A 68020-nucleotide genomic window follows, 5' to 3' on the forward strand; every position below is an offset into this window, starting at 1 on the left:
CAACAGAACTCATCTTTTTTTTTATTTTATTTTTCTGTGAAATTGACGAAATTGTGAAGTTTGAATTTTTTTTTTTTGAAGGTTGAAGTTTGAAAGTTCCTCACTGGTGCAAACAGACTGAAGCATTTTGGAATTGCTGAATCCTAGAGTCTGGCTGCCTTCAACAATTAGTTCATCTCCTCTTTATTTACAAACTGCTACTACCTCTACGTTCTGCTAATCATATGTTATCCACTACAAGATTGTAATTATTTGATAGTTATCTGATTTGTTTTATTTATTGTTTAAACCAAATATTTTGTCTGTGACAGAAAGAAATGGAGCATAACCGATCAAATTCTAGTTCATGATAGGCCATAATGCCAAGTTGCCAACTGGCTACATCCTTCATCCTTAAGGCTTAAGGTGACGCATCATCTAGGTCAAGATTCAAGTCATGAACCATTTGTACAACATGCTGCATTTGGTATTCAAAGGGTATCCAGGCATACCAGCAAGAAGATTGTAACAGTGAACCGTGAAAAGAGAGAAGTTACAAGTCCTGAATGCAATGCAAGTAGATCCAGATAAGAGCTTTCCATTTGATTTCTAGACAGAATTGATGTATAACAAAATTGATTTCCATGCCTTTGATTGGGAATTGTTGGCTTCATGCCTGTCTGAATGTTTTGGACATCAGTGAAGAGTAACCAAGGAGTAAAATTTTCCTGCTATAAATATAAGTGAAAAATAACAATACAACATTGAAAAATCTAAGCCGGTAAATATTCCATGTAAATCGGTCTGGCCACTAGAGTAGGGAACTTCAGCTGCACACTGCTTCCACAGCAAGTTTCTTTGTCAAGCTGGAGCACAGATCTTTATTGAAGTTCTCTTCTGATAATGCTACCTCACAACCATTTTTGTTTAGACAGATCTGCAACAGAAATCAAATAAATTTAGCAATTGTAGAGAGACATGCCAAGTCACCAATACCTAAAATCCTGACAAATATTCCAGTTACAGATATGCACAAGGCAGAGTCAAGCTCACAATTCAATTGGATAGCCTATATGATATTTATGTGCTTGGAGATTTGATCCTAGTTTCAAACAAGAAAAAAAAAAGGAAATAAAATATGACAGATAAGAGTTGAATGCTTAGGATTTTGTTTAACCTAACAGTCCTGGTATGCCATTCTATTGGTATCTTGCATGCTCAAACCCAACTGCCAATATTACAAGTATGGGTTGGCCAATCATAAGCATATACTGCAAGAAATTTACTAGTAGAACCACATTATTTATGAACCAATAGATGTTAACATCATAGATTTCGAATCATTGGATTTAGGTATGAATAGTATGACTGTTTCTAACCAAGACGATGAAATGAAAGATGATCAACTTAATGCAATGGCTGTTCCAGTGTGCTATATTCTTTACCTTTTCTATAACAGAAGTGGAATTAGGATCATGACAGTCCCCCTTGCTGTAGGATCCACATTTTCCACTAGGACTTCCAAAGCTTGCAAACTTTACACTGGAAATGACAGTGTTGGAGGGACATTTCAGATGGACTGTGGGTTTGCCTTTGCTACCATTGGTGCCCTTATGCCAAGATTCAGGATCAACAGTGGGAAAATCTTCTGAAATGACAGCACAGACACCTGTCACTCGTCGTCTTGAGAATTTAATCTCAGTTGGATTTCCACCTTTCTCCTCAAGGATCACCAGAATATTTCCTGATGGCCGAAACCAAGATCGTGGAACATGGTACCTGTTCCAGACAAAGAAATTCCCAGGAATATTCAGTCATAAACACACAACAAACACTCACCATATACTGAACTTGAAGTGTAAACTTTAATTCAGCTAATTGGTTTACCATCTTTGAGTTGGTTCTCCACAGCCAGTGTCACATTTGTCTGGGAAAAATTTGCCTCTATAATTGCATTCAGATGGACACTCATCATATACTGAACTTGCCCTAGGCCAGTATCTTCCAATTGGTTCACCATTCAGCCAAGCTTGGCCTTTCCCCATAGATAACATATCCAGCCCAATAGGATCATCTCCAGGTGGAGTATCAACAATTGCCTGCAAAATTTAAACAAATAGTAGTTTTTCAAGGCAATCTGGTAGGATTTTTTTCCCTTCATCAAGAAAGTATTGACCAATCAAAATGTACACATGCAACAGGCAAGCGATCGCCAAATCATGCAGTGCTATATTTGCTTTTGCTACTTGGCAGTTCAAACACAACATTATGAATTAAAGTGCTACAAGAAACAGCTTGGAATATATCTAGCTTGACAGAATGTCACAGTTCTAAAGGATAAACAACCTGATTTGCCACATTTCATCAGTTCTAGGGCTTTACTGCATATTGGTTGGATATGTAAATTTGGCATCAGAGCCTGCCCCTACATATGGGGTTTGAATAATGGAAAAGGGCTATGTGGAAGCAGTGTTTTAAAAAGTTAACAAGGCTTAGATCTTGAGGTTCATGCTTGGAAGTATAAGGAACATTCGTCACAACTTAAGATGCCTTGTGTGTGTTTTTAATGTGTATCTATTTCTGGTTTTTTACTAATAATCTTACAGTTCTTTTTTATATGATAGCTATTCATGTATATGTTCCTCCCATATAAAATATGCTCTTATTGTGCATGTTTTTACACTATCTCTTTTTATTTTGATGTTTTTCTTTTAAAAAATAACTCATTAGGCTTGAGCTTTTGCCTCAAGGCTTATAACTGATTCATCTAAAGGTGTTGGTGCCTTGCTTCGAATTTGTGTTTATATTGCCTGGGAGAAGGGCTACTTGGAGTAGAGTGAAAGCTGTCATGATAAGGGCTACCTGCTAGATCGAGAGCTATCCAGAGAGAGACACCAAGATGTCAACTGTGGAGCAAGTGGCGGTATGTACAGCGCTAAAGGTTAAATGGCCCGATTTTCTGTGTTTCATTGGTCCTAAGGATTTTGGCATATTGGTTGGATACGTGACAAAGAAAGCAAGAGAGCTTTTGTACTTAAGTCTAACTTCTTGATGAGCATAAAACTCTGTTTTTTTTCCATTCATTTGCTATTTATCTTGAATTTGATATCTTTTACCTACAAACAAAGACATTGACATAGTCAAACACTGAAAGTGTAACTTGGCAACTTCTGGAAACCCAAAAAACAAAACAAAACAGAAAGAAATATGTCCTCATGGTACATTCCGTATATTATCTTTTGCCTACAAACAAGGTTGCTAACATAGTTTAGTTCACCTAAGCATGAAAAATTATATGAATGTTTAGAAAATGTTGAAAACAATAACTTGTGTATGCGATGCAGTGACTTAGAAGGGCAGATTTCAGATAATGAAGTTTCAAGTTACATCAACTTTAATCCTCTTTGATGAATTGGCATAATTACTTAAAGAAGTGTTATAACATACCTTGTACCATGTTAGAGGCTGATTCTTTGGTGGATCTGAAGTTGAAACCCATTTCACATTATTCAAGCCATTAGGATTGTAAATGTTTAAGTGCTCTCCCTCCAGTCCAATCTGGGTAAAGAAAGTAAAGAAAAAAGAAAGACAAAAAGGAAGATACACTTTCAGATCTTTGCCATGATGCTTCACACTAATGAGGTTCTTACATGCAAGAGAAAAGATGAGGGATTTGACAAACTCTGACACCATCGAGTTACCTACTATGGGGATAATTAGTAATTCAAAGGGGCTTGGTATGCCAAAGAATAAAATGACAATTCAGCATAAAAGTAGAGGGGAAAATAATTTTATAGCATGCCATAAGCCAGGCATATACATTACTGATCTTGAAAATAAACATCTATAAACATTTAGAGAAAACATTTTTATAAAAACACTTTGTAAATACCAATATCCTTGTTACTCCACAGTACATACAAAGACTGAAGAGCAATGACAGAGATAAAACTAGGTTTATGAAAAAAATATCATGTTCTACTTATGTAATAGAAATTCAACCCATTATGCCTATAGATGATTAAAATTTCTAAGTATCAGCCAAAAATTCATGACAAAATAAATTCTGTGGGATTGAGTAATAAAATTACCTTATAGATCCAAGAATTTGAAGACAAGTCAATGGTTCCATTGTTAAACCCCTCTATCATGACATTGGTTAGTCCAGCTCCCACCCATTCATAAAATGGTCCTGCATTCTTAAAGAAACAAGAAAAAGATAGGGAAGGGTCAACAAAAGCAACTAAATAGGTGGAGAAAGTTAGGAACTATTATTTGTTGAGAAGTTCATTTCTATATTGAATTCTGACAGTCAAAACTGATTATTTTCCAAACTCAAAAACATATTGCTTCAATGAGAAGAACTTCAAGAACACTACCAATCTTAACCTGTTGAACCTAATTTCAGCTGGTATTTCAGATTTCCTAATTTATGCTGTAAGCGCCCATAATTTACAATAGATATGACACTGAACAGAATGGAATGGTGAAACAGGATTTTCATGTATCCAACCCCATATAGATAGGACAAGGCTTAGATGATGAAAATGATGATTTCATAATTTTTACTAAGGTACTTACAAATTTGTGAAAATCTTTATATGTGGACCAACAACCATTAGTTTACAGAAGATGTTGCTCTTTTGCTAATTGTTTGAAAACCTCTGATATTTCTTATGGTGTCTAAATTGCTTCAAGGAACACCCTCGCATTGAAATTATGTTCTGAACAATCATTGGGAACTAACTAAAGACGACTGTTATTCCCTACACCTAAATCCTCAGGCATATTACCAATATGAACCAAGGGATTCCTACTAGGAGCATGAACTAAATGAAGATACCTAAAACCAGTATGATAAGGCCTATTCTTTAGCAAGGCATTGAGACTTAGAAGTTGTGTTTATAAACTTGGAAACTCAAAGTACTAAGTAAGCTGCTGAATTGGGTAGGATCAGCAGATTGATGATTAACTTGAAACTTATTAGTTATTACAGAAACAATAAAAAATTAAAAAGATAAAGAGTTAATATAGGAAAATACAAGAAAATTCAGAAAATATGGATACATTATTCAGAAAGAAATTATTAAAATATCTGTTATTCTTTTGTACCAAGCAACTAAGTGGAAAAATAAATATCTTGCTCATTATACTGAAATTCATTACTTAATTATTATGTTTCCTATATATGTGTCCCCAGACCCCTTTAGGGGAGTTATGAAGCTTGATTTTGATGGATGCTCCTTGAGGAATCAGGCACCTTTGGGAAACAGACCTTTTAGGAATGTGGTTGGTGAGATTCTTTGGGTTTATTCAGGTCCCATTGATCTAAGGATTTGGTCCATGTAGGGCCTTATATTGATGGACTCTATTAATTCAGAACATGTTGAGGTAGAAGGTGACTCTAAGGTGGTCATTTTCTAGTTTATAACAACAGTTAGGAGAGAGATATGTCTTTAAAGGTAAATATCTTATTCAGATGGATCCAGAAGTTCTTTGCAGCCAACTGTTTGGCTGATAGCTTGGCTAGAGCCTAGAGGTGGTCTGGACCAATCTGAATTCTATTAGGAGATTCTTTATTAGTCAGATTCCAGTTTGCAAGAATCTACTGCTTAGTGCAAGGGTAAAGTCTCAGGATGACAAGTGTAACAGCTTGGATTCAAGTCTTAGAGCACTCACTTTGTGCAAAAATGCCAAAGGTTAGGTCTGTATCCAGTTCAAGTATTAGAGTAGCCACTTTGGGTAATGGCCCTTTAGTTCTTTTTGGTTTACCTCCTCTTGCATGGGGTTCCTTGGTCTTGGATTGCCTCTATGGTGGGCTAGGTAATTGTATTCTACTTTGTATGGTTAATGAAGTTTGCTTATATTCCTAACAAGGTAAATTAACTTTATACTAGGTATGACAATCAGAAAACTACTTGCAGGTATAGTCCATGTGCAGTGAGAAGATACGCAGAGGGACTCTCAGATAAAGATCTCCAAAAGCAAATACAATAATTATCTTCTCTCACAAAGTGAAAATCAAAATTAGAATGGGAGTGATGCACCTTTGATTGAAAAGGAAACATTAAAAGATAAATAAATAGTTAAATGGATTAATGGAAACATTAAATGGCTTCTAGTAACTCTAATTTGATTTTCTCAGCCAATTTTGTACAATCTTATGGATCTAAGATTAATAGTTAATAGAAACAATCTGAAGCACTATTAATTTTCTTTTGAAAAATAAATAAATGGATGGAATTTGATCAATGGGAGTTAAAAGATTTGGGTGGCCAAAAAGCATAAAATTTTTCTGTAACAGCATTGCTTTGACAAGCTCCTTGAATTAGAAGTGACAGATCCAACTTTATATATGTGATATGCCTAAATCCTCTTATTAGTAATGAGAGAACAAAATGAAATACCACCTGAAGGTTACTTGTGGTTGAAAAGTAATTATACATGTTCAGTGTTAGTCTTTTGCATTAACATGAAGCAATGGTTGCAAAATTGCAAGAGACCTTTATAAAACATAAAACGACTCTTAAATAGAAAAAAAGTGCAATGGCTTACTTGCAACCCAACAGTCATGCTTAGAAGAGCAATTTCATTATTCCCTGCCTTGAGGGAAACTGGGCTTTCTAATTTGAAAGTTGAATTAGCACCATTTCCAGATGCACTAGCTGTATATATGGATAGACATAAACTTGTAAATTCAACTATAGGAGCTCATTCATACAAATTACATATTTGACAAAAATAACTTATATTTAATGCGTTCACATTTACAAGCAAACATAAACTTTACAAAATATGAACACAAAAGATAAATTGAACAATAATAAAAACATATTCTTTTAGCAAACAAAGCACTAGGTATAAAATAAATGACAAACAAGCAAAACTGCTGATGCTAATATGAAGAACTAGATGACGAAAGTACATGGTTTATTTGTAGTTTATGTATTTGATGTACCATATTACTGTGGACCTGTATCTTTGAATTGTTTGTATTTCTGCCCAAACATTATGTAATTTTGCATACATTTGATGTTAATACAAAATTGATCCTTGGAGCAGGGATCAATACCTTTGACTGGCTGCTACTTATAACTTTATATGTCAAATATTCAGATATTTGATGTACTCTATCACAAGAGGACAGTAAGCATTAGCATACTTCCATTTAACATATCAGAACAGGTCACATTTAATGCATGATAAATGGAACTAAATTTTACATTTGATGTAATGTTGCTCTAATATTCAGATACTTCAGAGTAATTGTACAAGTACATTAAGTGATCCCATGTTTGACAGCAGGGTAATGGGTTCATTTCATTGAATCAATGTTTGGTTGGTTCTTAGGTTATAGTCCTTTTAGATGTATGTTTATTTCTTTCAGTTTACCTTATACAGTTGTCATATGTAGTACATTTATATAGCTAGAAGCACTTTTAGGGCTGTCCTTGGACTCCGAGGGTCCGAGACCTGATTTGACTCTGAATCCAATTATCCTGGATTTGGATGTTAGAACTTTCATCCAATTAGTAATTGGATCAGATACGGATTTAATCCCATCTGATCTGATTAAAATTCAAGTCCAATATAAAGTCATTACTTTATGTACATAGTAGAGGTGTAAATCGGGCCGGGCTGGTCTACGGGCTGGGTTGTGGCACGACACAATTATAGGGTTGTGCCGGGCTTCGGGTTTCAGGTTGGCAGGATGGCACGGCCTGCACTATCGTGCCATGCTGCCCGTGGCCCACAGGCCTGCCCGAAAAACTAGCTGTTGGAGACCCCCCAATGGCTAGTTTCAACTTTTTTGGGTTTTTTATAGAAATACCCCCCAACAGCTATAAACACCTATATAGGTGGTATTTATGTATTTTGTCTTTGGGAGGGAGATAAAATGACAATAATGACCCCCAACAACTATATTAACAACTAGTTTAGGGGGGTATTTAGGTAAAGTGATAAATGACTTTATAATAACCAAAATACCCCTCCCAACAACTAAAAAATAGCTAGTTTTTAGGGTATTTTGGAGAATTAATTTATTTTTAATTCCTATAAATAGCCTTATCCTCCACTGTCCTCATCACACAAATTCTCATACTCTCTTATACTCTCTCAAATCTTAATCTCTTCTCATACATCATACTCTCTCTACTCTTCAATTCTCAACTTGATTCAAGTTTCAACAAGGCTTGGTCGGGTATCTCAAGTTAGCAATTTGGGAGACTTAGAGGCTTCAGCCGTTGAAATCAAGTTGAAATTCCGAATCGGAAATTTGGGCAAGTGCAATTAAATTAATTTTTATTTTTTTATAACTAAAAAAAATGGACATCTCCTCTTCACGCTCTCGACACCAATTCCCCAACATGGTCAATGTCGACGATGTCAATATTGAGTTGCAATATGATAGTGTTAGCGTCGATATGGATGCTGCTGATATTGCTAACATTCCCACTCCTAGTACTGCTACTAGAGGTAGGGGAAAGAAAAAGGAGAACACTAGGTTGATCCCGGTTTGGACATTATTTAAAATAGAGGGGGTTGAGGGGAAGGAAAACTGGGAAAGAGAGTTGTTTGTCAAAAATGTAAGAGCGACTTTAGCTACTATAGTAGTGATGGTACTAGCCACTTGGGCAGACACTTGAGATGCCATATGATGAAAGAAAAAGAAGGGAAAGAAAAATCACAAGCACAAATAGGAAGTGAGATTTTTGGTACTTTTACATATTCCCAAGAAAAAATGAGGCAAGAATTAGCAAAATATATTGTGCATGCTGAACATCCATTTTTATTACCTGAAGATACTAAACTTGAAAAATTTTTACGTAGATCTGTAAATCCACAATTTAAATAAGTTTCTAGAAGTACTATTAGAATAGATGCTTTAAAATTTTTTTATTCATATAAACAAAATTTAATTTCTATGTTATCAAATCTTAATTCTAAAATTGCAATTACCTTTGATATTTGGAAATCTAGATTTAACATAAGTAATATTTGTGTTACCGGTCATTTTATTGATGAAAAATGGATTTTACATAAAAGAATTTTAAGTTTTACTAGGCTTGAATGGCCACATACTGGCCCAATTATTGCTACAAGTATTTTAAATACTTTACATATTTATGGAATTGCAAATAATTTTTTTTCTATTAGTTTTTATAATTCTAGTAATAATGATTCGGCAATAAATATTTTAAAATCTCAATTAAAACCATGTTTAAATGGTAAGTTATTGCATATTAGATGTGCATGTCACATCCTAAATTTATGTATTCAAGATGCTTTAAATATTACTTTTCATCATATTTCTAAAGTTAGAAATTGTATAATATATATTAAAAGTTCTGGAGCAAGAAAACAATAATTGAAATATTTATGTCAAATTTGTGGTTTAAAATATGAACATTTTGTATTAGATGTTCAACATAGATGGAATTCTACATATTCTATGTTAGAAAGTTGTATTGGTTACAAACAAATTCTTAGTGATTTTTATAATGCAAAAATGCCACATGATCCTATACTTGAGGAAGATTGGGAAATGACAATTTGTATAAAAGATTTTTTACAATTTTTTTTATGATGCAACTAATGAATTTTTTGGTGTTTATTATTCAACTAGTTGTCATTTAGTTAATCAATTATTTATAATTAGTGAATGTTTTGCAAAATATAGGAAAAATCAACAATTTAGAAGTATTATTGAAATAATGGAAAATAAATTTAAAAAATATTGGGAGAAAATTTCTCCACTTTATTGCTTAGCTGTAATATTAGACCCTAGGATTAGGAAAGATGGTTTAGAAATTTTACTTGAATCATATTGTGAAAATATGCATATTGAAATTGGAAATAAAATAGAAGAAGTTAATAGTTTATTATTTGAAATGTATAGTTTATATGAATCTCAAGTGGTAGGGCATAGGAAATCTTGTATAGGTGTAAGTCCACTTCTAGCTAGTTCCAGTAGTGGAATAGACAAAATTCAATCTCTATTACATAAGAGGCAGAAATCTAATACTAGTTCATCAGCAAGTTCATTTACTGAACTTAATTTTTATTTACAAGCAAGTATTTCTACTTTAACTGATTTCCAGAACAAGGGATGGGATAATTTTGATATTTTAGCCTAGTGGAGAGGATATGAAAAAAAACTATCCAGTCCTGGCCACCATGGCACATGATCTACTAATCCCTTCGGTGTCTACAGTTCCATCGAAGTCTTGTTTTAGTGCAGGTACTAGTGTGTTGGACAAAAAGAGAAGCTGTATGAATGATGAAAGTTTAGAGATGTGCATCTGCCTTAAAGATTGGTTGGATGTTGAGGATAGATCACAAGACAAAGGAGGGAATGACATTACACCTAATGTTTCACCTGAAGCAAATGATGAAGATGCAGGTGGAGGTGGAACTTGAAGAAAAATAATGAATTCAATATTTTTTTTGTATACTCAATATTTCACTATTTCAATTATTGCATTTTTTTTCAATTTTATTTAAATTAGTTGTTATTTTTCAACAGTGTAATTTTTTCTTTTCAATTTATAATTGTATTATTTTTTATATTCTATTCCATTTTCTATATTTCATTCATCCATTATCCATTGACTATTGTATTGTTCAAATTCAAGAAATAAAATTCCTATTTTTTCCAATTTGTTGTCCATTTTGTATTTTGTTAAGTATCTAAGTATTTTTTAATTTCTTTGCTAGATTTTTTATTTTTCCAATTTGTTCCCAAAGCTCAAAGGAATTATTGAATTAAGGAAAGTAAAGTATTTTAGAAAAAACAATAAAAAATGTAAAAAAAAAACAGTTTGGCCCAGTTCGGGTCAGGCTTCATAGGCTAGGCCCACGACACAGCCCGGCATGGGCCCGTACAGGCTTGGGCCGACTCCCTGAAGTATCCTAGGGGAGGGAAGCAAGGTCCAGTGCGGCCCACGGGTAGGCACAGCCTAGCCCGCACTTTGCACGGGCCGCACGCGGGCCATGCCGTGCCGGCCCAGCACGACCCGTTTGACACCTCTATACATATGGAGTATTTATATATATTTAAGTTTAATATTTTCTATTTAAGTATTTATATACATTTATTATACATACATAAGTAAAAAATAATTATTTTTTTTTTAACTTTTTAAACCTTTTGGCCATTTTAAACACAATAAAATGGTTGTAGATTAAATCCGAATCCGATCCAAAATCCGACATGATAATCAGATGCATATGCAGATCTGGAGGTTTCTTAATTGGATGTGGATGTGGATGCAACTAGATCTGACCGGTTTACAGCCCTAACCACTATTAGCAAAGGAGGTCATTTCTTTAGGGCTGCTTGCCTGAGGTAAGTAGAAATAACTATCTTCTTTGTATGAAATGATACGAGTAAGTTGTATTTGCACTACCAATAAAAAAGTAATTATATTACACTCTAGGTTATTATAGAATAGAGGCTAGGAAGGAACTCTTAAGTGCTGGTAGGAAGGATGAGAGAGGACTATGTCCTTTGTCTAGAGTCATTGTATTAGAGAGGATGGATCATTGGTGGGTGTGGGGGGAACTGGGGAGATTGGACACCACTTCTAGCCAAAAAGCTAAAGCTATTAGCAAGGTTCAAAATTTTGATATAGTGTTGGGCATATTGTATCGTATTGGGAGCTCTCTCATACCCCAAATAAGGGGTGTTTCAGACTTTAACCACTTTCAGGGGGTAGGCCTGCCTAAAGCCAACCCCCTGAAGCAATTTTGAAAAAAAACTAAGAAATAGTTAAGTATCGAAACACCTAATAATCCTGTTGGTGCGTATCAAGTGTATCAATACTTAAAACCATTGTTATTAGGTTGTAGGCCATCTTGAATATAAGTCCCTTGCCTCTCTTATCCCTTTCAAATGTGGGAGACCATCTGCTCACACGTGAATCCCAACATACGTGTGAGGCCCTTGTCGTCCACATCAACCCCACCCCCCACCCCCCCAAATGGAAAATGTTAACACAACAAGACAAGAGTGGGGTGTCTCAGGGATCAGACCTCCTAGATTAGAGGTTTTATTTTCTACTAATCCCTCTTCTTTTTCTTTCCTTTTCTTTTTTTTTTTCCTTTAAGTAATGAAACCTATTATCAAGAAAAAAAATTGATGCATGTCTACCATATGCTCTTGTAACAATAACTAGAGAACAAATAGGAGAAGCTTTTGTTATAAAAAATTCTGGTACTCTTCTTCCCTCATATCACCTACCATGGCTAGAAGAATGATAGCCCAAAGAGTACTGATTTTTTTTTAATCTTCTTAAGTTTGATTTTCCGAGAGTTCCATTTCAAGCCTTGGAAAAAATTAGAAGTGAACCCCAAATATCTCCAAGAAAGAGCCCATAACTCCATATTGAATTTGCAATGCATGCAAAAACGGCTAGTGTTTTGGGAAGTTCTTAGACATAGGGTGCAATTAAAGTTTTAGTATTGGAGAAAAATAATGGCTAAAAGAGAAAAGGAAACCACAGCTCAGCTAAGGCTTGTTGCTTAATATATTGTCTTTTGCAGGAAATGTTGTCCTGAGGATACAATCTCTTCGCACTGTGTATTGACCAAGGCTACACTCCTTGGGTTTTCATTTGAACAGTGCCAGAGTGCCCACATAAGACTGACAGAGTACTTAAATTAATAGAAAACAGATCATAAGGTTTCCAATGCAAAAGACAAAAAAAATTCATGGATATGTTGAGATTAAAGGAAGTATGACACTTAAAAGACCACTGAGGAGACCTGCAATTTCCAAGTTTCTTCTTCTGTACGAAGGTGAAGGGAGAGGATAGAAATTAACAGATTATGAGCAAACATCATTATATGGTATAAGATAATGTTTATGATGTTTTAACTTGTCAATTACAACGCTTAAGGAAAAAAAACAAAAAAAAAAAGACACCGCTTCTTGACTTTGTTTTCATTTTCTACTTGAATTTGAAACTGATAAAGATATCCTTAGATGAATGGTTGGAATTCAACACCATCTTCTAGATTCATAGCTGAAACTATAATTACTCTGATACTTATGGCATTCCTAAAACTAGAAGAACCTGATATTGTTGACTTTGTTCTTCTTTGGTACTAATATCATCTGTGTTTCCATTTAAACCATAACAAGAAAGTAGGTCTAGACTGATAAAAAATAAAATATAACAAATAAAAGTAGGTCCAGAGCTAGGAGACGAAATAGATAAGGATTTCAATAATATAAATAAATAAGTGTGTTATACAAGTATGCATTTTATTAAATGAACCAGGAAACAGTCTGAAACCATGTTTTATCATCAAGAATTTGGTTGTTCAACCACATGCCCAAATCAAATAATCAGATTATATACTCATCAACAGAAATTTCATAATGCTTTTGAGTTCTGATTTCAGAAATAAACAATAAATTTATCGCATTAGGATAAAGAAACACATTTTCTTGATAATATGGCCTATGTACTTAGTGCAGCTACTGGGAAGATGCCAAAGGTACAAAAGACGTATGCCATTTACTATGACTGTACACTTCTCAGCAATAACAAGTAACAACTACCAAGTGCAGGAATTTAAATAGGAAAATAATGCACAGAATGAACAAAGAACAAAGTATGCTATAGTTTGGAGAAAGATGATTGAGTAAAACATTTGAATAATCGCACAAGGAGAGATACAGAAGAAAAAGTACTGGCAAGGAGATTAGAAGAAAAGAGTACTGCATAAATACAAAATTAGAAGAAACAGATGATAACCTTGAAGTTCCTGATTCACAAAAGCAAGGAGAGCATGGCCCTTTGATGCAACTAAAAGAATAGGCTGTTTTCCATTTCTCAAGAACTCCTCATTTTCATCAACATGCAAACTGCCATGGCAAATACATATTTTAGAAAGAAACTGCAGCTTTAATTCTATTTAAAACTTATTAGATGTTCATCCAGAAGATGGAATCTAAAAGGGCCATTACACATGCAGATGGAACCTCTGGTTAGATAATTTCCAAATTATAATACCTAAGGTGACAATGAGTAGTTTGAGTTGGTAAATGTGCAACTTGAACTGGCACAAATTAAAAAACAAGTAGATTTAAGCTTCCATGAACCTAAAAGAGAAAAAAGGGTGGGTCTGGAAAGTTGTCAAGGTGAAAACATTTAAGTAATTCACATATGAATCAGAATTAGAAACATTAAAATCGTATGAAATCTAAATACATTCAGGAAAAGCCAACATGATAACTGGAGAAATTACGCAGGTTGGGTTCAAGGTTGGTTTCCATATATTATATTTTATTGTTACATCAGCTTCAACTTCCAGGTTGATTTTGATAACTATTTTACAAAATAATGGAGCAGAGCCTCTGATGTGTGCTCTATGTTGGTTCTCAAGAAAATGTTTAGACAGGTAAAATCCTAGTTTATGATATTAAACAGGTTACTAGCAGTCGAAGAACAAATGGTAGAAATTAATTCTAGGTACAGATGGTGGGCAGTCATACAATTTGTAAAACATCCTGACAATATGATGCACTTTATTTTTCCTTATTAGAGTCATGGTCCTAATTAGTATTACATTCTGTATCATAAAATTCGTGCACACTCCAATTCCAGCATTAATTCAGTGTCTTTTACAGATGAAACATGCTTTAACCAATTTTCCACCGTGACACTAACCTTGTTGTATACCAAAGGTAGTCAGTAGTATCTTTTGTGGTATTTATGTGATCTACAAAGCCATTTTTAACAAAGTCAGCTGCTCCCCATATCCCTGTCTTCTCTACAAATATGTCCCAATGCAAATTGTTTGAGCCTTTATCTGCTGATGTCACCATTGGCTGAAGATCCTCTGGTATCATTTCAACAACAGAAGTTTGGGAACCAACCTGTTGAAACATTTAATTTTAATTTAAAGCGAGATAATATATGTTTTCAGAAATTAGAAGACATGCAGAAAATGTGCATAACACTCTTATTACCACTGCTTCGTGAAATATTTTTTCATGATGTAAACAAAAGCACATCATAATATGTTACTTGATGGAAATTACAAAATACAAAGAATCAAGAAAATAGTTGACTGTCCTGGATGCTTATGATCTATTCAGAAAATGATGTGTAAGAATGAAGGTTAATTTCCAAAGGCTTCTTTTTCTATGAAGTCCTTTGGTTTGTTAGGCCATTTTACTGAACATTCTGCAAATTGATGTTATAGGGAATACAAGATTAGCACATCAAATAGTGTAACCTTCTTTAATAATGTAATGATTATAGCATAATGAAAACCATTTTCAGGAATAACTTATGGAGGCACATCAAGAAATGGAAGCTGAAAAGATACCTTTGCAGTGTTGAACACCTCATTCTTGCAATCTGGCAAGATGCTAACAGACCAAGCAGGCAGGTAATATGATGCATTTCGGAAAACTACTATTTTGTCATGTTCTTCATCCATGTTAGCAAGGAAAGCAGCACATTCTCCTGAAGGGTCAGCATAAACATCGGCCTTCAAAGAATGAAAATTTGGTTAAAATTTTTATTTATAAAGTAGCAAAAATTTAAGAAACAGTTGCAAGATGAAAATATTAAGGCACCCTTAATGCTGGTAAATTTTGAAATTACTACGGAAACCATACTAATACAGCAACCAACAATGCAGAATGAAACCAGTAGGAGATACATGAAACTGAAGATCCAATATATACCTAACATGGAGATATGATGAAGCAAGAATGCAAGACAATAAAGTGATACATGTTCATAATTGATGCAGGGGGATCTCCTACCAAACTCAAGGTCCCATAAGCATCAAGATAAAGATATGAACATACCCTGAGAAGCACAAAGATTGTTTTCACTGTTCTGTTTTGTTTATGTAATTGATTTATTGATATTTTAATAGCCTTCTATGAGATGGCCAGATGGTGGTTATAGAACTCATATAGATTTTTTTTTTGATAAATTAGAGCTCATATAGATTTCATATGTTCCTTTTATGGCCAGAAATATTTGTCATTAAGAACTGTTGAATGTTATTTCGTTTAAAAGTCTAGAGTTATTAAATTTAGAAAAGTAACCTAAGGTCACATATATCCAATGCTTGGGAGAGTTAATGAGCAAATTGCTTCAAGAGTATCCAGAAAATTGTAGTACTATATAAAAACTGTACAAGACTAGTAATCTAGGGCCTCTCTTTACAAGAAGCAAAATAAAATAAAGTATACAATCATTAACAGTAATGCTTCCCTCCAAGTGGTTTATAAATAAGCATTCTCAACCAAAATCAGATTCAGTGAAATGAGAAAATATTTTCTTGATAAGATATCAGACCAATGAAAAGACTTCATATCTTATGGGGATTGCGTTCTAAACCTTCAAATCTAGATCAAATTTACATAATTTCTTGGATAATTTTATTCAGAAGTGTTGGTTTTCTTTCCTTTCCTTTTTTCCTCTTTTTTGTGTTTTGTTTGGGTGAGAGTACTCCAAGTGAGCATTCAGATTCTGTTTTCTTTAATATTGTTGCTTTTCATTCTGCATAAAGTCATGGTACCAGATGTATCAAGTTTGACATACATCCTCCTACTTAACATTAATAACATCTTTATTACTTACTTTCTTTGAGAAGAAATTACTTATGCACATACTTCAATTATGTGGAATTCCTAGATTATTCTCTCCTGAGTGTTGAAACAAAAAATTACTAGTCAACTCTCATTTTGTTGAAGCAAAAAAATTATTGCAGTCTCAAACTTCAGGCATTAGAAATTTAGAATATAGAGAAAAGTATCATCTAATGATTCAATAAAAAAAGAAAATATGTTATAACAAGTTAACAACTAAAGACAACACATGATATTAAAACAATATATACTAATAAAAATTTAAGAAAAATAGACAATGAAATGAAATCATGGGTAACATCCACCCATTGTATAATATTTAGGTTTCAATATGCCAATGCTTGATTGGACATATTGTTTGATATCCTAGCACATACCAAGGTCACGAGTTTGAAAGGAAGGACAGATACCTCTTGTAATGGACCTAGAGGCAAAAGGGTTGGTTCATTATGGAGTAGTGCATGCTCACACAACTTAATCGCTTTATGGAGTTCCTTCAAGTGTCCCCATTTTGGAAGTCTTGCTAAACCTGAAACTCATTCAATATGTACCTATTAAGATTACACAATCATATTACAGATTAAGAACTTAACAACTTATTTGTAGAATGAGAAATGCAGATAACCTACCATATTCATCAATTGGTGCATCATAATCATAGCTTGTGGTAATGAATGGTCCACCTGACGTCCGACCAAAATTTGTTCCACCATGATACTGAGCCACAGGAAGGAGAGATAGGGAAGTTCTTTAATATGTCAGTAACAATGAAACCATTGAATGCAAATAACAAAACTGGTGGTAGAGTTAAAGAATATAAAATAGAATAAAAGGAAACAACACAAAAAAATACCTCCTTTTAGGAATAAATATATGAAAATATATAAAATACCATGTAATAATTTTGTACACTACCGCCTTTCTGGAAAAAACGAGCAACAGCATAAGCAACATCTTCAGGTGGCCTGTGAGGACTTCTTGCCCCAAATGTTTTAAACCTGAAATACCAATAAATATGATCACTTCATGAGATTCAAGAAACTTCATTGAATGCATTGAAAAGGCCAGTCTTTAATTCTATGGTGTCAAACTACTTTGAGTTTTAAATTGAACTCGTTCACCTGGATACTGTCTGAGGAATTCAACAGTTACCCATTCTCCCAATGGCATGTCTATGGATATCTTTTTCTGATAAATAACTTAAATTTTATTAACAAACTTAATGTAACATCTATACAAGCATCCCTTAGAGAGGCACAAGATGCTACCTCTCAAACAATAAAACAAATTACAATTGTGCCCGGAATAAAAAACGATCTATTCACCCCTTGCTTATCCAAAGCATCCGACATCCCATTTGCTAATCTCCTCACCCATTGTATCCTCAAATGCATATTCCTGGTAAGCCATTTAAATCTTTTCATTTCACTCTTGTAGCACCAAACTATGGATTATGGATTCTTTAACCACTCCACCACCACTTTTGAATCCCCTTCAATCACCACATTTGACAAGTTTATCTCACTATCGATCTGCACCCCTTGTATTGCAGCAAGCAGTTCTGCTTTGAGGGAGTCACCCATACTCGCAGGGACAGAAAAGAGTGCTATAAGTTCACCTTCTCCATCTCTCAAGACCCCTCCTATTCCAGAAGGGCCTGGATTACCCTAGTTACACCCATCGCAGTTCAGTTTAATAAAGCCTTCAACTGGTGGTGCCCAAACAACCTCCATTCTGCCTTTCTATTAGAACCTTCAGCAACTACTTCCCAAGTCCTCCAAATATCATCAAAAGAAAACTGGGAGAACAACTCCAAGGTCTTGATCCAATAGATCACCCTAAGGATCACACAGTTCCTCATTTCTTCCTTCTCTCCTTCTTTGAGAAAATTCTTGCATTCCTCACTTGACACATCTCCACATTTATATCTTTTCATCACTTTACATTGAAATGTTACAGAAGGAAATCAATAAAAATCAACTTGGTAAAGGGTTTGTCTTATAGACCATAGGTGGAATTAGAATCAGTACAAGGAACAAGAATCTTAGAAAAGTATTGGTTCAAAGTCATTTGGAACATCATAATGAAATAAACTATACCTTTTTACATTAGAAACTAATGTATATGTCCTCACTTTAGAAGAGAAATATAGTCAATGCTTGTACTTATGCTAGCCCACTTGATCCACCTATCATATGTGTGGGAATAGTATGCACTCCCTGTTATATCCACCAGCTTATATCTTGCCAAGAAATTAATCACTTTTCACTGTGACATCTGTTTATTCTAATCCATATTTTCCCCTTTCCTAATTAATTTGAATGTCTACCTACTGTTTTTGTATATTAAAGTCTTCTTGAGGACGTAAAACACCCAAAGCAGAAAAAAAAAAAAATCTGGTCAAAGAAATCTAGGCATTGGAGAAGATAGCATATGATAACTAGTTAATTCAAGATAAAATAAATGGATGGTGGGGTTAGTATATACTATATAGTTATGTATCACATGCAAAACTTACATACGATGGGGTTAGTGTATACTATATAGTTATGTACATTCACATGCAAAACTTACATAAAGAAGTACAAGGCCAGGTTTATTCCAGGGAGTTAACTAAGAAATAATTCTACAAATTGAAAATGAAACATCAACCATCATCCAAGCCTTGTCCGAACTATATGAGGTTGGCAACATGAATCCTGTTTTGCCATTCCAGTTTGTTTGAAGCCATATCCATTGTTAAACTATGAGCACTTAAAGCATTTCTTACTAATTCAACCCATGTCCTTGTTGGTCTACCACTAGCCCTTCTATGCATGTGACCAAACCATCGTACTCTACTTTTTCTCATTTTATCACCTATTGGAACTACTCCTAGTCCTAGATTCCTTCAGATGACTTCATTTCTGACTCTGTAACCCTTTGGAAATGAAACCTTTATGACATAAAATGAGGCCAAATACAGAGCAAACATAAGTGACTGCCAATGAGATTGCTTTACAACCTCTACATGTAGCTGTCAACAATACCTGACATTATTAGATTTGGCCTTGAATTTCTGATAGAAGCACAGAAGATGATAGAAGCCATGACTGAGTGTTCAAGAAAGGCTTGAATAGAAAAACAGGGACGGTAGATATTAAAAAGACTATTGAAGAATGTATTACTCCTTATAAGGCTTTTCTAGGAAAATCCTGTCAGTGGCAATGGGGGAAAATAGGATCTAGGATATTAATCTACAGGGATATTGTGGTGAAAGAATGGAAATTGCCAGTAGAGGCTTCCTAGAGTTCAACTTTTTATCTTGATCAGGAATTCAGGATAGTTGAGATGACACCAACTGCCAGGGCTATCAAGTGCCAGCTAACATTTCAGTCTTAAACAAGGATGACATCTACATATTTCCAAAACCAGAAAAGGCACAAACCCCACTGAACTCATGTGCATAAATCATTTCTTTGCAATTGTATGAAAATATTATTGACCACAACAAAGAAAGAAATTATAATAAATATTTCTCAAGAAAAATATTTTCATCAATTTCTTCCTATTTTATATGGTGTTTCTTTAACATTTTGACTATTCATCAAGGTGAATAGTATATATAAGCATTTAGTTGGGAAGGAAGAAAACACAAAACTGGAATATTTTAAATAGTATAACAATGAAGAAGGAGAAACTAAAGTCACTTATTTCTTGCTATCCTTTTCCACCCTCATTAATTTATGACTTTGGTTTCATTTACCCTTATTCACTTTTCTCTTTTTGTTCTTTTGTGCTCAACTTGTCAGGAGTTGAAAACATTTCAAGATCTATTCTTTCCTAATCAAAAGAAATAAAATGCAATATATCATATACTTCATGTTGAGATAATCACATGAAATTAAACAAAAGAAGTCTCAATTAAAAACGTGAAAGATAAAATGAACGCTAATATAAAAAAAAAAAAGATAAAGCATTACCATCCAGGCCAATTCTCAGTCCACATTTTTGGTTTGTTGACAGAATTAGGTTTAAACTGGTCGCAGTAAAATGAATTACAGGTATTGATCTGCAAAAGTGAAAAAGCAAGAAAGCAAAATTATGCTCCAAGTTGAATGCTGAGTACTTACCCATAAAAGAACTTGATTTAATTTTACAAGGTGAATTTTATCCATTCGTAAACATGATGAAAATCATGCAGCAGAAGCATATAGGGTCCTACACACATCAAATGCAGTTGGGAACTCCTTTTACAGTGTAAGAATAATAAAATGCTAAAAAATCTTCAACTGCAAAAATGAAGAGGAATTAATATCAGAAACAATGATGCAATGCTAGATATACACCATTGTATCCATAAAATACCTACTGTTATTTATCTTTGAATCAATGATCTTTCCTATTTTTGTATTTAGAAAACTGGTAGTGACATGATTGTATTGTAAAATTCGGTTGATTCGATCATGTCCAGTGAAAGCCATATCACTGTGTTCATGTTGCTACACTTTTTCCACCTTTCAAAGCATTGAAGTTCATTATTAGTTTCCCATATTAGGCAATCCAAACTCATTTCAGTGCACACTTTCTACATTGACTATTTACTAGATATTAGTTCAAGTCTACACCATAGGGAATAAAATAAAAACTAGTAAAATTACCCTTGTAGGCTGTAAGTTGTATTCTCTTTCAATAAAGCTACTTCAAGTCCAGCAGATCCTATTCCCTACCAGGATATTCTCAAAAAGAACATATAAAGGAAAGGCATAATACAGTTTTTAAATGGTTTCTCTAATGTATTCACACCACGTAAGATAAATACTAACAAATGGCTTTTACCGAGAGCGAGAGAGAGAGAGAGAGAGAGAGAGAGAGAAAGAGAGATTCTTGAGCATAAAAAACATAAAATAAAAAAGGTGAAAGTGAAAAACCACTCACCACAGGATCAGGAGCATCATATTGTTGGCACATTATCCAAGGTACACCTATATCTTGAGAAAGAGCCATTCTTGCAGCCCACATAGCATATGGCTTTCCCCCATCTCCATATACCCTTTCAATGTCTCCATATTCATTTTCTACCTACAAAAATTAAAAGTATGGAAAATGTAAGTTCAATTCCTCCACAACATAGAAGTATTAATTCTGACATTTAAATTATGGCCATTTTAAAGCTAAAGTATGGTATTAAAATAAAAAATAGTAAATGTGAAAATAAAATCCCAACACAGATATGTAGCACAGAATAGATTTTAGTTTTTGCTTCTATAAATTTTCCGCATTAAAGTTATAAGATTGTTAGACCTAGTAAACAATGATAGTTCTCAATGAACTCAATTAAATAAAATGCATCAAGTACCAACAACCAAGCCAGAAGATAATATTTAACAGAAATTAATTGTTAAATTCAAACACTAATAAGGTTTCAAACACCACAGAAATGGAATTGAGGAACCAGTCATATAAGTTTCAGAGTTCTCTTGTTTGGGATCAGTTCTCTAGTCAAATGGACTTAAAGCCTTCATTGTTTCAACTTTTTGAACTAAGCCCCTTCCTCCCTTTCCGCAGCAAAAAGAAAGGAGCTCCAGTATGGTTCTGATGGAGTTGATATTAGTCCAGATGAGAGAACTGAACTCTTGATGTGTGGGCATGAATTTAAAAAATAAATAAATAAATAAACTAGTTTACTAGTCTTCATATATAAGCTGCCCCTTGCCTTATTGGCTATGGATTGGAACCAATAGTTAAAAGGAACAAATTCCATTACTGAATCCCTTGATGTACAGAACGGTAAAATTGGATCCCCAAAATGAGCCAGGAAAAGAATGACACATACAACAACAAAATTATTTTCCATGAATCAGCCCTAATTTCCTTTGATGATGATGTAGGACAAGAGGTATCTTTAAAATATTGCACTTCAACTAAATAATGTGAATAATAGACAAGAAAACAACCAAAAGGTTAAGGAATTCAATTGGTTAGAAACCAATTAAACAGCCAGAAGAAATGGGTGTAGAGTCACTGAGAAAGAGACAAGTCATAAAGAATAAATTGTGGAAATGCAGCCCAATATGTAGAAATCATTAATCAACCATCCCCTATGAAGTCCAAAAGATTTTGTTTGACCAACACAGCAGAGCCCAGCACATTTAGAAGAATAACAGAAACCAAGTTCTGCATAGTGTCAGAAATATGCACACCAACTGACAAAAGCAGTCGCACTCAGAATACACAGGACTTTTTGATGTTAGAGAAGGATGTAAAATTGACTAGATTGCAACATTTTTGTCTTTAAGATTCCAAGTATCCATATATAGAATGAAAAATGAAATTGTTAGTTTTTTTTTTCGTTTTTTGCTTCCTTGGGGATAAAGATCAATGCACAAATGACAAAATATTCTAACTTAATTTTATGTAGATAAAGAGTTACACTTGCCTGAGCCAAGATGATAGGACCTCCCTGTGATGCGAAAAGCTTCTCCCTCTTCATCATGTTCACTATAAATGTTGTGAAGTTCTGCATGTGATTCTGAACGACAGATGACTCAATTAATAAAAACGATCAAAACCAACATTTATTATAGGAAAAAACACAGATGTTTATACAGCTTCAAAAGTTAAACACAGATGAACCCTTTAGAGTATTATAAAAGCAGACCAATTTCAATACCTTGAAGGGCTCGCTATCAGTTCGGAAGACTGTGCCAGGCACATAATGCAGCCAAACAGGTACACCACTGAAATGCTCCATTAACTCATCGTCAGGATTATGAACTTCTAAACCACAAATAAATTTTAGTTGCTTCCAAAAATGTATAAAATCAATAACACAAATATGTACACAGGACCAGTTATTAATACAATCATACTTTACCTTCTTTCAAAAAAAAAAAGTATAAATTGATAATGCAAAACATCAAATTTGCAGTCTAAATTCTAAAACAGCTGCTGGCATACCCAAAGTTCCACTCTGCTGCAACAAATGGTCCAATCCTCAATATCAAATACATCCCAGCTCGCTGAACAATCTTCACAAACTTGACCAGATTGTAGCGCTTATCAAAATAATACTACAAGGTTCAGAGTAAAGAAATCTAAGTTCCTCTTGAGCAAAACACAACAAAACAACAAAGAATCAGAGCTGATTCCGAAGTTAGTTGCATCCAATAAAACATCCTCTGATTAACTCACATTGCCTGGAGAAAGCTCATGTCCATTCCAGAACACATAAGTCTCTATTGCATCAGCCCCTCCTTCTTTAGCAGTTTTAACGAGCTCAGGCCACATCTACTTCAACCCACATTTACCATTATCAAGATTATGAATAATATCCAGAAAACTAAAGGAAAATAAGCAAAAACCAAACAAGTAAACGAAATTTCTTCAATTCAGGGCCGAAACGGAGCAAGAAAGGACGAAACTCACTCCAGGAACACTGCGAGGGTAATGAATGGAAGAAGAAATGATGAGCTTTCTCTGGCCATCGAAGATAAGAGAACGACTGTCATACGTAATATTAACGGCTAAAGACAATGCAGAGAAGTAAAAGAAGAGCAAGAACAGAGGAGCCATGGAAATGGAGGTAGAAATGTTCTTTTCCGCCATTGTTGAGCTCAGCTAGAAGCTCATCTGAGCTCAACTACCCTTGAGTCCAAAAGGGTCTAAGAAGCAAAGCAGAAATAATCTGCATTTAATCCAACAAGATCAAATAAACTGGTTTTATAGCAAAAAACAGAGCGCGTTGATGTCAGCAAGACGGCAATGGTCATTACTCTTCAACCAGATTCCTGCTAGAGAGAGAGAGAGATAGTTTAGCAAAAGAAAACAGCTTTCCAGATTAACAGCTTTCCAGATTCAGAGTCAGAGAAGATTTACTTTTGGCTTAAACGAGTTTATGTGATTTGCGAATAGAAAACGACTAATATTTGATGGCGGTTCTACGAGGAAACATGCGTTTCCCCCCGACATCCACCGCGCAACCGATGTGATATCTTGTTTGGGTCCCACATTTCATCAAAAGATTGATATCTTTTTCGCGTTGCCACATGATCTGTATTTGTGGTTTGGGTCCCACCTTAAATGGCCTACGTGATGGATGGCAAGAAGATCAGGGCCCACCACTAACTGTATAAAAAAGGACGTTTGCCAAACAATCTCTGCGTGTTAATACTTTGGTTTATTAGTTATTTTTTATATCTTCAAAGTATCGGTACAAAAACACATGCGCTTTATTAGTTTTTTTTTTTCGAAAGTTGGTTTTTAAATAATTTTTTATATACTTTTTTATTAAAATATAGAAGGATCCCAAAATAGCTGTTTATAAATGTTTCGGGATTCAAAAGATACGACACGATATACTGAAACGAACTATAAATTAAGGCCCGTATGGGAGAGCTGAGATGTTGATTCAGCTTAGTGGTTCAGCACTTCAGCTGTTTTCAACTATTTAAATTTTAAAGAGGCTGAACCAGATAGCCTTTCAGAAGACTGATATAGTCTTGAGATTTTTCACCAAACAAATCTTATAGACCATTCATGTGGGGTCCACATTTGGAAAGCCAGAAACCACTACCTGAAAGCCCTTCCTAAGGCTCCATTTGGAAGGATTACAAATACAAATATGTAAAATACAAAATCTTATGTTTTGTATTATTTTATATGTATTTATATTGTATATATTTGTATTTGTTTTCTTTCTAAACTAAGCCTAATGGACACTTAAAAGTTATATTTAGTGAAAAACCTAGAATGTCCCGATATACTTTCTTTCGGTCATGAAGCAACCTTCGATGGTACTAGTTTTAGTAGTTTCTTCAAAGCAGTTAAGTCAATACAGCTCAGTTAAAACTGAACATTTCCGAACAAGCTCTTACCTCCCGGTTAAACTCATTAAAAAATTATTGATCATCCCATGTGTGGCACATTAAGCTTGTTAAGGCTGCATTTGTCATTTCTTATTTTAAGGATTTATCTTAAATGCATGAATGTTTAACTACAAAAGGAGATAAATCTTTAGTACCAAATGCAGCATAAACCCATTAAAAATCAAAATGAATTTGTACTCCAACTCAGCTTTTAGGTGTTTAGTGAGAACACCATAAAATTCTCAATGCAAAACTAAATTAGGACAAATTTGTATTCACTTTTTGCACTCTTAAGGGTGTATTTGGTTGTAGTGCAAATTTATTTGTACTAGTACAAATGCATGAGAGTGCAAATGTAAAAAATGCAAATTCTTGTTTAATTTTGTTTTGGATTTCACTTTATTCTATTTCACATCTAAATTTACTTCATTTGTACTGCAATTAAACAAAATAAGCCGAAACATGAAACAAAAACAGGTTAAAATATACACTCAAATCATTTGCATTACCATGATTTTGCATCAGTGTAAATTTATTTACATTGCAACCAAACACATCCTAAGGAACTTGCATGTCAACTTTAATAAAAATAAACGCAAATTGCATAAACTTATGAATTTGACTTTTGCCCATAGTAATCCATTTATTTTGTTGGAAACTTTTTTGCTTTGGAAATGTTTACTGTCATAATTGTTTAGGAAGTGGAAGAACCTTGCAGAAAAATAAAGATTTCATCAATGTAAAACTTTTAAGTGCACCAACAAAGCAAAGGGCCACCCTAACTAAATGGGACCCGTCAAACTAGCTCATTGACATAATGGACAACTTTATACCAGTGTTCAAACAATATGGGACCCTCAATCACCCCCACTTCCATACTTCTTTCTGATGTATATACTCACTTTCATGCAGGATTTTTCTTTAATTATAACTAATAGAAAAATTAAAAAATATTTAATATAAAAAGTCCAAAATTTTAGAAAGTATTTTTCTTTCTAATGTTTTCTGTAAAGCATACTCTCAGTTCTGACACAATAATAATAATAATAATAATAATAATAATTTAAAAATTAGGAAAATATACTAGATCTATTTAGAAAAAGGTCGAAACAAGCCATTTGGTATGTCCATAGTTGAACATATCACATGTGTTCTTATCCTCAATTCAGGTTCCTGGTGATGGTGTTCATTAATGGGCTAATTTGTCTTATTTTCCCACAGGTAACGTGGCACAATTCCTCCCTGTACAAACACTTCTGTGATGGGAAAAAGCTTCTAATACTCTTCAGAGAAGTTAACAATTTTGGCTAGAAAAGCTAATTACAGAAAATTAGTGAGAAAGGAAAAGTTTGGTTGCATTTGATTCCTTGAATTAGTGAGAAAGGAAAAACTGGGAAAATGGGAAAAAAAATCTGGTTTGACAGAAGTAAGACAAAAACAGAGAAAGTTGAGGACTTGAGGGAAAATTCTTTCTATGGGTATGAATATAAAGTATAAACTTTTAAAGACCCCTTTACATAGTCATTCCACGTGGCAACTTTTAAAGACCCCTTTACGTGAGAAGAAATCCTCTCTTTTTAGAGATCTTCCTTTTTAAAAATGTTGATGGCTAATTAGATCTAGTAGAAAATGGTCCCACTTCCAATTGCGTGGGACCTACCGTTCCATTTGATAGATGTCATGAGTGCCACCGGAACAGCATGCACGACGAGTTCATGCAAATAGATATGGATAAAGGGAGGTATAACATTTTTGCTTTGCCACTTGATACAAGTGCTTTTTTACGTTGCTCCCTCCCTCTTGCAAATTAGGGCAGTCAATGGGTCGGGGCAAACCGGATAAACCCAAATTGAACCAACCCATTTATATTGGGTTTGGGTCCGATCAGTTTTACTTGTTCTGAACTAAAAAGTCTATGACTAAACTGAGATGAATTTGATACATTGCAAAGAAGACCATGTTAGAAGGGATTTTACTTGGCTTCTACCAGATGATTATAAATTTTAAACCCTAAACCCCTAACCCCTAACTCTAAATCTTAAATTAATCAATGCTAAAAATACACACAATCAGGTCCATATCCTTGGACCGGGTGAGAACCAATTATCATCTTATCAAAAGAAGTTATTTATTGCAAGTTGAAGGGCATAAAAAAAAATTAAAGGATAACATAAAAGAAATTAGATGGAATAGAAATAATAAGAAATGATTTAAGTATACATACAAGGAATATGGCACTAAATAGAAAGAAATGCCAAAATAAAATTAATGTAGCTGATCCCATAAGGCTTAGAGGATGATAATAAATTTTAGTTGTTCTGAGTTGATAAATACCTAAAATGACTATATGATGAATTTAATTATATATAATTAGGTAAATGTATATTAAATATTAATAGCTATTATTATTTTTTTTATAAAAATATAACTACTCATGATTGTGCCTAAATAAGTCAAATTTAAGAAATAAGAAGATTCATTATCAAATTACATGCTAAAAGTGCAACCATGGATTATATAAATATAATCGGTTTTTAACGGATCACGTCCGAATGCAGACCCGGTCCGAAATTGGATCCGGTTTTTAACGGATCATGCTAAAAGTGCAACTATGGATTATATCGTACGTAGACTTGTTTATGGGCCGGCCTGGCCCCTGGACGGGCTTGAACATGTTTATAGGATCACAGGTTTAAACTCGAGTCAAAAAGCCCAGCCCGTAATAAATTCAAGTCGGGTTTGGGTTTTGTCAAAATAGCTCAGCCCGACCTAAAATTAGACTTAAAATGGGTTATGTGATTAATGTCAATTTGAATAAATTTTTTGATTTAAGAATGTAAAACAGTATTTTAAAACGTAAAAGAAAAGGAAAAAAACCATCTTATAGGCTCATTGTTCATTTAAATAAGAAAAAAAAAAACATCTGAATTTTTAATTCTAATTTGAATAAGAAAAATCGTAATTTTTTTTATTAGGTCAGGCTTCGAATTCGGGCTTCGGGCTTTTTATCAAAGCTGGGCTCAGGCCTAAGTTATAGGTTAATTGATCGGACCGAGCTTGAACTAGGGCCTAACGTATTTCCATTAGTGATGAATAAAAGCCCGCCCCGGTCAATGAAGAGGTATTATCGTACGGTAATTCGGTATTGTTCATGTCCGTCCAACAGAGCAATGGGTCAGGAAAAAGAAATATCTGGTGTAGGGTGGAGGCCCATTATGTTATGAGTGGGACCCGCCCTTGAGTTCCAAGGCAACAGGCGCACATGGGTAGCCGCGTGAACTTCCTTGAAAACAGTTGTCCCCCGGTTGGACGTTGGAGAAAATGTGTCTCCACTCGCCGCTCGTGATCCGAATATATCCCCCCAGTTCTCTGTTGAACCCACCAAATCTCGATCCGATTGGCGTCGTGATGGACAGTCTGAGGCTGTCAGCGTTTGTGTCGGTAGAGAGTACCTTTCGGTCCCGGAGGCTTTAAAACGAATTGGCATCTGCTATTCACACAACGCTCCTCACACTAATCTAACCGTAAATTGAAAAAATCTTTCGTATTTGTATTTATCATTTATTGGGAGATATTCTGAATGTACAGTCACGACATGCTATGCTATGAGGTTGGTGTGACCCTCGAAGTGCTAATTGAAAGGGAGGGACTATCCTCTTTGGTTCACTTGGTTTGGACTTCTGACCAGCCTTCGGAACCACTGTCCATCCAAAGAAGTCCTCAAAGTAGAGCTGTCAATGGGTAAAGTGTATTCCATAGAACTGAATTGACCGATTGAATTAAAATTAGTTTTTAGGGATGTAAATGAATTAGATCGGATTAGAATTAAGATATATCTGAATCCGATATGATAATATAAATTTCTTATTCAATTTGATCGAAAGATTTGATTTCGAATTCAAATATGTTATGTCAAATATCCAAATTTGATCAAATCTGATTTAATTTCTCTAAAATTTAACAAGTTTTTAAATAAAAAAAAAACATATAAAGAAAAACAAAAAATATATAAACATTTTCAACTATTTTTTCATATATATATATATACACATGTTTTTTTCTAAAAAATAAATAATATAAAAAATTACAAAAAAGCAATATAAACATATTTTTTAATAAATAAATAACTTTTATGTATATGAGGATCAGATCGAATAGAGGTGACCCAAAAGTGATACGATTTTTAATCAAATCCTATTAATCGATCTGATAAGGGAGATACCAAATTCCAACAAAATAGAACCAATTCGGATAAGATCATGACCCGGTCCATTTTACAATCCTATTGGTTCTTGTTGCTCTTAATTGATTATTATATAGTTAATAAAATATAAAAAGCCTCCTGATTATTTTTTATTACATTTTATGTCCAAAAAGATAAATTTCACAAATAGCATATAAGATAATTTTAGTTAGAAACAACTTGTTTTATCAACATATAACCAATTTACTATTTTATTATAAGGTTATATTATAAAAAATGAAGTTTTAAGTTATCAGGTCTAATCGAGTTAGACCAGATTGCCCCGATTAGAAATCGATGGCATGATTTAGGTCTATCATATGGAATCGATTAATTAACAATAACCCAACTCATTGACAGACCGACAGCTCCAACTTAAAGCCATTTCCTTGGGCTTTTAACTCATGTTACTCAACGCCATGGTTTGAGCTTTGAGAGTTAAGGGGTTTAATTTCCTTCAATTCCTGAGGTTGGCCCTTTGGTTTATATTGATATTTGGAAAACCAGGCCAGAGTAATCAGTTCATCTGGATCAAAACAGAACCAGACCACAACCCAGTTTAATAAACACTAAACACTCCATAACTTGCACAATGAGATTGATAAAACAAGCCAATTGTGGCAATGTAAATGCACACTGGAATAGGCTTTGCTAAGGCTGATGCTTGCTTTCTGCTTTTGCAGAAAGTTAGATGGAAAGGAGGAACTTTTGTAAACCTTTAACCCCACTTTAAGGAAGGCTTCCCAAATTAAGCCCATCAAATGGGTCATAGTCTGAGATTCCATAGCCGAGCTTTGAAGGAAAGCAGTTCTTTAATTCACAAAAGGAAATAAAAGATTTACAATTTTACATCTTAGCATATCTACAATGAGATCTGCATCTTCCCTTATAATAAAGGAGAGGATCACTAGGGGAATCCAAGGAGGGCAATAACCTCTAATTTACAAAAACAAAACTAATCGAGTCAAAAGGGGTTTGAGGCTCCTGCAAATATAACTTTCAATTTATTTCAATGGCAAAGATTTCAATCTTCAATATTTTTGCATTGCCCACAACAGATTGGAAGTACACCTTGTTCTGTTCTAGTTATGAATTGCTTCTAAAATTCTTTTAAGCTATGTTTGGCTTGAGGGGAAAAATAGGGAAAGGTAAGAAAACCTATTGTAAAGGTTTCTTACCTTTTCCTTCCTTTCCTTACTTTTTCCTTCAAACCAAACACAGCCTTAGGTGATAGAATAGACATCTAAAATTCGTGGTGCTGTATGCTTAACTTGGGGCAAAACTGAATTGCTCAACCAGACACAACCCTTAATTGTTTGTTAAGGGGGAACTTTGTACTGAAGGCTTCACTGAAATGAGATAAAACTATAGCTGGAAGTAATACAACCCAATGTAGTCGTGCTTCATTGTCATGCTTCATGTCCTTGGTATGCCCAACAGAGGTTTTAGTATGCGCGTGAAATAATGTTCACATGTAGTGTTCTCTCTTGTCATATTGATCATTTTTTTCAGTCAGCCCATGAATGATGATTGGGCTTTTGGGTCCTCTGGAATGTGGACCTAATGGCCCACCAAGGGCTGTCAATGGACTGGATTTGGATTGGGTCTAATTCATCCATAGGAATATTTGGTACAGTGTGCGTTGCCAACTTACTGTTGCTTTTGGTTAACCTGTGAAAAATATATATTGTCACATCATACACGTATGCCATTTTAACTAGAAAATTTGTAATATATGAAGGCAAGTACTAGGGGTGTCAATTGGACTGGGTTTGGTCCAATCCGCTCCAGTCCAATGTGAATCCATTACAAATGGACCAGGTCTAATTCAATGAATATTTTGGACTATTTTAGATTAATCCAATTGAATGTTTGGATGTACAATCTGTTCAAATTTGTTTTAATTTAGATTGGTTCCAACCTAAATCTAGTCCATTGTCAGTTTGGCACCTATATTCTTATCTTCTATAAATGGATCAGATATTGGCTCAATCCAACCTAATCCAATATAAATTCATTATGAATGAACTAGGTCCAATCCAATCCAATAAATACTTTGGACCATTATGTCTGGACTTGTCCAATTCAATATGCCTTGTTGGTCCATCCAATCCGTCCAAATTAATTTTGATTTGAACAGGATCCAACCCAAAACTGGTCCATTGACACCCCTAATGGCAACTCAACACTACTGTACCAAACACCCCCCCTGCATTTGATGCCCATTAAAAATCCAATCCAGTTGTAACCCAAAATGTTAACTCACATTCTCAATTTCTCACTTAAAACAGATTGTAGATGGGGTTTTGAGTCCAGCTATAGCTGCATCTTGAATTGGAGCTCTTCAATCCATGCAGGTCCTGATCATTGGATTCCTCCACCATTTCATACTTTTAATATGAACATGGGTGCAGCCACTTTTTCTTCTCATTATGGTGCTGGTTTGATCTGCTGAGACTCATTTGAGGTAGCTATGTCTCGAGCAAAGCTATCAGAATTACTAGTTGCAAATTTGCAATGCATCCATTACTGATTGGCCTTTGGTTAAGGCTTAAAACTTGCAAGCTCTCTTCATCTTCCAAGTTAGATTCTGAGGGAGATGCACAGGACATAGTCCACCTCTTGTTGGAGTTTTTTATTATTCCTCTGCGCACATGCATCTGTATGTGACAACCAGATAGCTCATCACCTGGCCAAGTGGCCCTTAGATCCTTTGGGAATTGGCATAAGGGCCTTGTTAAAAAAAAGGGGGGGGGGGGGGGGGGGGGAAATTCTATAGTCAAATTAGAACTACAGCCACCTCCTATCCATTCAATAGTCTCCAATATTTTCAATGCCCCCAAGTCCCAACTAGAGATTTTCACATAAAAGAGTCACCACTTTTAATCTTGTTTGGAAATAAAAAGTGCTATTCCTATAAATACTTCTCAAAACTTTATATTAGGGTTGATTCAAATGGGAAAAACTTCAAACCAACTTGATCAATAACTCTGATCATTTTCCCAACATTTTTAAAACAAGTCCACAAACCTTTCTTGGAGAACAAAGAACCCCCTAAAAAATCCATTTAAATCCACTCTTACAAGTATCCTGCCTCCATCAAGATCTTTCATGCTTATCAATTTCAAACAGAATTTTAGTTAATAATCTACTTACAAACGTACAATGAAATATGAACAAAACACAGTACATATTTAATAAGGACCATCCTACCATTGGTCTGAGGCATAAGCCCTCGTCAGAAAGAGGCATAAGCCTCAACCTTCAAGGTGTGAGAAGTAGAAATAAACCTCAAAAACCTATGACAATTGAGTTCTTTAATACCAAAAAAAGGTTTTCTTAGTATTTTCTAATTTTAAATATATGGAAAGGGCCCTTTGGTAACTTCTATATTACAAAAAAAAAAAGATTAAAATGAAAAGTTAATAGAACAAATAGAGTTCCTAGTTTCTTGGGGTTTTAGAGGAGTTCAATGCAACAAGGACCAAAAATAAAACTTTCATCATTCTCTCTTCATTGTTTTGCCAAATCAAGTGGGATTTTTTTCTTATTATTCTACACTTTTGGGTGATTAGAAATCTAGAATCCTAATTCTTAAATTTGTCAGTTTTTCTATTCTCTCCACAAGAAAATATTATTTGCTCATTTTTTGCCTCTCATTTATATTCCTAATAGATTTCTTTTATTTTTATTATTCATTTATTCTTTGCACATATTAAACCAATTAAGTTATTTCCTTTCTTCTAAAATGTTGGGTAAACAAAATATGGATGATTTATTAGAAGATCTCAAGGAAAAAAGTGATGATAGAGAATTTTGATAATTTAATACATATGATTGGCTATTTGAACAATTTGAGAAATTTGGATACTCAAATTTGAAATATAAAAGGTTTATGGTCATTAGTTGATTATTTATTATTTTATTGAATGCAAAAAACCTAAACTTTGTCACTTTTAGACTTCTACTAATAAGAGGTTGTCATGATAATGATTAAAGTATGAAAAATTAAAAAGAAATTGTAGAAAAAAATTCAATACACATGTAGAAAAAACAATTTTTTATTAATTAGAGTGTTGAATCCTTTAAGGCTGCACTAGTGCATTTTTGGACTGTTACAGAGACGTTGAGATTGGAATAATCGAAGGAAGGGGAAGAAGCCGGCACACTTTCGGACCGATGGGCCCTTGTCAAAGCCCTATACCAGAGCTGGTTCAGAGAAAAAAAGGCAGAAAAAAAATCCATGCCAAATTGACCAATAACTCTGTTCATTTCCCTAAATTTCCTAAACCAAGTCCACAAACATCTTTTAGAGAACAAATTAAAGAAACCCCCAATAAATCCATTTAAATCCACCCTTAGAGATATCATGCTTTCACCAAGATCTCCTCTCATGCTTATCAATTTCAAACAAAGTTTTTTAGACTTTCAGTGGGTAATCTAATCACAAAGATTCAACGAAAGAGGAATAAAACCCAACACATATTTAACAAGAACCATCCTACAAGCCTTAGATAAATGGCAAATAAACCTTATACCCATTCAATCTCTATTTCAATCTATCCAAAATATAGGATGAAAAAGTGAAGTCAATCTAAGGCTTGTATCCATTCAATAAAGAGCATAAGGGAAGAAGAGTTACATCTCATTGAATTCAGATTTGATCCTCACACCTTTCTCAGAGCCTTTTGCAGTCATACATTGGGAACATCTCCGCACTTGTATGTTTTTATTCATGTAAAGATATTTCCAATGCACGGCTATGAGAGAGAGAGTGTGTGTGAAGATGGTCGAAGATAGTCTTGCAAAGACCAAATCCGATTTCCATCCCATTGTGCATACAACACATCCCCAAAATCACATGGACCATTAGGACTTGTCATAACTTGACTCATACATGTTCTTTATCAAATACTGATGGATCTTATGATCCAATGCAAGAAAATGCAGGGATTGGAAACATCACCAAACATGCCTTAACCCAAGCTGTTCTCTCAGCAGTCATCAGGTTTCCTCATATGTAAGACTCAAGGACCCTACCATGCAGAAATTAGAGCACTGACTTGGGCGATTGAAAGAGCAAGATCAATGAAAATTCGACATATCATAGGACTTTAGGCTCAGTTTGGAAGGAATATAAATATTATTACAAATACATAAAGTGCAAAGCCGTTTGTTTTACATTTGTATTGTATTTATACTCTTTCCAAACTGGGCCTTAATAAACAAGTTTCAAAGAAAAAATAAAGAGTGCAACTGAATTGATCAAATTCATTAAACTCATCTGCAATAGTCACTTTGACACTTTATCTTTTGTACATCTACCTAGATCACAAAATCACTTAACTCATGGGCTGCCTCTATTTGCTTGTAAAAATGCCCAACTGATAAACACTTATATCTGTAAGGCTGTAATCAGTTTTCTTATTGGATATATATATATATATATATATATATATATTTATTTATTTATTTATCTTGAAAACAAGAAAAGCATTCTTCTTTCACTAAAAAGGAGAAATGCCCAAATGTAATCCATTCATTTTCGTTTTCACTTGTTTTAGCAGCATTTTAACTCGTTTTGTAGTAAACCCTAAATTCTTTTATAAAACAAAAAAAAAAAATCCATTTATGCAAATGCTTCAGCAAAAATCAAAACATCATCAACAAATAATGAAAAGTGAAAACTGGAAAATACTAGGAACCATGGTCCATGAATAAGTACAGGGTGTATCAATCCCAAACAGATTATTAATCGGAACAAAATCATAAACCCAAAATCGTCGTGATTAATAATTGAGTCGGACCTTATAGACCCGATTGTACTGACAGCTACAATTATTTGGATAAATAAAAACTTAAAACTTGATCTTTTAACAGTAAATATTAAATTATTTATATGTTAATAAATCAAGTATTTTTAATCAAAACTATTTTATACATTATTTATTGTCATTTGTAGACAAAATATAAAAAATAAATAAAAAAACTAGGAAACCTTTATATAAACGGTTTGAAACAAACAAGAATCAGAAATTCGAATCGATCCAATTATTAAGCAGGACAAAATCACATACTGATATAATCGGTTCGGTTCGGCCAGTTGGGTTGAATGACAGCCCTGGAGTGTTAGTAAAAAAAAAAATGAAAAAAAACATAGGCAGGGGTGAAGCAGGCCATATGCGTACATTAGCAAATGTGACTTAATGTCGAAGCGGGGAACCGGAACTCGGAAGTTTATCCACTCGAAATTGTTCGTTGGAAATCGGAAGCTTTGCAACAATGGCGCTCAAACACCCATGCTTGAGTTGCTCTTTCCCTTCCATTTCCTTTGCTTCCACAAGCCCTAACCCTAATTCCAGTGCTGCTGCACCATTTTACTACTGGACACCTCACTTATTTCGCTACTCCAGAACCCTAAGAGTTCACTCTTCCTTTGCAACTCCACAATCCGTTTCTCAATCTCCAGATCCTATTTTTCTCCCTTTTCTCATCGAAGAGGAGGAAAAAGAAGAAACAGCAGAAGAAAAAGAAGAGCAGAAACCAGAACAAGCCCCTGAAGACCCAATTGTCCAATTCTTCAAGTCTCGCTCTGCGACTCAAGACCCCGGAAAGGAAGGCAGAGTCCACCTTCAAAAGAACCGCCGGACTTCGTGGCATCTAGCAGAACTTGATTGCTTAGAAGCCGAAGCTGACAAAGAAGGTGAAGAGGAAGAAGGAAATGAAGGGTTTGGTTCTGAGGTTTCGGATTCATGTCCGGCAGAGGGCATTTTAGCAGAAATTTTGCAAATCGCTAGGAATCCTCCGGAAAATTTGACATTAGGTGAGCTTCTGGGTTCTTATGCAGGGAAGATTGGGGAGCGAGATTGCGTGGAGCTGCTGCAATTGATGGGACAAGAGGGTCTTGTTATGGGTTGTCTGTACTTTTTCGAGTGGATGGGTTCGCAGGAGCCATCACTTGTTACACCAAGGGCTTGTTCAGTTCTGTTTCCGATCCTGGGTAGGGCAGGCATGGTGGAGAAGTTGATGATTTTGTTTAGAAATTTACCATCCGGGAAGCAATTCAGAGACGTGCGTGTCTACAATGCTGCAATCACAGGCTTGTCGGTCTGTGGCAGGTATAGGATTCTTAATATCTTCTCCTGAGCTTACGGTCTTTCCCTTTTAGATTTGTCGAATGATTTATAGACCCAAAAAAATTATTACCTGAAGATGAGATCATAGGATGTCTATTTGCATTCATTATCCATTACGGCACTACCTAGGCTGAAGAATTTGTTTTACCTTTGTGATGTATATAACCACTGGCTATACTTCCTATCTCAAATACTAAGTGCGTGTCAAGTTCAACTCAACATTCCAGATTATGGATATAATATAAGATTATGTTGAACCTCTATTTTCAGCTTCCCAAATAGTGTGCAATGTCAGACTACATGAAATTAACTAGAGTCTTGTTCTTATTGGGTGCTTTCCTTTCAGGTATGATGATGCTTGGCAGTTGTACGAGGTGATGGAAACAAATAATATTCAGCCAGATCATGTAACATGTTCTATTCTTATTACAGTCATGAGGAAACGGGGTCAGAATGCCAAAGAGGCATGGGAGTTCTTTGAGAAAATGAACAGGAAAGGAGTAAAATGGAATTTGGAAGTTTTGGGTGCTCTTATAAAATTCTTCTGCGATGAGGGGTTGAAAGATGAAGCTCTAATCATCCAAACAGAAATGGAGAAGAAGGGTGTCTCTTCAAATGCCATTATATATAACACCTTGATTGATGCTTACAGTAAAGCCAACAAGGTTGAAGAAGCTGAAGGTCTTTTCGTTGAGATGAAGGAGAAAGGGATTAAGCCAACCTCTGCTACATACAACATTTTAATGGACGCATACAGTAGAAGAATGCAGCCTGAGATTGTTGAAGATCTGCTCCTGGAGATGCAAGATATGGGCTTGGAACCAAATGTGAAATCATATACTTGCCTGATTAGTGCATATGGAAGGAAGAGGAAAATGAGTGACAAGGCTGCAGATGCATTTTTAAGGATGAGGAAGGTTGGTATAAAACCGACTTCACATTCATATACTGCACTAATCCATGCCTATTCAGTGGATAGATGGCATGAGAAGGCTTATATGGCATTTGAAAACATGAAACAGGAAGGAATTGAACCCTCCATAGAAAATTATACTGCCCTTCTTGATGCATTTAGACGGGCTGGTGACACCCAAAAACTAATGGAAATTTGGAAATCAATGATAAGTAATAAAATTGAAGGGACAAGAGTGACATTTAACATTCTCCTTGATGGGTTTGCTAAACAAGGTCAATACATTGAAGCAAGAGATGTGGTCTCTGAGTTTGTGAGGATTGGCCTGCAGCCAACAGTGATGACATATAATATGCTGATGAATGCATATGCACGGGGAGGGCAACACTCTAAACTGCCACAGCTATTGAAAGAAATGGCTGTTCTCAATCTAAAGCCAGATTCTATAACTTACTCTACCATGATCTATGCCTATGTCCGTGTTCGTGATTTCAGAAGAGCATTTTATTATCACAAGCAGATGGTGAAAAACAAGCAAGTGCCAGATGCAAAATCATATCAGAAGTTAAGGGCAATTTTAGATGTGAAAGCTGCAATAAAGAACAGGAAGGACAAGAGTGCACTATTAGGTATAATTAATAGCAATTTAGGATTATTGAAATCCAAGAGGAAGGGGAAGAAAGATGAGTTGTGGAAGAACAAGAAAAAGCGATCTAGTGCAGTGCGATGATTCTGTTACTCTTTCGAGCAGTTGCGGTTGCAATTTGCAGTGGGGATGTATGATAAATAACAAGGACTTGCCTGCAACAGTTGTGTTGTTTATTGGTTTATTCCTGCTGCAGATAGTCCTTCCTTCTTGTATCTTTGGTGAGGATCAATCTTTTGATTTCAAGAGAACAATCAAAGTTGCTGGAGGAGAAAGGAGAAGCTCTTCTCATGTGCTGTGGATACAAGTTCTTCCCCAAAGCCTGTACGCTTGCAGAAGGGTGTGCTAAGCTAAGCTACAGGCCCGATCTCTTGCTCTACTTGATTATTGATTAAGGGCATGATTTATGTACTTACTGTGCAGTGTTTGATATTGTACTCGAAAATAATCACGAAGATCCATGTCATGTCTGGTCGTTAATTATTCAGGGGACTGATTTGCACACATCCCATTTTTTATTAAAGGCATGATTTATGTACTTACTGTGCAGTGTTTGATATTGTACTCGAAAGTAATCACGAAGATCCATGTCATGTCTGATCGTTAATTATTCAGGGGACTGATTTGCACACATCCCATTTTTGATAAACCAGGAGTGCAAATTAAATTTCATTTGTTAGATTCGTGAAAATGCAAACGTGGTTTGGTTTCGTATTGATAAATTTTGTATTCTTACCAAGCATAAGCATATTCGATTGTGATGGGTACAAACAGGAATTTCAAGACTGCAGTCTACCTTTTTTTTACATTGACCAAATGGAAGCAAAATTTGCTCCCATTTCGAATGCAAAAAATGTGAGAAAACAAATTTCCTTTGATTTTTAGTTTAAATGTATTCTTACCAAACACTCGCAAAACTGAACTGGAGTGCAAATTGCTTTGGTTCAGCATTTACTCTCTTACCAAAAACAGCCTTAGATTCAGCAGGTTCAGCAGGGAGTGTTTCATCTATTGTTCCAAATGGTGAAACAGCCCCAACACAGTTAAACATAATAATTACCTAAGATCTTTGAGAAACTATGCAGCCAACTTTACGTAAGAACTTTCTGTCAATTTTTTATTTCTCTCTTATTTTCTACCAAACCAAAGAGTTTCCTGATCAACCACGGTCCTATTTGGATGAAAAGTTAGTTTCTTAATTGACACTGGCGTGGGGAAGAGGGAGAGGGGGGGGGGGGGCTAGAGCCCTCTCCCGTTGCTGTTCCCGGACCACCCACCCCTTCCTTCCCCTTCGCCCGGCCCGGTGAGGTCCGAAGAGATCTGAAATCTTTTATACAGTCTTTTAAATGGCAGAGAGAGTTAGTTCATTTCTTGAAAACTCTTAAGTATGCTTATTCTAACTAATTTAAAATTTCCACACTAGAAAGCTATGAGTATGTCTTTATCTTGGTACTGGCATTGCATGCACTTGTCGATGCAGCTCATATGTTCAAAAATGTTTCAACTAAAATGGAAGATATTTAGCTCTACTTCTGAAAATGGATTTACAGACCCGCAATTTACGGTCTGCAATTTACTTTTACTGTGTGTAATAAATCATGGGCAATTAGGTGGTCAACAACAAACGTACGATACATCTGATACGGGACTGATACTAGGACTGGCATTGTGTCGTGCCAGTCATGCGTAATCGACTCTAGGGGTGAACAAAGAAAGCTCAAAAATCCGAACCAAAATTCTGGTTAACCAAACTGACTGGTTCTGGTTTGCTATTCTTAAAAAACCAAGTTTTAGTTCGATTTCAGTTAGCCTTTTAAAAAATCGACACTTAACCAAACCAATCAGTATACAGTAATATATATTGTATTATATATTTTATTTTTATTTTTACTTTTTTAATCAAAATAAACCCATCACCATTTGACTTTTTGAGTTTCTCCTTTTCCCCTTCTTCGATACCTAAAGGCTAATACTAAAATTGAATACCCTTGCTTTCCTCTTGTTCGTCTTCCTCCCCAGTTCTCCTTGCTTTTCTCTGGCATTGGTCATCCTTTAGCTTGTTTATGTCCATTGTCTAAGTTCAACTTCAGGCCTTTAGCTTGTTTAAGTTTTTCTTTTTTTTTTTGCATAAATATTATTATAGTTCAACTTCATTTCATCTTGTTCATTTATAGTGCATTTTTTTTTTCATTTTTTTGGATTGTCACTGAATGTTGATTAATAGTTAGTTTGTTTTACTGAATGCCTATGCCTATAGTTGCATTTGAATTGGCTTTTGAGGTTGTGTGTTTGATTCATTTCGTAGTTCTCTAATTTTGAATGTCTATGATTTGTAGACAAGATTGGTTGCAAATGTCACGTGGTTATCTTTATATAGAAGAGAGATTAGATGAGCTTGAAATTATGGAATCATGCATGATTTTCGAATTATTGTTGAAGCAATTAGTTACATTTTACCCCAAACCAAGTCCCTGGCCAAAAATCATTGAATCGGGCAGTCGAACCATCAACCTGTCAACCTGTTCAATGGCTTTTGGCTGTTTTTTATTTTTAATTTTTGTTGTTAGAACGGACTGTCCATTTAAATTGGACAATCGATTGTTTAAATTGGACAACCATCCGTTCCATGTATCTTCATATCTTTCACTCATATGCATGTGTTTCCAAAACATATCCATATCCATATTAGTATCCAAATTGTTGATACAAATCATACAATACCTGATACGAATACATTAATCTTTGATCAACAAATCAACAAGGGTCAACAATCCCTTATTGATTCCTTTTGAATGATGAAAACTCTTTAAATTTCCTCGAACTTTTAATTGCAGAAACCATTTTCCGCCCAAAACAGCCATTATGTCTCATTAAAATTTCTTTGGTACTGCTGGAACCGGGGGAAAGGACAGAGCACTTACAAGGTTGCATTAAAATGAGCTTTAAGAACAGAGAAGTGCAATGGTACATGTTTAGTATCTACATATTTTCACCATTATCTGGTAGTCTTCATCCTTGTGTTTCTAATTGGGATGGACTGATTGGGTAGCCAAACAAGAGGGGGCATGAAGAAAGTTCCTGTAAAGAGTTCCAAGTGACTCAAGAATTCAGTGCCTCAAATATTCGAGGAAACTGCAGCATAATACTTACTATGTTGGTTGGTCAAGTGTTTATATCACTCTATTATGACATGGGAGGTGAGGTTTGACAGTTTGACTAATAGTGCTATCTATTAATAGATTACAGTTTGCAATGGATCGAGTGAAATTCTGAATTAAAAAAAAAAAACAAAACAAAACAAAACAGACTAGAGATAATTTTGTAATTGAATTAATTACAAAAGAGCAATGCCAGGAGGCTCGACCCTTGAAATCACTTGGGCTGCGTTTGTTTCTCCTTAGAATGAACTTAATCTTTTTTTTTTTTACTGAAATAGTACATCTCTTTATGCCTCCTGTAGTCCTGTGGGTGTGATCAGTGTTCAATATCAAGAAGTTGACTCGTTTTCTAAATAGAAATTCTAAGCTGATTCAATGTGATTGGAGTGCTCTTAATGGTATTACAGGTTTCTTTGGCTTTTGCATTCTGTCTAATGACAATTCCTTCAGGAGGGAGCTAGATAGTATTATTGTGATCCTTTGGAAGTGGAGCCTGTAGGGGTGTTAATTGGACTGGACCAATGTGAGTCCATTATAAATGGACCAGGTCCAATTCAATCTAATGAATGTTTTGGACTAATTTGGACCAATCCAATTTAATGTCTGGACCATTTAATCTGTTCAAATTTATTTTGATTTAAATTGGTTTCAATTCAAATCGGGTCCATTGACACATATATTATTATCTTATATCAATGGACCAGATATTGGGTTAATCCAATCAATCAAATGTAAATTTGTTACGGATAAACCAGGTCCAATCCAATCTAATAAATATTTTAGACCAGATTGATCCAATCCAATGCCTTTTTTATCCATCCAATCTGTTCAAATTGATTTTGGACTGGATGGGGTCCAATCCATTGACAGCCTTAAAGCTGGGGACAATTTAAAATCCTTGCTTTTTGCTGCAGAACAGGATTGAGAAGATATAATTGTAGTTTCTGATTCAAAAATTGCTATAGATGCCTGCTATGGGATTGATCAATAATATTTTTGGGTTTTTTAAGGAAAGAGTGGATATTATTTTGAACTTATTATTTGGTTTGTTTATAAAAGCAGAATGGCCCCACTCATGGTTTTCAAACTGTTGACCCAGATGGCCGGACCATTTAGCCCAGAAACCATACAGGCAAGTGGCAACTGGTTCCACTTCACCCTTGAACCAAAATTTTGCCAAACATCAGGCTTGGTCAGTGACCCGCTGACCTGGGCAGTCAACCCATCAACCCATACAACCTGGTAGGGGTGGCAATTTTTCACCCAACCCGCTGAACCCACTCAACCCGCCCATTTACTTGGCAGGTTGTGTGATCAACCCATCACCCAACCCGCTCATTTAAATGGGTTGGGTTGTGGATAACCATGGGTTAACCATTACAGATATAAGTATTATTTCCTTAGCCTTTTTTTCTTATTTTCTTCATTTGAATTAAATAATTTATAATTAATGCATTAATTTTCTTTTAATTATTTGATTAAATTTAGTTTTGTCTTGAATCAACACACTTCACGAAACATAAATCCAAATGAATGACCCGAGTCTGGACCAACTCAATGTGACCCGACCAATCCAGCATATATTGATCCGGGTCAACTCGGATTCAAAATAGACCCTGGGTGGGATGATTCGGTACCACTTGCTTTGCCCGGTTCGGGTTGTCTGGTCCAACTAATTTCCACACATACTGACCCAACTTGGCTCGAACCGATTCAGGCCGACCCAAATCCGAAACGGTTCCAAGCGGGATGGCTCGGTGTCTGTGTTTTACCCGGTTTGGACCGCCTGCTCCTACCAATATCTGCACAACCCGACCCGAATGACTAGCGGTGACCCGCTTCGGGTTAATCAGTTTGGTCCCAACCCGGGCACAAACCTAATATGGGCCGGTCCAAGTCAATCCACCATTGACCGATTCGATCTAGTCCAACCGGACTGATCCAGATCTAAACAGTCCAACCGGTTTGAACCTAAATGGTTCGGTCAAACCCGAAATCCATACATAGTCAAATGGCTTTGCCGCTTGTGTAAAAATAATATGCATGTAATGTGATTTGAACCTTCACCACTTGTGTAAATAGTAACTACTATTACCACCAAGCTATAACCAACTTAATTGTTAAACGAGAGTTTATTTTTTAAGTCCATAAGTATAAGATAAATGGATTTGGGTTGAACCAAACTCATTTAATTTTATATAAGTGGATCATTAGGCGATACGTTTGGATAGAATGATTGAACCGCTGACCCGGAAACCGGTGATCAAAGCAGTTCCAGTTTGGATTGGTTTTTAATACATTGGCCACACTTGCAGCTCATACAGGTCAAAAGGCAAAATGTTTTGTTGATGATTGATCATGGTGGTATCACCCACCGGTCTGGATTGAACATTTGTTCTGTACGTTTTTTAATTTTTACTTAAGTGTTATTTTTACTTTTCAAAAATAACAAAAAGGCAATTTTCAAGTTCTACATTGCTACTTTCCAGCTTTCCTTGGTATAAAAGGAAAAACTATTATCTACCGCACAGGAGTAACTGAAATTGCTAGAACTAAATGTACTTATGTACATGTTCTAACTTGTCTCCTGTTACAAAAACAAGAAATGAAGAAGGGAGATTGTATTTCCTTTTCTACTCTGCTCCTACAAGGAAACCACTGCAAACTCCATTCTAACTATATACACAAAAGCGTAGGCCCTCCTCCGATAGCTCCTTCAATAAATGTCACAAGATGCGACATTTATGGCTTCCATGCCATAATATTTTCCTCTGGAGAATGGTAAGGCTATACTCTCTATCACAGGAACCATCTCCATGGGCCATTATCCAGAAAACCTCTAATGGCTCTTAATTTCCTTGCAGTTGGTGCATACCAATTACAAAAGACTTAATTACATCAACTGGCTTACTGGAGTGGCATTGCATATCAAGTTATCAACCAATGTGTTCAGAAACTGCATTTGCAATTAAACTGTAAATCACAAGTCCTTTTGAGTCTTTGCCCATTTATTTGAGGTGTGAAGTCATAAGATGGTAAATGCACTGGTGTAGAAAATTGAAAAATATGTTCCAGTGAAGCTAACTCAAAACACCTGATGTTGCAGAAATACATAATTTAGGAAAATAGAAAGGAATAGTATTACCAGGGTGGAACATGGATACCAAGTGTCCAAATGCATCAAGTCAAAAGATGGTTGTCAAATAAGTCAGGTTCCTGGTACCTGGGTACCAAGATAAAATCACTACTTAACAAACAAAGCGGGGATCATGATTCCGCACCAAGGTCCGGCGTTTAAAATACAGTAGATTAGTCATGACCTCCCCGTTAACAACCAATATCGTCAATACAAGCCTGAGACAAAACCACCCCTCTTTCTCTAGATTAATTAACAATCTCGGATCTTCACTGCATCAAACTGCAACTTCGCCATTCCAATAATACAACGACTATCAACCTTCAAATTTACAACCATTCAGGTTGTCAAAGCTCCTAGAAATCTTGATCACACCAACAAAGCTCGCTGACAAACATTACACCGTTTCATCAAGATAAGAAGCACACCAAACCCTGATCTCAAATTAGATCGGCCACATTCATTGGCATCTCATCAATCTGTGTACTGTAATACTGCTCTATGTCTCTTAGAATCCTAATGTCATCATTGCGTACAAAGTTGATTGCAACTCCCTGCAAACCATCAAAGGTACAAGATACTTAGAAAACAATTCAGCTATGAGTGGAGTTCAACACCATAATGGCAGAAAATTAAATATGAATTAGAGACAGAAAAGGCAGTCAATTTACAGACGGGAAAAAAAATATACATAGACAGGTTGGGGAAGCAGGTGAATTTTTTTTTATAACACACTGAATTTTATTAATTAAAACTAAAATTTAAGTACGTCAGCAGGTGAGAAGATTAAAAGTTAATTAAAAATAGAAAGGGCATGTAAATAGAAAGAAGGGGACGAGTCTGCAGGGACAGGTTCAGGTTCCCACATGAAGTACCTTGATTGTATTATCACAAGCATTCAATTTACAGTGTCACAAACAATATCACAGGGGCTCTTCCAAATAGATGAAGTGTCAGTGTTGGACATGCATCAGATTCTTAAACTCCATAGTGAGTACACCTTACATACATAACACACTTCATATCTTCATATAAACTGTTTTTAGGTAACAAAGATGAACTGCATATGTGCTCATAAAAAAAAAAGAACTGTATATGTTAGGATTCACCAAGTACATAAAATCTTCTAAGGTAAATGCCAAAATTTATAGGCATTGCCAAGTCCATGCCTTCATCTTTCCAAGTCAGGCTCCCAGACATGCATTTGATTCTGAAACTGATGTTTGTCTGTCCATCCGACACTAATGACAAATGAGTCTGTAAGCTATCTAGTATGTGTTTGGTTCCGTTTATGTTTATTGATTTGTACTTTATTTGCTGGTAAAACTGAGATATGCAATAAAAGCAACCGTTTATGACAACTAGGTGCCACTTCAGCGTAACAGTGAATAAATACCTGGCCGTTTGTGGAAGCTTCAAAAAATAACTTCTACAAATGGCTAGAATGCACATAAACCAAAGCTCACTTTACATTTTCGATGTATGCAGAAGAGCGAGAGAGAAAGTGCTGAGATGGCGCCTATGTGGCACCATCAATAAATGTTTAAATGTTTATTGAATAAATGTAAATGGAACCAAACACCCTCCTACTAAGCCAGCCACCATGGGTAATGCCAAGGAAAGCGAGTATATGACATTAGATATGCATAAAGCATTATACTTACAGTCCAATTAAATCACATGTGCTTGATCTCAAGAGTCAATTTTTTCGTAGTCATGATCTCAAGGGTCTTTTCCGCAAGTAAATCCTCAAATATTGGGTCATCCATACAAAAAATATTAATTACACATGCCTATTAAAAATATACTTCATTACATATTTTATGAAAAAAACTCAGTTCACTTTTTCCCATGACTACTTGCTAGAAAATGTTTATTGGACAAGGGCATCCATCTAGGACTCCTTTATTTATTACCTAATTTTACCTTTTTTATGTTGCATTTTAACATTCTAGAGATGAACTACTCAACTACATGAGCAAAAAAGTGAGCTACTGATAATGAAGCAAACCATACAACTATAATTTGGACATCCACATACAATTCACAGAATGTCCTCATCAAACCGACTGTTAGCAAAGTACACAGTGAACAATCAGAAACTGCAAATTTTTGCATAGAATAGAATAACATTAACAATTCCAAAAATTGCTCTGACATTCTGGGGATTAACTAAGTGACCTACACTCATAATTCAACAATGAATGTGGCACTAAACAGAAAGAAATGGTAAAACAGGATTCATGTAGCCACACAGAGTCGGGATGATGATGACATTCCAGGACCAGGAATAAACTAGAGAATGTTCATCATTTAGATTGGTTAGAATTTTCCTATAAACAAATGAACTGGTTATGGCCCACTTAGTACCAATCAATTACCTCAATACACCAACAGGCAAATGGCAGGATAAACCTTTAGTTTCATGTTTAATTTTAGGAGGTGAAGGGCAAATGGCTTGAGCATAAATGCATAATAATAAGGAATAAATGCTTATCATCAGAAAAGTAAAAGGAAATATATATATTCATAATTTCCTTTGGACAGGTATACAAGTACTAATGCATATAGTTTTTCATGCAAGGGAACAGAATCAATCACCTTACGGCCAAAACGACCAGAGCGTCCTATACGATGAATGTAAAGCTCACGGTTATTTGGTAGGTCATAATTGATAACCAGAGACACCTGATGTGGAAAAGGCAAAGATTAATAAGAAAACTCAAATCAGTGCATGGCAAAACCATTAATTCTAAAAACATGTCTTGTGTAAAATAAATGCAGTGGATATTTACTTTATATTGCTCTAGTACTGTAAAAGCACAAAATGCCATGAACTAATGTGGTAATTAGGTTAGGAATAATAACCATTTACAATGTTAATATAAGTTTGTAACTAGTTGCAACTTCACGATTACAACATAGCATCTTTAACATAGGAAAGTTTCATGAAGAGAATATGCATATCTGCATCTGAAAATAAACTGAGCAGACGTAGAACCAGAGTGATCAGCAAAGAAACAAAAGATTATAAACTATAAAAGTATATGACTTGCCTGTTGAACATCAAGCCCCCGAGCCCATACATCTGTTGTGATGAGAACACGGGTCGTTCCTGACCTGAACTCTGACATTATAGCATCACGTTCCTTCTGGGGCATGTCACCATGCATTGAGGAGACTGTGAAGTTATTGCTCCGCATCTTCTCAGTTAGCCAATCAACCTGCCACCTCATATTATATGTGGGATTAACAGCCAAAAAACAAGACAAGCCACAGGAACATTGTAGTTGTACAAAAGCAAGTTAGAACAGAAGCTACCATATATATATATATATATATATATATAATGTGTAGGGCAAAAAATAGCAGAGTAACTCAACGTGGTCCATCACAAATGACCTTTAACCATTATGTTACCTTTCGCTTGGTGTTGCAAAAAATAACAGCTTGAGTGATTGTAAGTGTATCATAGAGATCACACAAAGTATCAAATTTCCACTCCTCTCTTTCAACAGCAACAAAGAACTGTTTGATACCCTGTCATTAGATACAAGGAACAACAATAAGAAAGATGAACAAAAATAATAAATAATAAACAAATAAAAATCGATATCACATTCCCAACTAAATTTGGCATAAAACTGAATCGAACATGAGAATTACTTACCTCCAAAGTCAATTCATCACGCTTCACAAGGATCCTAACAGGATCAGTCATGAACTTGTTTGTCATTTCCAATATCTCATGAGGAAGGGTTGCAGAAATCAACACAACCTGCACAAAAGTCCACTATCTCACTATCTATTGAGAAATCAATTCAAAAAAATGTTTATTACCAATTGATTAGAACATACATGTTAACAATGGAAATAAAAACCTTCATCTGTAGAAGTGATCTTATCACCTAAAGTTTCAACATTGGTTCTATTGTCATAAGTGATCACTTTACTTGGTTATCAACTAAGCCATGTTCTATCATCTATAACAGTAAGACCTACTCACACTGGCTTGATAGTACCAGCTAATCAGCAGTTAGAACTTAGCATTGAAACATCACCTGAAGCTCTGGCGGAAGATATCTGTACACATCATAAATTTGATCCTTAAACCCTCTACTCAACATTTCATCAGATTCATCCTGTCAAGGTGGCAGGGATAAAGAAAATCAATCATTCTCCAACAAAAACAAAACAAATAGTCAAATAACAGAAGAAAGGTTGTAAACTCACAAGGACTAATAGCTTGATAGCTCTTGTGCGTAATGTTCTTCTCTTTATCATGTCACAAACCCTGCCAGGTGTTCCAGACACTACATGGACTCCATACTCCAGTTTCCTTATGTCCTCACCCACGCTTTTGCCTCCAATGCATGCATGAGCCTGTATATTTATGTAATCACCAATTGCCAAAATTACTTTCTCAGTCTGTGCAGCAAGTTCCCTGGTAGGTGACAGGATCAATGCTTGGACCCTGAAAACAGATAAAACCCCCATGTCATAATGAGCAAGTTATAAAATTGAAAAAGCAACCCAATAACCTTTGGTCTTCTTTTTTTATTTGGCACAACATGGCCACTCTCAGACTTGAGCCTGCATTCTCATGCTTGTCAGACTTTGAGAATCTTCAGTCCATTCCCTACGGGTGACATTGCTAGGGGATGGCACTTTTTTATTGTTTCCCTTTTTGTTTTGTGTTTCTTTAAGATTGTTTGCTAGGGGATGGTAATTGGTAGCAACATTATCGTCTACAAGAAGAAATCTGGTCGCTCGATGGAGGACACCCCCCAGGTTATGGATACTATAAATCTGAACTTTGATGGATGCAATAGGGGTAATCAGGAGAATCAGGAATGCATGGTGTGTTCAGGGATCATCATCTAAGGAAAATGATGGCAATCTACTCAGGACCTATTTGGCAAGGAAATTCAATCAGACCAGAATTGTTGGCAGTCCTTCAAGGCTTGGAGTTAGGAAAGATACTAAACTACAACGAGGATATGGTGGAAGAAAGGCATTCAAAAGCTATAATAGACTGGATCAAATACAGCAGGATAGGCATGTGGTAGTCTTGACACATGGAGAGAGGTAAGAAACCTGTTGAGGGAACTGAGAGATCAGTCAAGTGGATAGGAAGATAGCCAAACTGTGTGGTGGATGAAATGGCCAGGCAAACCATGGGTACTTAGTAGAACTTAGTTGTATTATAAGGTTACAAACCAAGTGGCTGGAATATTAGAAATGTAAACATTAAAATCTTGGGAGCAACAAATAAAATTTTTCCCACTTGAATGAATAAATTTGAAAATTAGTGGTAAAAAAAAAAACAGCATACCAAAAAAAGGAAAAGATAGCTCTAAACTCTCTGCTCCACTACTGCACCTGCCCATAAATGAGAAACACTGGACTCTAAGGAGGATGCTAACCCTCTAGCATCAGCACAAAACAAAACTTTCGGGCTAAGCACAAAACAAAACTTTCATTCATAAGGCACACCCAAAAGCACTAGTTTTAATCTGCTGTAACTATGGTAATAGCTAGTGAGTCCCTCGTTTGTCTCTTTTCAATGAAATCTTCAAATGAGACTTAATTTGTTATATGATAGTTAAGGTTTTATTAATGAATTCCCCCGTCTTTTTAAACTAATCCAGTGTAAGGAAATACAACCCATTGCCCTTTTACACATAAATTTTGTGCTTCATAATGACAATGTATAAATAAACGATCCACTGATTCTGCTTCTTCTCCACACATTATGCACACACCATCGTCCACCATCATGCCTCTCCTATTTAAATTGTCCACTGTTAAACATCTCCCAATGTGGCTGTCCAAATGAAGAAGGCCACTTTTTTTTGGGTGGGGGAGTGGGGGGAGGTCTAACAAACTCTAGTAACAAGGAAACTGAAAAACTTCCAGATGTCTTAGCATCAGTTAGCTTGTTATAAAACAATGTAACTGTAAAATTTCTGGATCTCTCCCATGACTAGATTCTTCTATCTCTTCTAGATCTAGCAGGTTTTACCCTGTTGATTCTTTGCAACAATTCCATCCATGGTCCAGCCTTCCAATTATTGAGATCCCTTATGAAAGTGGGACCCCAATCTATTGATTCCTTGTGGGAGGAGAACACATCTGCAATCACGCATTTTTTTTTTGTAATGAGCAATCTTGAACAGTGTTGGGTGCATCTCTTTTAGGGGCTGATCTTGGCATCATGTGTCCTGCAAAAATCTTATCCTAGCTCCATCTCCCACCTCATATTTAATCCCCTTCTTAAAATCATCATATGATTTCTGTATGCCTCTCCAAACCGCAAATGCATAAGCTGCATTGTTTCACCTAGGTCCCAATTTATATTGCTCAATGCATACTTTGTGTGAATTGCCCTTCTCCATAGGCTGTTCACTTTTGGACTGCACATACCATCTCAAAAACTACTTGCCCAACAAACCTACATTGAATTTTCTTTGTTTCCTCACGCATTGGTTTCACCAGGCCCCAATTCATATTGCTGAAGCCATTATGGGCCTATAAATATGCCATGTCTATGAATAAACAAAAAGACATTATTTGTTTCTTTTTACTTTTGTAAATGCCTTAAGGCCCTTAACCATCATTGTAATTCTTTTAAGATTAAAATATATGGGAAACCACCATTTATAAACCTTGACATTATACTATTAAAGTGTGTGTATGTATATAACCTATGAATGTATTATGGATCGGTCCTAAGGCATTGGGCCCAGGCCCAACTTGTAAATTTCTGGGTCTGGGCCCAAGCCCAGCCTGCAAATAAAATCTAGGCTCAAAACCAGAAATTTCAAGGACAGGGTAGAAATGATCACCCTACTTCACACCATGTTAGGATAACGCAAAGTTTTACCATATGTTCTTTGTTTTTCTTTGTTTCCTCACGCATTGGTTTCACCAGGCCCCAATTCATATTGCTGAAGCCATTATGGGCCTATAAATATGCCATGTCTATGAATAAACAAAAAGACATTATTTGTTTCTTTTTACTTTTGTAAATGCCTTAAGGCCCTTAACCATCATTGTAATTCTTTTAAGATTAAAATATATGGGAAACCACCATTTATAAACCTTGACATTATACTATTAAAGTGTGTGTATGTATATAACCTATGAATGTATTATGGATCGGTCCTAAGGCATTGGGCCCAGGCCCAACTTGTAAATTTCTGGGTCTGGGCCCAAGCCCAGCCTGCAAATAAAATCTAGGCTCAAAACCAGAAATTTCAAGGACAGGGTAGAAATGATCACCCTACTTCACACCATGTTAGGATAACGCAAAGTTTTACCATATGTTCTTTGTTTTTCTTTGTTTCCTCACGCATTGGTTTCACCAGGCCCCAATTCATATTGCTGAAGCCATTATGGGCCTATAAATATGCCATGTCTATGAATAAACAAAAAGACATTATTTGTTTCTTTTTACTTTTGTAAATGCCTTAAGGCCCTTAACCATCATTGTAATTCTTTTAAGATTAAAATATATGGGAAACCACCATTTATAAACCTTGACATTATACTATTAAAGTGTGTGTATGTATATAACCTATGAATGTATTATGGATCGGTCCTAAGGCATTGGGCCCAGGCCCAACTTGTAAATTTCTGGGTCTGGGCCCAAGCCCAGCCTGCAAATAAAATCTAGGCTCAAAACCAGAAATTTCAAGGACAGGGTAGAAATGATCACCCTACTTCACACCATGTTAGGATAACGCAAAGTTTTACCATATGTTCTAGGGATGCCTTTGCAAAGATTAACGTATCATTTGCAAATTAAAGCAATGTTGCCCTTCTCGTCCCCCAACCTGAAGCCTTCTAGAAAATCTCCCTCAACAATCTTGTTCACCATTCTAGTCTGTGCCTCAACATATAAATAAAAATGGGGACAAAGGGCTCCCCTGCCTAATGCCCCTTATCTTAGGGATTCTTCCATGTGTGGTTCCTTAAATTATAACCAAGAAACTAACCATAGTTATACAAACCTTTCCCATGTTCCTCCATTTTGTCAGAAGTTGAACTGCTTCAGCATGTGGACTATAAATCTCCAACTTAAAATTATTGTAAACTTCTACATGTCCACCTTCAACAATATCCCTACTTCCCCACTTCTATCATTCTAAGTCTTGAGTTAATTAACTATATTGGCCACCCAATACCCCATCAAAAATTTGCCTTCTATCTACAAAAACGCGATATGACTCAAAGGTTATCAATTACATTACCCTCCTCATTCTTCTCCCCAACACCTTTGCTATCATTTTGTAGACACTGCCAGACAAAATAATAAATCTAAAATCTTTTAACTCCATTGTACCGTTTTTTTCTTGAATATTAGAGCTATAAAAGTGGAGTTGAGACTCCTTTCTAATGCCCTGTTGTTGTGAAACTCCTCGAACACTTTTAGCAAATCATCTTTGATAAGTTCCAGGCTTTTAGCACCATCTATAAAATTCCATAGGAAATTCATCCAGCCCCACTGCTTTTGGCACCTTCCATTTCACCAATAGCTTCTAGGATTTCTTATGAGAAAGTCTTCTCCAGCTACCTAGCCTCTTCTTCTGTCAAGCTCTCAAAGCTTGAGGGATCCCTCCAATTTGGGCCTGAAGCGTCAATTCTCCTTCTATAAGGCATCACAATAACTGATGGTGGTGTCCTGGATTCTCCCCTCTCCCAGCATTAACTCCCCTCCCACCTTCAGCTATTCAAATTTCAATGTAATTCTGTCTTCTTCTCCCACTTGCCGCCTTGTGAAAAAAAGAGGTATTTTTATTTCCTTATTTTAGCCATAGACATCTAGACCTCTACCTCCACTTAATTTCTTCTTGGTGAGCTAGATAATCATACTCTAATTTAGCCTTTGTTCTCTTTTTTCTTCTCCCCATTGGATATTTAGTCTTGATCCTCAGCTCTGTCCACCTTCAATATTGCTTCTAAATATTCATTCTTCCTCTGTTCCACTTCCCTAAAAGTCTTCCTTCTCCACTTCTTCAGCTTTGTTGTCTTTTAGATGCAATGACTTGCAATGTCTTGAGCGGAAGATAAATGCTATCAGTAAGGAACATTACCATTCTTTCAATTTATATGCTTGCTAATCGGTATGTAAAATTAGGGAACTACCCGAGATTTTAGTTTCTTCCTATGTAAATTTTTGTGTCAACTAGGCTTTCCACTGTGACCTAGAAATGCCTAGGCACCTTGACAACTATGGATTTCAATCTTACACACAAAAGCCCAATTTCACACCTCTACAAAGTAAAATAAAACTGAAGGAAAGAGAGCAAAAAGAAACATGAAAGGGAGGAGGAGCTTGAGAACGCACTCTCGGCTGGAGGTATCGACCATTTGGCAGACAGTGAGGGCAATCATGGAGGTCTTCCCCGTACCAGACTGTGCCTGAGCGATGACATCACGACCCTTGATGATGGGTAGCACTGCTCTCTGCTGTATAGCCGATGGTTTCTCAAACCCGTAAGCATATATTCCTCTCAAAAGATCGTCTCTGATGCCCATCTGATCGAACGACGTGATTGCTTCCACGCCTGCACTCGTTTCAAATTCTATGTTATCGTCGCTGGGTCCTGGCCCACTTCTCCGGCCCGTCCTGTTCGCAGGCACCACTGTGGCAGCAGCCATGGCTACGCTGAAAAGCCCTACCTGTAGAGAGAGAGAGAGTGAGAGAAAGAGAGAGAAATTGATACCAGTCCTGTTAGCAATTGCAGAGTACGAAATGAAACAAAGCCCCAACCATTTATAAGTCACAAAACCACTTAACAAGAGTCAAACATCAAATTTAACTAACAGGATGCAAATAATCCTTTTTTATTAATTAAAGGATGAAGTATGAATAGCAACATAAAAGAAGGCATGCCAAAATTAGCAAATCGTTGAAAAATCAAAACGCAGTTGCAGAAACAAGGGGAAAAAGAAAAATAACTCTAGGGTGATCATAAAAAAGAAGAAGATAGGCGAAGGTTACTTATTGCAGACAGAGAAGAAGGGGCAGATCCCGTTTGCCGACCGAGAGAAGTAGAACAAGAAAACAAAAAGGAGAAACGAGTGCGCGCAGAAGTATGACAACGAAACCACAGCAGAAAACGGAGTGGGAGCTAGGGTTTCAGACTTACAGAAGTGGCTAAAGACGCGCTCTTTTATTTCCGTTCGGTAATTCTTCCTTGTGGCGGTAGGCCACTTCTCCGTTAATCAGCTCGTCTTCGTGACTTCACCGGGTTGCGATTTAAGAATGCGAATTCCTTTTCAAATAATCCTATTGCAAGTAGGGTTGTAAAAGAGTCGTATTCGGATCGGATCTATCCACATCTTATCCAGTTATTGAAAGGATAAATTACAGACAGCGGCCCACTACTTAGAGAGTAGTAACACTTAGCCTCCCTCCCTAAATTTTGTTGCGACATAGACCCCCTGAACCCTTTTGTATCCCAACACCTTGCCCCTGCTATAAACGACACTAGCTGGTGGGCCCCTGCGTTGCAGGAGCTGGTTTGGAGGAAACCACATTTACTCCTCACATAGGGCGCCTCACACGCACATGCTACTATGTATTGAAAATATTTTCCATACTTGTAAGTTAATATTCATGGATAATGTTTTCAATGCCCACTACTAAGTGTTACAATCCCCTAGGTAAAGAGTGGCCCGGTTATATGTAGTTTACCTTATTAAAAACTAAATCTAGGTGTCTTGTTTATTTTTTTAATCATAAATTAGGGTAAACTTTTTTAGGCTTTCAAAAAGAAGTGATTGATCTTTTTTTTCTTTGTTTTCTTTTTAATGGAGTAAATTATAGATGGCCACCGAGTACTTACGGTGGACAATTTGACAATTTATTATATGATATCTTCATTTATCCCCAACTTACTTCATCATATAGTTGGGAACAATGATAGTAGGGGAATTGATGTCAATATAAGGGGGTTGTGAGCTAGGGGTGATCATTTCAGTCCGGCCTGGCCTAGTTTGGAAATTCTGGGCTTGGGCCTGGGTTTTGTGTTCAGGCCCGATTCAGGCCTGGGCTCATATCAAGCCCACAAATTTTAGGGCCGGGTTTGGGCTTAATACTTCAAGCCCAAACCAGTCCGTATATATTTAAACTTACACATTTTGTGTATAATATATACATATATATACATTTTATTTTATATTGTATTATATATTTTTTATATAAATATTATAACATGACATGTATAATTTATATTATATATAATATTTTATATTATATAGTATATAAAATAAAAGTTTATATGCATGTTATGTTATTTAATATAAAATATTATAGATATATAATGTTTTATATATGAAAGACATTGGCCCATAATCAGGCCCGGCTTGGCTTGGGCCCATGTAGACCTGGGCTAGGACTTATGTTACAGGCCCAAAACCCCAGGATGGGCCGAGCCCAGGCCTAAGCTTTAGCCCTTACTTATCACAAGTGCAAAGCCCGCTCTGGCCCATGATCACCCCTAGTGTGAGCCTATGGTGAGTAAAAATTTGTGAGGTGGGATTCAATGGGATTTCTCCTCTATTCTATATATAGTAGATAGACTTTTTTGGATAAATATTTACCTTAGGTGGCTATTGTAAATTACGCTAATCCATGGACTAGTTGACAAACTCACGTTTATGCCCCACAGGCCACAACATATTCCAATCGTGTATTGGGGATATCTCCCATTGACAACTTCGAGAGATGTTCTCAATACACGCTGAGATGTACATGTGGGGCGTTTGTGGGGCACAGATGTGTTTGTTGGCAAATTTTTTCATGATGTTGTTTTCGTCTTTTTTCTTTCATGTGTAAAAAAAAAAATTAAGTACTTTTAAGTCAAATCTCCCATATAATCTATCATTCTGAAAACCTATGCAAAGTTCCATTAAAAAACACAACTTTGATTTTTCATTATTTTTTTGGCCATCTCAATAAAGAAGCATTTAAGTTCTTACTTATTAGCAACTTGACTAAGAAAATTTTTAACCCAAATTAAATATCCAACTAGTCCTAAGATTATCTCTAAACATTTCATAACACATTGTTACCCTCTTACACTTCTCATTGGATCATACCAATTCTACATTAATGGGTTCCAAAGTAGTATATATTAGTTGGCATTACATCTATCAGTTTTGCACCAATTACACTTGAATATGATGAAAGCCTTGGCCTTTTAAAATTATTAATCCTCCACATTTCTCCTACATTCATCCTATTTATTTATGTTGATGCTTTGCAACATCAAACTACCCTTTTCTACCAACAAAAACATTACACTCAAAAGCTGACTCTATGATTTCCTTACCACCTTATTCGTAAGGATGTCTCTCTCCAAATGTTTCCTTTCCTCTTTAGAGTTCTGCTCTTGTAGAGGCTTCCCTATGTCCAAGAGTTTTGTCTTAGTAATGTTATTTCTGATGAGTTGTCTCTTCACCATTTACTATTTCTTCTTAATCTTGCCAATCAACATCCATGGAAGGAAAGAGCTCAATGTATGCCCAAGCTATCAGGTTGGCAAAGGGAGAAAAAATCATTGAGGAATATTATCGTGAACTACGTTCACTACTCAAGCAAGGGACAACGGAGTTTGTAGAATGGGAACGAACAGTCGTTTTGTAAAGTTGTCACAACAAAGATTGTCAATCATTAAGGAGTGAGGGACATGCTTACCCGGGCATGGAGCCCTAGAAATGACATGAAAATCAATGAACCCATTGGAGATAGATTTTTTGTTCTTTTCAAACATGCATTACAGGTGATAAAGGGCCATGGTCTTTCTCCAACTATTTGATTGTCTACAGTCAGATATGAGAAAGGATTGGGCATTCATTAAGTTCCTTTGGATCACTATAACATATGGGTTCAACTACACTGGCTTCCACTAGGACAAAGGTTTGATAGCATGGTGTGACAATTCGGAGGTCTTATTAGCGAAGTTATCAAAATCCAACTAGAATTAGACATGAACGAGTGGAGAAATTACAAACAAGCTAGAGTTGGAGTGGAAGATTACCAACCTTATGGATTGATGTTAGGTATGGATACCAACCTTCTGTTACAGGCGTGGATACTTGGAACATGATGAATTAAACTACCCCAAGAGAAGAAAGGAGATCAAGAAGAACAAGAATCAAACTAGTCTGATGCTGAAGATGAAGAAGACAACTATAAATTTACTAGAATGTATGTTTCGAGATCCTTTGGACTTTGGGTTTGAGTTGAATACTACCTTAATCCTAAAAATAAGTTGAAGATTGAATGGGATTTAGAGGAATTAGAGGCAAAAAACAAGGATTGTGGAGTAGCCAAGGGAGATAGATTCAAGAAAGATAAAGAAGAAAGGAGGAAGAGGAATACAGAATTAGAGGTTTTGGACATGGAGACTTTGCATGCAAATCAATGACACGTGGTAGGAAAGAATTATTGTATGATGATACACTAAATATGTAGGAAGGTACAAGCTGGATGTAGACAAAAGTTTTGGAATCTTTAGTTAACAAGGTCAGTGATTCTCTTGCCAACAACAATGCCCCAAAGACCGACAACCTTATCACACCGAATATTGGCTGCCTCAACCCTTTCCCCTCATGGGGTGGGTCCTCCCTAAATCCACAAATAAATGACCTCATTCATCTTTTCACATCCTCCTTTTGTCAATGTCTATCACTAACCCCAATGAAACCAACCATAAATGTCTTCACACCAGCCACACATCCCCCTACCCATTAAAACCAATTTAATAAAAGAAAATGGCTTACCTTTAAAGAAGCCAGCCTTAACCTTGGAGGACCAACCCAAAAAGAAAGCTAGAGTCAGTGACAAAATGCCAAATTCCTATAAAATACATAACCCAAATCCAATCCCATCACAAGATGACTAACAAATTCCAAATACAAGCAGATTACATGTTCAAAACTCTCCTACGCAAAGGTTGTCACCCCAATTAAAGTTGAAACATTAGTCCCAGAGATAGATGAATCCAAATGATGATGATGTTAGTACCTTGACTAGTGCAAGCACATATGGAAGTAAATGTTGCAAATTACCAAAAACTTTTTCAAAAAATATAGAAGAGGCAACTTCAGCAGTACATCGGGGTTGCTTAGAGCAATAAAAACATTAATTTTGAACTACCAAGGGTTGGGGCAACCCTCGACAATTAGAGCCCTCCAATCTCATCTTAGAGATCATGCCCCCGGGATCATTTTTCTAATGAAGTTAAAGGTTCTGTCACACAAGCTAACTCATTTATTAGGTAGATGGGGATTTTCGAACCACTTTGCAATGGAAGCTAAGAGGATTGTTGGTGACCTTTTGGTTGGTTGGACGAACCAGTATTTGGGTTAAGTGATATATGCATCATGAAACATTATAGGTTGTCATTTTACCACTCCTACCCTTGATATCTGGTGCAAAAGTACCTTTGTTTATGGTAAGCCAAGAAAGGAGCTAAGACAGAGGGTTTGGTAATGAGTTTCTATTAACTACCCCTTATGGCTAGTAGTAGGGTATTTAAATAAAGTCCTTTATTAGACTAAGAAGTTTGGAGGAAGACCCATTAAAAGGAAGTGGGCCACGGCTTTCAAAGAGACAATTGATGTTTGTGGTTTGATTGACCTTAGAGCAAATGGCTATAACTACACTTGGAATAATCAAAGACCAAGGATGGATCGAATTTAGGAGCGCCTTAACCATTTTTTGCTTTAGTAGAGTGGAGACAAAAATTCCTAGAGGTAGCAATTTTCAATGAAATGGCCTATGGGTTAGATCATGGACCCGTGATATTGGTTTACTCAAACCCGAATAGGTAAGTGACCTTTCAAATTCAAAAGTTTGTGGACTTACTCACAATGAATGTATGTTGGTCATTTAGGAGGTCTGGCAATCCATACCTTCATTTGAAAGACAAGGTGGGATCCAAGTTCTTAGGAAGCTTCAAACATGCTTCAGTGCTATTCGAAAATGGAACAGGAATAGTTTTGGTGTCATTCAACAATGAGTAACATATGCGAAAGAGCAACTTCAAAATTACCTAACTCAACCCCCTTAGAAGATTAAGCATAATATTGAAAATAAACTAAGAAGGAATTTAGACATGGAATTACTTTGGGAGGAGATGCATTGGAAGTAGAAGTTTAGAAGGCTCTAGTTGTAAGAAGGAAACCAAAATACTCGATTCTTTCACTAAACAACTATCCATCACAAACAAGGAGAGAAAATTTTCAGAATTCAGAATGCAAAAAGATCATGGTTTACCATAGACAAGGACATTGAAGAAGAGATCATTGGATAATTCTTGGGCCTCTTTCAAAAAGAAAGGAATACGAGGAATTTCCATTAGATTTCCTAGCAAATTCATCTTAAAAGCATTGGATAGGAAGATAGAAGAAATCTGGACAAACCTCTTTCAAATGAGGAAATTTGGGTAGCTGGTCCATCTATGGATCCATTAAAATCACCAGGCCCATATGGCTTTCCAGCATTGTTCAACTAGCGATATTGTCAAAAAATTGGAGATGAAGTAGTTAGCACTATTCTGAATTGGTTTTGGAAAGACTGGTTTCTAAAAGAGCTCACTCATACCTACATTATTTTGATTCCAAAACAAGATCGAGAAGAAGATGTAAGTCATTTTCAACCAATTGGTTTGACAAATGTGTTATATAGAATTTTAGCCAAATGTATGGTAAATCACCTTAAACCTCTTCTTTCCACACTCATAGACCCAAATCAAGTAGCTTCTATTGGGCAAGTATCTATTACTAACAATATACTTCTAGCCCAAGAGGTCTTTCACCAGTTGAAGCATAAAAAGAATGGGAATAATTTTTTAATGGCCATTAAGTTAACCCTTCATAAAGAATATGATAAGTTGAGTTAGCATTTTGTCTTATTCATCTTGGAGAAAATGGGCTTCAACGACCATTGGAGGAAATTAATTTTCCACTGCATAGCATTAGTTAGATTTTTAATAATTGTTTTTGAAAAGGTAAGATAAATTTATTATATTAAACTCATAAAAGTACAAAATAGAACCTGCCAACAACCAAGCAGGCCTGAGGGACCCCCATTTCAAGCACAAAATCGACTGATTTCTCAGTAAATGAGCTACATTTGTGTGTCTGAATTTCTGGGGTGATTGAAATCCAAGAGAGCAGTTTACCAATAGCCATTTGAGCTATAACCTCGGGCCCTCTCTTTGATTAAAAGTTATATTGTTTCTCTTAGACCAAATGGCCCAAATCACGGTTGCAAGGGTAGAAATCTAGACCAATTTCCCTCTTTTCTTCAATTTATTGATCTTGTAGCAACATATTAACTCCTTAGCCGATTTAGGTATGACCCAACAAATCCCCACCACCTTCAAGAAGTGATACCACACCTGGGAAGCAAACGAGCAATGAATGCAGATATAATCCGTAGATTCCAAATGATCATCACAAAGAACACACGACTTATCCAGGGTATACAATCCTCTTCTCTCAATATTGGTTCTGGATAGACATTGTCTAAGGCCATTGTCCAAATTAGAAAGTTAACCTTAGATGAGAAGACTGAGTTTCAAATCTATTTAGTAGGGAAATCCCCTACTACCACTTTACTACAGAGTCTACTGGCCATTGGTTTTATTGAGAAAACACCTTCTTTGGTCTACACCCAATTCCACTGATCATCCTAATTGTGGTCAATGATTTGAGCCTATAGAATCTTCAACAGTTTCATAGCTTATTGAATTTCCCAATTAAAAAGACATCTTTTAAATTGGGGAATCCAAAGCACTTCATTACCCAAAACTGTGTAAAGTTCAGCAAACAAAACATTTTGGTTGGAGGCAATTGGAAGATAAGAGGAAACTCTTTAGCCAAGGAATGATTTAAACACCAATGATCTTTCCCAAATTTGATCATATCCCATTTTTGACTTTGAGGTTAATTCCCCCATCAAACAAGGGAAAAACCTTCATGATACCTTTCCATAGAGAATAGCCTTAGTTAGATAGGGGGTTTTAGTTCTCCAGTTACCCCATTTATCCCCAAATTTAGATGCAATTAGGCTTCTCCACCAAGCTCCCCTTTCGGTGGAAAATGTCTAGATCCATTTGCAAAGCAATGTTGAATTTGTCACCTTAATTGTTCTCAAACTTAGGACCCCTTGTTCCTTAGGAAGGCAAATTTGGTTTCGATTCACAAGGTGGATTTTTTTTTTCCTCCCAGTCCCTCCACAAAATGTTTTTCTAGAGAGTCTATTTTCCTAGCAACTTTATCTGGGATACGGAAAATAAAAAGAAAATAGGTAGGAAGGTTAGAGAGTACTTTTTAAAAGGGTCACTCTACCACCAAAGGAGAGATACTTTGCCTTCCATGAGGACAATTTCTTTTCCAATTTTTCAATTATTGGATCCCAAATGGCAGAAGATGAGCATTTAGCCCCCAATGGAAGGCTCAAGTACTTCACTAGAAGCTGATTCACCTAACTAGCCAAAATATTAACACAATTTTCCAAGTTAGGGACTTTACCCACTAGGATAATTTGACTTTTGTTAAGGTTGACTTTCAAACCAGCTGAGGATCCCAAAAAATTTTCTAGTTGTTCAAGAGAAGCATCAACAAAGCAAAAAGTATCATCTACAAACTGAAGAATATTCACTTTTTCACCCCTAGGGAGATTACAAACCCTTCCCACAACCCTGAATTTGCAGCCTTTTAACTAAAGAGAGTAAGAATTTATGCAATACAAATAAAGAAAATGGGAGATAGGGGGGCTCCCTGCCTTAACCCTCTAGAACTCTCAAAGAAGCCTACAGATTGACCATTGATTAGAATATAAAATTTGGGAGAGGATACACAAACTTTCATCTAATTTCTCCACTTTTGCCCAAAATTCTTTTTTTTTCTAGAACTTAGTCTAAACAATTTCAATCGACATGATCATAAACTTTTTCAATATCCAGCTTATATACCAGACCTAGAGTCCCATCTCTTTTTCTTGAATCCAACAATTTATTTGCAATAAGCATTGAATCAATCATCTGCCTACCCAACACAAAGGCACTTTGTTGTTTTGAGATCACACTATCCAAAACCCCTTTCATCCTTTCAGCTAAGACCTTGGCCAAAATCTTGCAAAAGCTGTTTAGAAGGCTATTTGGTCTAAAATCTTTAACATGCACAACCCCTTCAGTCTTAGGAATGAGAGTGATAAAGACATTATTTAGGTTCTTTTAAAGAGAGGCATTTGAATAGAAGGACTGAAAGGCATTAAGGATGTCTTGCTTCACAAAATCCCAACACTTAACATAAAACAAGTTGGATAAACAATCAGGTCCAAGGGATTTCTCATTGTCTAGGTTGTTGATTGCCATCTTAATTTCTTTCTCTAAAAAAGTCTTTTCAAGAAAGTCTCTTTGATCTTCATTTAATCTTTTAAAAGGAAGGCTTATGAGGAAGGGCCTGCAATTTATAAAAAAGAAATTGCAATTACCTTTATTTCTACAACCGAAACACCCACCTTGTCATCCCAAATAAGCATGTTGATTGTGGACAGTTTGTTTTTTTTTTGCATTTGCCATTTTATGAAAGTAGTGAGTATTCTTATCCTCCGCTTTCAGCCATTCTGCTTTTGCACTCTGTCTCCATTTTAATTATTCTTTGGCTGCCAATTTGTCGAAAATGGCATTTGCTTGAATTCTTTTCAGTTTTAACTCTTCTAAAATTGGGCCAGCTTCCTCTGCTCTTATCAATTTTAGCAATAAGACCAAGACAAGCCTTCTCTGTTTCTGCATTCAGATTATTTTCCACTTTCCATATTTCCAACTTTTCTTTATCTTCCCTCAACTTTTGAGCTAGAACAAAAGAGCTGGACCCTTTAACCTGCACTTCACACCAAAAGGATTTTAATAACGACAGGAAATCAGCCTCTTCAAACCATGCATTCTCAATTTTGAACAGGGCTTTGATTATGTTCCTACTTCCACATATCAGTTGGATTGGAGTGTGATCTAAGACAGGTCTCGGTAGAATCACTTACTTGAATTATAGAAAGAGTTCGTCCTAGTTTTCGGAGACTAGGAACCTATCAAGCTTAACAACAGTTGGGTTATCCTAGTTATTGGTCCAAGTAAAACTTCCTCCAAGTAAAGGAAGGTCTATGAGCTCCAAGTTGTTTACAAAATTAACAAATAGACACATCCCCCTTGATCTCTTGCTTCTGATATTTTTCTCTTCAACTGACAAACTGATGTTGAAATCTCCACCAATTACCCACGGATAAGAAAAAGAACCTCTCATTGCTTTTTAAGTTCATCTAAAAAAAGGATTCTAAGATTTGCTTCAATAGGACCCTACACATTGGTCACTTGAAAGATGCTTCAATTAGCTAATTCCATAACGAGAGAGATGGAAAAGGAATCCACCCTGTATGAAATTAGCCTACACATAGTTGGATCCTAGAGGGTGATCAAGCCCTCGACACTATCCCTTGCCAATTTCGCTCTCCATCTCACCTGAACCTACCCCCAAATGCTCTGAACCACTCGAGGTAATATCAAACCAAGCTGGAGTGTGAGACAAGGGGACCCTCTGTCTCCCCATCTTTTCCTTCTAGCGGGTCGATTTTTTTCAGCAATGATTTAAGAAGCAGCCATGGGAAGGAAAATCCATGGTATAAAGCTAAAATGATACCTCCCAACACTTATTCATCTTTTCTTCGCGAATGACATGCTACTTTTTGGCCAAGCTAACCTTGATGAAGTTCTTCACTTCAAAAGTTAAATCGAGGAGTTCTACAAGATGGCAGGACATGAAGTAAATACTGGTAAATCAGAGATAAGTTTTAGTGCAAATACTCCTAGAAGAATCATAAGTGCAACTCTTCAAATTAGCGAAGCAAGAGGTAACAGAGATTACTTGGGTCTACCTATGCAATTTGTTAGATGTAAGAAAGATCTCATTAATAAGGTAGAAGAAAAAAATCAATAAGAAGCTAAGGGGTGGAAGAGGATATCTCTAATAGGGGCAGGTAGAGCTACTCATTAAATCAGTAGCAATGGTGGCTCCCTCCTTTGCAATGAATCATTTCAAGCTTCCCATTCAACTTTGTAAGAGAATTAACCAGAAACATGCCAACTTTGTATGGGGTCAAAAGAAAGAGAAGATATTGCACTGGGTGAGCTGGAGGCATATGTGTAATGCAAAGTATCGCGGGGGCCTTGGGTTTAGAGACCTAGAATGCTTCAAACAAACACTTTTGGCTAAAACAATAGTCAACATAAAACCTAATTTTAGAGGGGAATTCTTTATGAGCACAACACAATAAGGAAGGTACTGTAATAGACAAAACCCTCTTATAATAAAATCTCATTCTAGAGACTCATGGGCATGGAAGAGCTTATGCTTTGGAATGGATCTAGTAAGACAAGGCCTATTTTGGCAAGTTGGATATGGAAAAGTAAACATATGGAATGATAATTGGGTCCATCTACTACCATAAGGCAGAATCCAGACAACAAAGCCTAGCCAGTGCAACACCAACACAGTGAACTAAGTCATTATTCAAAATCCTCCTAGATGGAATATTGGAAGGCTGCAAAGACTCTTTTTAGCTAATGAAGTGTTGGCCATTTCAGAAATTCCTCTTAGTTGTAGGAAATGTGATGATAGCATCTATTGGACTAAGGATGGAAATTTCACAATGAAATCTGCGTACCATCTAGTATGGAAGACTAAAGAAGATAAATGAGGAAGAAGGCCTAATAGAAGTCCTCTCCAAATGATATGCAACTTTGGAAATTAAAGGTGCCTGCCAAAATTTAGAAATTCACTTGGAAACATAGTGTAAATTCTATAGCTGTAAAAGTTAATTTAAGAGCAAGGAACATCAATTGTTCTCCCTACTGCCATAGATGTGAAGATGAGCCAAAAAATCTCGTGCACATGCTAATGAATTGTCATTTTGTGAGGGCGGTTTGGCTTAGTAGTCCTTTCACTTTCTGTTCATCCATGGTGAGTAGCAGACCTTTCTCAGAGTGGGCAACAACTTGGTTCCAAGGTTCAAAATTCATGAAAGACGATAAAGAGAAATATTGTTCTCTTATTGCTATTATTTGTTGGAACATATGGAAGGCTGGAAGCAATGAAATTTGTAGAGATGAATAGGGACACCCGATGGTAGTGATATTTTAGAGTTTAAGGCTTCTGGGGAACTCTTCCCTAAATCCACTCTTGCTCCCACTAATAATTGCTTTAGACCCAAGGCTTTAGCAGATGGACATACCCCTCTAAGGGATGGTTTCAAAGTGAATTGTGATGTAGGCTTTGACCAGAAATCTCACATTGTGAGTTTATATTGTGTTGTTTGAGATCATGAAGGAAAGTTACTCAAAGCAAAAAGTAAACAAGCAACCTGTGACTCAGTCATCACTAAAGAGGCTCTGGCATTACGTTTAGGAGCTAAAGAAGCACAGAATCTAAATCTCCCAAGCCTTGAGCTGGAGTCTGATTCTAAAGTAGCGGTGGATTATCTACAAACAAATCATTCTAGGCCAATCCTACCTTGGCAAAGCATTCTGGAAGGCATAAAGTGCAAGGCCTCCCGTTTTAGAAGTCCGAAATTCTCTCACGTCACCAAATTAGCTAACAATTTAGCGCATGAAGTTGCTAACATTATTTTCAGGAGGAATGTTAACAATCTACAAACAAACCTTGGCAAAGCATTCTAACAAGACTTCAACGCTATGTATCCACCATGATTTTATGAATTAATGAAGTCTCATCTTTTACCAAAAAAAAAAGAAAATAGAACTATGTTTATAGGTAACATGCTAGTAGACCTATTCGTGGGCTGGGGTTGGGGTTGGCTTTTGCCAAAATTTTAATGGGCATGGCCCAAAGTTTGAGCCCATGAATGGGTCTATATACTAGCCATGAACAACATAGAGTACTTGGGTAAGAGTTCACATATTCTAAGACAATGACTGAAGCACTCCTTTTTCTTTCTCTTCTTACCATTGATTGCTGCACTCCATTGTAATCCCCCAATGAAACATCAACAGTTCAGGGATGGAAGTAAATTCAAAACATTATATAAGCAATGCTGATGTGTTTATGTTCCATTGGGGGTCGCAAGGGAGTGTTGCGACTATGATTGCAACAATGACTCAATTTGGAAAGAGTACAAATACAAATATATATAAAATAATACAAAATATAAGGTTTTGCACTCTCCATATTTGTATTTGTATTTGTACTTCTTCCAAACTAAGCCAAATGTTTAACACTTGGGTAAGGTGATTGAATTTAAGGAATACCCCAATCAACAAACTATTTTACTTTAAAAATCAACAAGTTATTTGGGGCATCTTCTAAAACATGTAACCCCTTTGGTTGATTGCGTGATTGGGGTTGGTTTGTAAAAATGTAAATCTATATTATGCTTGATTATCAAGTTCTTTTGCATCCTAAACAAAGTAAGCAAGTTGCTTTGGTTGATTTACTTTTGCATTATCTTTGTGTCTTTGATCTTCTCCTTTTTCTCTCCTAAGCCTAAGGTGTGTATATGTCCCCCCCCCCCCCCCACCCCCCATCCCCCCAAAACAAAAAACAAAAAAGAAAAAAAAAAGTCTAAGGTGTTTATGGTTCAGTTTGTAAAGGGCGAAAACAATGTTTTTTTTTGTTATAAAATGGGGGTGAAATACAATGAAATTCTCTAGTATTTAAGGGGGATGTTTGAGAACATGGTTGGTTTTGTTTTTGAAAACAAAAAACATCTACCACATCAGCAAAATAATATAATTTTATTGATATGACAATTGTTTTTTGTTTCCAAAATCAAAATCAACTATGCTGTAAAGAGTTCAGATTAGTACCCCATATGCACATCTTAACGTGCATTGAGAACATTTCCCATACTTGTCATGGGGAGATGTTCCCATGATTGGAATATAATGTGGGGCACACTCTGTGGGGTGTCAATGCGAATTCTATTGTCAAACATCCTGTAAATTGTCTTCCACCACTTCATCACAACAAATGTAGCTTATATATAATGAAGGCATTTGGTTAAATATCACACTGCTTTTCTTAATCCTCATGACTAATTGCCTAACTGGCTACCAAAACATCTTATTTCTTTTAATGGTCAGAGGCCTACACTGCTTTTTATTTTAGTGTATTTGCGACCTTTCCAAAAATTCCACTAAGGATCTGCTACCACACCTACCCACAAGACATGACAGCCATGCATAAGGAACACCTCCCATGAATGACAATACACTGTATATGGATCCCCATATTAAAAAATA

The 68020-nt window shown here is 35.9% G+C and overlaps 3 protein-coding genes across 7 annotated transcripts; 1 reads left to right on the top strand and 2 right to left on the bottom strand.

Moving 5' to 3' along the window:
- Positions 1 to 557: 557 nt before the first annotated feature.
- Positions 558 to 24551, bottom strand: BGAL10 (beta-galactosidase 10). 5 transcript variants are annotated; one of them, XM_088889050.1, is made up of 20 exons: positions 24464 to 24551; positions 24014 to 24375; positions 23780 to 23875; positions 23546 to 23658; positions 23259 to 23325; positions 23025 to 23117; positions 21524 to 21667; positions 20569 to 20657; positions 17499 to 17604; positions 17236 to 17323; positions 17017 to 17135; positions 15325 to 15489; positions 14661 to 14869; positions 13746 to 13855; positions 6535 to 6644; positions 4071 to 4178; positions 3427 to 3537; positions 1867 to 2078; positions 1425 to 1758; positions 558 to 916 (listed from the first exon to the last, which is right to left on the bottom strand). In XM_088889050.1, exons 2-20 carry the CDS (start codon positions 24191 to 24193, stop codon positions 806 to 808), a joined length of 2565 nt encoding a protein of 854 aa, XP_088745176.1. In that variant the 5' UTR covers positions 24194 to 24375; positions 24464 to 24551; the 3' UTR covers positions 558 to 805. The 5 variants fall into 5 exon arrangements, with proteins under 5 accessions (XP_088745176.1, XP_088745178.1, XP_010243524.1 ...); XM_088889052.1 differs by having other exon boundaries at positions 21524 to 21663; positions 23021 to 23117; XM_010245222.3 differs by having other exon boundaries at positions 24014 to 24486.
- An 11364-nt stretch (positions 24552 to 35915) lies between these two features.
- EMB1006 (Pentatricopeptide repeat (PPR) superfamily protein) lies at positions 35916 to 39039 on the top strand. The gene is made up of 2 exons (XM_010245220.3): positions 35916 to 36813; positions 37178 to 39039. Exons 1-2 carry the CDS (start codon positions 35978 to 35980, stop codon positions 38472 to 38474), a joined length of 2133 nt encoding a protein of 710 aa, XP_010243522.1. The 5' UTR covers positions 35916 to 35977; the 3' UTR covers positions 38475 to 39039.
- A 5625-nt stretch (positions 39040 to 44664) lies between these two features.
- Positions 44665 to 54352, bottom strand: EIF4A-III (eukaryotic initiation factor 4A-III). The gene is made up of 8 exons (XM_010245218.3): positions 54037 to 54352; positions 48918 to 49158; positions 48746 to 48826; positions 48355 to 48462; positions 48105 to 48224; positions 47741 to 47908; positions 47286 to 47372; positions 44665 to 45238 (listed from the first exon to the last, which is right to left on the bottom strand). Exons 1-8 carry the CDS (start codon positions 54348 to 54350, stop codon positions 45125 to 45127), a joined length of 1233 nt encoding a protein of 410 aa, XP_010243520.1. The 5' UTR covers positions 54351 to 54352; the 3' UTR covers positions 44665 to 45124.
- Positions 54353 to 68020: the final 13668 nt, after the last annotated feature.

This window comes from Nelumbo nucifera, chromosome 5, assembly GCF_055504915.1.
Source record: "Nelumbo nucifera cultivar China Antique chromosome 5, China Antique-T2T, whole genome shotgun sequence".
NCBI classification, from domain to species: domain Eukaryota; kingdom Viridiplantae; phylum Streptophyta; class Magnoliopsida; order Proteales; family Nelumbonaceae; genus Nelumbo; species Nelumbo nucifera.

Bases quoted from the DNA above. Each gene is read 5' to 3' on its own strand.
- BGAL10 (XM_088889050.1), bottom strand. From the start codon at position 24,193: ATGGCGGAAAAGAACATTTCTACCTCCATTTCCATGGCTCCTCTGTTC. The intron at 23,118-23,258 runs GTATTGAAATTG...TCTGTCGTTCAG, and splicing joins CTGATAGCGAGCCCTTCAAG to AATCACATGCAGAACTTCAC. The intron at 917-1,424 runs GTAAAGAATATA...TTTCTGTTGCAG, and splicing joins CCACTTCTGTTATAGAAAAG to ATCTGTCTAAACAAAAATGG.
- EMB1006 (XM_010245220.3), top strand. From the start codon at position 35,978: ATGGCGCTCAAACACCCATGCTTGAGTTGCTCTTTCCCTTCCATTTCC. The intron at 36,814-37,177 runs GTATAGGATTCT...CTTTCCTTTCAG, and splicing joins GGCTTGTCGGTCTGTGGCAG to GTATGATGATGCTTGGCAGT.
- EIF4A-III (XM_010245218.3), bottom strand. From the start codon at position 54,350: ATGGCTGCTGCCACAGTGGTGCCTGCGAACAGGACGGGCCGGAGAAGT. The intron at 47,909-48,104 runs GTAACATAATGG...ATGAGGTGGCAG, and splicing joins TTTGCAACACCAAGCGAAAG to GTTGATTGGCTAACTGAGAA. The intron at 45,239-47,285 runs GTGATTGATTCT...GATGGTTTGCAG, and splicing joins CTGGTCGTTTTGGCCGTAAG to GGAGTTGCAATCAACTTTGT.